This window comes from Oncorhynchus mykiss, chromosome 5 (genome assembly GCF_057628025.1).
Source record: "Oncorhynchus mykiss isolate SJ-2025 chromosome 5, ASM5762802v1, whole genome shotgun sequence".
Lineage (NCBI taxonomy): Eukaryota > Metazoa > Chordata > Actinopteri > Salmoniformes > Salmonidae > Oncorhynchus > Oncorhynchus mykiss.
The window spans coordinates 56,232,314-56,283,511 of NC_143026.1; the positions used below are offsets into that span (position 1 = coordinate 56,232,314).

The window sequence follows — 51,198 nt, forward strand, 5'->3', positions numbered from 1 at the left end:
CAAGTTCTCATTTACAATTGCGACCTGGCCAAGATAAAGCAAAGCAGTTCGACACATACACAGAGTTGCACATGGAGTAAAACAAACATACAGTCAATAATACAGTAGAAACAAGTCTATATACGATGTGAGCAAATGAGATGAGATAAGGGAGGTAACGGCAAAAAGTTAATGTTCTAAGTATGCTAAATTCATGCAAAGTAGAGTGTAAAGTTCATGTGAGCTAAGGTTAATGTACTTGTAGAGGTGTTTCCACCAAGAGTCAGTGCTAAGGTCAGATGCTAGCAGAGGGGTTTAGAATGTGTCATCAAACCTATAATTAATGGAACTGTATTCCCCAGGTGCTGTGTTGTTGCATGAATCCACACAGCCACACAATCTACAGGTACTCATGAACCGCATGGCCATCCCATAGAGTCAGGCTGTGACGAACCCGCTAGATGTGGCATAGCTTATTATTCCCTCATTACCTGTTGCAGGCAGGTTGCGGCATTCATCTCTTATCTCCCATGGTGCTCCAGGGTCCTAGTTCTTCTGTTTGCAGGGCTGGGTTGCCAGACAACCATCTCTCTGGACTTAAATTTTGTGCTGTGGTGCTGTTATCAGCAGCTCTGCTCTCACGATCTCACCCGTAGTTACCTTCTCTTGTTACGGCCTGAGTGTCCCAGCCTACCCATCCCGAAACTGTGCCAAAGGTCATGTGCTTTAATTTAAGGTCCAGTTGGGGGCAGAATCAACATGCTTCTAATTATTTTTTGGTCGCCATGTACACATGGTCCAACCATTTCTAGGTTTCCACGGTTGTTCATCTTTGACTTTCATGTTTAAAGTGTAGAAACATGTGAATGAGCGTTGATTAAGATGATTATTAGCAATATACATCGATTAAAGCCTTTTAATTTTTGAGAAGGCTGATGAATATTGTGCCTTTTAATAATAGACACTCCCGAGAAGCACAATTTGGATAACCTCTTGGGTTTGCTCAATGAAAACGGCATACAGACCATGGCCACTGTGAATGCAATGTATTATTGAGTGCCTCTGGTCTGTGTTAGTTCTCTTACAGCGAAGTAGGAGATCTAAAGAGTGCTTTTGAAGCAGATTCATGCGTGGGTCGATCCAAATGACTGGCCTCCCGTAACAACAGCAGGTCCCTGTCACCCACTGCCTGGCGAGGGGCTGTCCTGGTCGGAGTCACGTGGCCGCCCTCTGCTCCTGCTTCGAGCTGGAGTATGCACTCAACGCCCACGCCGTCTGGACTCTGAGGTACGGCATCACTATTTTGATCCTAGATCTGTCATTGCCTGGCATTGATAATGATCATAGGTGTTGACTTCACAGCACAAAGTTATCTGGGACCAGACAAGGATATCATTATCTCCTAAACAGGCAGTGGGGTTAGAGTAAGAGTGGGTTAAATTAAAGTTTCACTTAGGGAGTTAAAACATTTATCTCTTCTCTATCTGGGCATGTTGGCTTGCGTTTCCTTTCTCTAAGTGCACAAACTAGATTGCTAGGCATAACCAAGTTGAGTGTAAAATCCAGTACTAGTAGGAATTCCACGAATGTCATGTCTGGGCCTGTAATGATAAAATTGAGCTTTGTGGCAGATACAGTACTCGCCTTGACCCATTGTTTTGAGCAGGGTACAACACTAGAGACACTTTACTGCAACGGTTAGAGGTGGAGTTGCCCGGATACGGGTCAGGGAAAACAAAGGCAAGCAAATGCAATTAAACATGAATTATATTCTGACTAAGGACTAAGGACTCCACTGGTGGCCAGCCCTGTGTGTGTGTGTGTGTGTGTGTGTGTGTGTGTGTGTGTGTGTGTGTGTGTGTGTGTGTGTGTGTGTGTGTGTGTGTGTGTGTGTGTGTGTGTGTGTGTGTGTGTGTGTGTGCAGAGAGAAGGGAATAGAGAGCAGTGAGCCTGGCAACGGTCTCCAGGAACACAGTAACTGGAGTTGAATGTGTGTATATGTGCTCTACTGCTGAAGTGTGTCTGTCCGTTAGAAATGTCCTGGCAGTAGATCAAAAGTGTCATAAATAAATTGTATTTTTACTCAACGTGAAAGTGAGAGGTCCTGGGGTGTCATGTTTGTCACGGAATTTTTATTTTTCAATAAAATAGAGAAATCACATTGAGTTTCATTCTAGATGATTTGACATTGATATGATATATACGTAAACAATTTATACGTAAACAGGAAGAATCCTAACCAAACTATGCCAAACTAGGCGACAGGTAGCTTAGTGGTTATAGCGTTGGGTCAGTAACTGCAAGGTCGCTGGTTTGAATACCCGAGCCGACAAGGTGAAAAATCAGTCGACGTGCCCTTGAGCAATGTCACTTAACCCTAATTTGCTCCAGGGGCGCCGTACTACTATGGCTGACCCTGTAAAACACAACATTTCACTGCACACATTTGCTGTTTGTGACAATAAACACCTTATTATTAAATACAGGATTCATAATGAATGGCAACTGAAGATGACGGCCTAGGAACAGTGGGTTAACTGCCTGTTCAGGAGCAGAATGACAGATTTGTACCTTGTCAGCTCAGGGATTTGAACTTCCAACCTTCTGGTTACTAGTCCACCGCTCTAACCACTAGGCTACCCTGCCGCCCCAACCGAATAAATAATTGAACCAAGAATGATACAGGTATTAGATGTGTTAGCAGCAACACATTTTGACACAAACTGTTTCCTACATAGGACATTTCACAATTTCTCCAACTATTATTACTGTTTGTTTGACCTTTGACCTTTTATTTAACCTTTATTTAACTAGGCAAGTCTTTATTATTACTGTTTATGTAGTTGTGTACAGCAGGCATTCATTGTATGTTTTATGTATGACATACAATATTTTCAAATGAACTGGGTGAATTTGATTTCAATGCATGTCCATTAAATTGGATTCGAAAATTCTCGAAAGGAATACATTGTAATCACTTACAAAGTTGAATGGAAATGCAGGGATACAATTTGTGACAACAGATCATGTATACGTTACAGATAAAGTGAAACAAATCTCTGGAGAGTTATCACCATGTAAAATATGGAAATATATCTCATACATCTTCTTTCTGTGTATAAACAATGAACATTATCTGTGTAATTAAGGTTATACATCCAGTATAAAGAGCCAACTGTATTTCCTCGCCCGTGCCAAACTATTATCCAATCAGGTCTTTGTCATCAACGCAAAAGTGTTGTAGTGCTTTAAGTCAGTGGTATTTTATTTTCTCTCCAAACCAATCATCACACGACCATGCCTTGCGAAGTGTGTTAAGGTGCTTTGGGGCAAGCTGGCCTCCACAAGGCTTAACGACTATGAATGATTTATTTATTTGTGCAGCGTGAATTGAGGGGTATCTGTTTACAGGGGGCTGGTGACAGCACCTGTGCTTGATACCTCCAGCAGACAAGGCCTCACTGTTTGTCCCCAAAAAGGGATGGTTGTAAACATCTATGCTACTATCAAAACCTTTTATAAAGACACATTTTCATGACCCAGACTTTTTTTGTTGGTAAAAAAAAAAGGGGGAAATCATTAAAGCTCTTAGTAAACTCAAACATGTATTCACAATTGTGGAGCGACTGTTCCTGCAGTGTCCTCTCATGAGAACCATTACAGCAAGTCCCTCTCAAGAATAACGCAACTCCGGAAAGAATGTGATGTCGAAGAATATCCTTCCTGGTCAGCCTGCAGTCATCTGATTGTCTCGTGTGCTTTGTAATATAGATAGAGCAAACGTCATTCCAAATAAAAGGCCTATGTGTTATTTTACTTTCTTGTTCAGATATCAACAAATCTCAGATATATAGAAATTGAATAATTGTGCAGCTTACCCTTGTGCCAGCCTGTTGCTTTCTAATAGTTACTGTCAGTTGGTGCAGTTGTCAACAGAGGGTATGAGGTGTGGCCAAACAGCGAAGAGTCTTCCACTGAGCAGGTGCTCAGCTGGTCAATCAGCTGTAGATCTTCTTTGTCTCCCCTCCTGCTTCCATCCAGTTGTTTAGAACGGAGCTGTACACTTTGGGAGTATTCCTGGCTCTCATTCTCAGATTTAGAAATGGCTCTTAGCTCTGTTATTTCTGTAACCTCTGCAGCCTCTTGCTCTTTCGGTTCCTTTGTATCTTTGGTGTCTTCTGGTTCTCTTGACGTTGTGCCAGATTCAGAGTGATTCTCTGGACTCTCAGACTGCTCCTGTGTTTCATCTCCATTTTTGGAAAGCGTTGTCAGGACGGTTATCTCTTGCAATGTTTGTTGCCCGTCCAACCCAGAATTGTCTTTGGTTTCTTCAGTCTCTGCTGGATCCTCAATGATCTTTTCAGGCCTGCCACTGGCAGCTGAATGGTTAGAGCCCTGTATCCTTTCAACATCAGTTTTGGACATTTCTGTCAGATCAGTTTCTCCCTGCATTGTCATATCTTTGTCCTTGTCATCCTCAGACATCCCTGTTGTTTGTTTGAGCTCCTCTGAATAACCCTGACCCTCCTCCCGTGGCCCAGCTGTGTCTTCTCTACTGCTGTCTTCAAGTTCAGCAGAGAGTGTGAAGAGAGTGACTTCTGTTCCCTCTTCCACCTCGAGAGAGTATTTCGTTAGCCCAGTTTCACTGGCGTCATCGTCTCTTGAGTGAGTACTACTGAGATCTGACTGGATCACTTCCACCTTGTTATTACTGTTTGACTCATTGTCATCCTTTGTGGATGGGGCTGCCTCTTTAAGTTCTGTAACTATACTCTCAACAATGGTGCCAGCTCCGCCTCCAACAGCTGCGCTCCTCTCCGAAGCATTGGTATCATGATCGTCAGGTTTCGGGTCTGGTGTCTTTGCCGTTTTAGTAGGTCTCTCTGGTCTGGAAATTTCGGTCACGTGTGTTGGCGCTATAGCCCTGGCATCCGAATTAGACTCACTGATGACATTGTCAGAAGTAAAGTCATCTAGGGGCTCTATGAATGTCTCAAAGAACTTTGAGGATTGATGTACATTCACCCAGTTAGTTACAAGATCCCTATTGTCTCCTTTCTCCAAGGTCTCTGGAGTTGCAGCATGGTCCTCAGCTTTAACACTTTCCTCAAGTACATTAGCGTCTTTACCTGATGCAGTGCTTTCTTTTTGTTGTGTTTCTGACTGAGGTTTGAGGACAACGCTGGCTCCTTCTTCAGATGGCTTGCTTGCCCCTTCTGTGGATTCGTCTTCCGTTTTACGTTCTTTTTCCTTCAGATCTGATTCAGTCTCTGTGGTATCTTCTAGCTCCATAGCTCTGGGTTCTGAAGCTGGAGCTTGTGTCTCTTCAGAAACAACAATCACCTCTGTAGTACCATCACTAACTTTCTCTTTGCCATCATCCAAGTGATCTGTGCTTGTATCTTGGTTCTTATCTGCACTCTCAAGTGTAGCATCTACAATTCGGTCCTTTGACTGAGTTTTTAGTTCAGACTGCTCTTGAGACTCTACAGACGCCTCTATCTCCTTGACATTCTTAGTCTCCTTATTAGCATTCTCTGACATAGCCTCTTCTTTGGATTCAGCCCCAGTGTTAACTGGCTCTGGGTCCCCTACGTGTGAACCAGCATGGCTATCTCTGTTAGATTCCTCAGCCTTAGATTCTTTGTCTTCTGTGTCTGCATCCTGATCTACTTTGGTATTTTCACATTTGTCATTTGCCTCTTCCTGGTCTTTAGGATCTTCCTCTGTCTCCACCTTGTTTAGGTCATCTGTCTTTGTTTCTGCCCCCTTGTCCTTTTCATCTACCTTGGTTTTGCCTTGGGTATCTTGGTTTGTGGACTCTGTCTCCCCTCTTGCGGTGTCACTCTGAACTTCAGAGGCTGCAGCTGTCTCTCCATTTTCAGAATCTACCTCACTGTCCTTTTTCTCTGTTTCTTTCCTGCTGACTAGGGTCTCTTCTCTGGCCGCAGTGCTATCTCCAACAATTGGAGCTGAGCCACTCTCTACATCAAATTCATCATTCTCGTCCGCATCACATACAGATTCTTGAACATTGTCTTTGATCTCAGTCTCTTCAACTTTGACCTCAGTTGTTGTCATGTTTTCTCCTTCCTCTGCTTTAAGTTCACTGGCTTCCTTTGCATCCACAACATTTTCCTCAACTACTTCCTCTCCCTCTTTCTCTCCTGTTTCATGCTCAGATATTTTTGCTGCTTTATTTTCTTCAACCATTTCCCCATGTTCTAGCTTGCCCTCTTCTTTTACAATTTCCTCTCCATCATCGTCTTCCTTTTCTGCCTGTCCAACCTTCTCTTCACACTCCACCTTATCTTCTACTTCTGCTGCCTTTTTGCTGTCATCTGTTTCTCCCTCCTCTGCCTTATTCCCCTGAGCATTTTCTCCACCCTGTGTCCCCTCTTCTGCGTTATCCTCCCCATCTTTCTCACTTCTGTCTACCTTACCCTCACTAACTTTCTCTTCATCTCTCTTAGCTTCTCCAGTATTTACTTCCTCAGTCTCTTGCTTTTCTTCTTTCTTATCATTTCCAGTTGTTTCACCGTCCTTTACTTTCCCTTCTTCAATTTGGGCAAAATACTTTTCTACCTTATCACTTGCCTTATCCTCTGTAGTAGTTTCTCCTCCAACTTCATCCGGACCAGCTTCTTTTTCTCGTTTGTCTTCCTTCATTGCCTCCCCTGTGTCACTCTCAAGTTTGGCTTCGGTTTCTCCAGGTGCATCCTCACTCTTCTCAGCTCCCTCTGCTGTCTTTTCAGCACAGACAGTAGTATCTCCACTTTTCTCTGACACGCTGCTTGAATTATCTGCTGTGACTTCTATCTCTGTGCCTCCAACCGTGTCCTCCTCCCCATCTCCCTGCCTGTCCCTGTCAGTTATAGGCATCTCTTTATGGCTATGGGACTCTGAATCCGCAATGGGCTTTGCTTTCATCTCTACTGCTTCACTCTCTGCCACCTCAGTCCCTGCCTCATCCGTCACAGCTGTTTCTATCTCAGTCTTGCTCCCTGGTTCTTCTGGTGCAGATGACTCATCTTTGGTGCTTTTCATCTCCTCTGACTCACTAGGTGGTATGTCAGGATCTGGTGTGTTTTTCTCTTCCTGCTGCTCTTTACTAGTTACAGAATCACTTGCTTTAGCTGGCTCGCCCGCCTGAAGATCCACAGCCTCATCTTCTTCCTGGTTGCCCTTAGTTTCTTCACCCTCTTCTTTCCCCTTTGTTTCTACTTTGCTGTCTGCCTCCTCTTGATCATCCGTCTCCGGACTGGCTTTTGGATCCTCCTCTTTCGCCTCTGTCACACCACTGGTTTCTTCAGTTATCTGTTCAGACTCCGGTGTACCATCTTCCTCCTCTTCCTTCAGCTCAGTCCCGACTTCTTTTCCCTCGGCAGAACTCTGTGAGGTAATTTCCTGTGCACTGAGTGAACTTTCCTCACACTTCACTTCCTCTGTACTGATCTGACGCTCCAGAGTAAAAGCCCCGGCTTGCTCTGGTTCCGTACCTGCGGGAAAAAAATAGGCGGTAGGTGAGTGACTAATGACGTTTTCTCACACACAAAATATACTGTGCAGGTGTTAATTAAGGACAAATAACTGGAGCTCTTACCAATGGTGTCCGGTTGTTGGTTTTTCTCAGTGGGGTCTTCCTCCGTCTCAGTGCTGGTGTCACTCAGCTCTGGCTCTGAGTGACTCTGAGCCTCCTTAAAAATGGCCTCTGCTAGTTTCTCCTGCACAGACTTGGCTTGGGTTTGGCGTGGGAAGGAGACAGAGACGTGAAGCATGCAATGAATGACCTTTACATGTCAACAAACACAAGCAGTATAATCATATACAAAAAGAACATCATGAGGAGCCATTAAAACAAAATAAACTGAAAGCAATGATTGGACATTAGACAGAACAAAGTAAAATGAAACTTCATTTCAGAGAGAGACTCATTTTAATATTTACATTAGCCAATTGAAGGAGAATAGTATAATGTATATCACATTTAGATGTTCAGCATGCATGAAATAAATGCAGGTTGACATTTATTGTCATGAATCTGGCCCTGGAGGCAGAACTGACCAATTTCTGCTAGATAGGCCAGCTGCAAAGTAAAAACCAGCTATATTGTACAAATTCATGAAAACAAACATTTGCTTTTTGGCCTTAATTTAAGGTTAGGGTTTTAGGCATTAGAGTTAGCAGTGTGGTTAATGTCATGGTTATGTTTAAAATCTGATTTTATCAGTTTGTGGCCGTGCCAGCTAGTGACCACTCTACAGAGCTGCCCCCAGAACAAGATTCATGACAAAAAACGCTAACCTGCTAAATAAACAAGCAAAAAGCAATACAGAGATAAAGTTCATGGGCCCAAACAAATAAAAAATATATATTTTGTGTTGGCCAAAATTACATCAACTTAACAAAGAACGCAGGAGAGCAAACCCAAAACAGACATTCACAATCCTCAGCTCAGTATTTTCAGACATAATTTGTCAGGTATACAGTACAAAGTTGTTCATTAAGAATCTGTTCAACCAATTCTGAGGAAGAACTACGGTGAAGTAATACAAATTCCTCAGAGGCATTCTACAGATCTAGGATCTTTATTTGATCACGCTGTTGCAGGAGAACTTTCCTGCAATCCAGGAAATGTAAAACTTATTTGAGGTGTATTTGAGGTTTAAAAATCCTCCTGAAGTTCGTAATTTCCATTTTGAAATTTAAACGACAAAAAGGAACCTTGAATTATAATCCACATAATAATTCACATTTCCTGTTGTTTAAGGATTATTTTCCTGCTGTAGCAAACTGGCTCAAATTAAAATCCTACATCTGTACATTACAATGTTTATCAAATTAAAGTCCAAAAACACCGGCACGCACTTGAATACAAACACAGATGAGACCAAAAAAAGCATGTTCCCACTTAGCTCCAACAGCCATCTTATTTATCATCACAATTACAATGGCGTGAAGGCGAATGAGAAAAGGAAAGGCAGGTCCAAAATGCAGCAGGAAATGGTTTCTCCCAAGCAACACACAGAATCACCTTTTCCACCATCCGAACTGACCTGTTATCTCACAATACTCAGAATTAAAATCGATGGATTCTTATGTAAAGGCCTGTATACATGGAAATATATCAAACTCAACTAATCTATTATATAGAAAAACTAACAGCTCTGATTATGGAAAAGGCCCCCGGGGAGGGGAGGGGTACAGCTCTCACTCAGGCGAGTCTGGATGTGACGGTACATACTTACCCCTCTCAGGCTCCTCCTCCTGTGTCGACTCACCCTCCGCCTTAGCCCCACTCTCCTTGTCATCTTCCTCCTTAGCCTCAGCACTCCCATCATCATTCCCTTTCCCCTCCTCCGAAAGCCCACTTGTGTCTGACACCTCAAGCTCTGTGGGTCTCGCTGTGCTGTCCCCAGGGCTGTACCCCAAGGTCCCTGTGTCTTCCTCCCCAGTCGAGGTGGTCTGGGGTGGGGTAGGAGAGCTGCTCTCTGTTGCTGTGGTGGGATCCTCTGTGAGTGGTTGGTCTGGATCAGGTGCTATGGTGGTGGGGGTGTCTTTTGCCTGTTCAGCCTGGGGAAGAGCCTCCTCTAGGTCAGCTGCCTGGTTGACTGCTTGGTCCTCCTTGGCCTCAGCCTCACTGTCATCCATGTCACTTCCTGAGGAGCTGGAGTCTGACCTCGACCTTGACCTTCTCTCTTCTACAAGGGAGACAGTGTTAACAGGAGACAAAGGAATAAAAACATTTATAATTTAAAGAGCTAAGATCTACGATGAATGGATGAGGTGGACTATATTTGGGTTCAGATCTACGATGAATGGATGAGGTGGACTATATTTGGATTCAGATCTACGATGAATGGATGAGGTGGACTATATTTGGATTGAGATCTACGATGAAGGGATGAAGTGTGATATATTTGGTTTGAAATCAACAATGAATGTATGAAGTGGACTATATTTGGATTGGGGTGTAAACTCTTCTATTAATTCATTTTCCTTTGATTATAAATCAAGATTTTTCAAGATTATTAACTAACCAACTTTGTCATCGTCCTCACTGTCAGACTGGTCGCATTTCTCTCTATCCTCTCCTTCTCTTTCCCTGGAGGGAGGAACACTTTTCTTGTCTTTCTCTTCTCCTCTGTCCTCAGCCTGCCCCTCGTCATCCGCCTCAAAGTCCTCTTCATAGTCTGTTGGGAAAAACAAATAGCGCCTTATGACTCCATAGCATAAAAAACGATTCTTAACATGATTAACTATCTTATTATTATGATTTTAATCTTGTACCATAGAGTGTTAGACAGAGCAACGACTATGCTTCTATTATGGGGTGGCAGGTAGCTTAGTGGTTAGAGTATTGGGCCAATAACCAGAAGGTTGCTGGATCAAATCCCTGAGCTGACAAGGTAAACATGTGTCTTTCTGCCATGAGCAAGGCAGTTAACCCACTGTTCCCTGAGTGCTGAAGACATGGATGTTGATTAAGGCAGCCCCGCGCACCTCTCTAATTCAGAGGGGTTGGGCTAAATGCCGAAGACACATTTCAGTTGAGTACATTCAGTTGGACAACTGACTAGGTATTATTAATAATTTTCACAAAAATATTGGTAACATATGCCTTGTTTATGACAGCCTATGATGGATGTTATGTCTTCATGTACAGTTGAAGTTGGAAGTTTACATACACCTTAGCCAAATACATTTAAACTCAGTTTTTCACAATTCCTGACATTTAATCCTAGTAAAAATTCCCTGTCATAGGTCAGTTAGGATCACCAGTCCCTCCTGCAGCAAAGCACCCCCACAAAGCACCCCCACAACATGATGCCACCCCTGTGCTTCATGGTTGGGATGGTACTCTTCGGCTTGCAAGCGTCCCCCTTTTTCCTCCAAACATAACAATGGTCATTATGGCCAAACAGTTCTATTTTTGTTTCATCAGACCAGAGGACATTTCTAAAAAAAAAAAGTATGATCTTTGTCTCCATGTGCAGTTGCAAACCGTAGTCTGGCTTTTTTTATGGTGGTTTTGGAGCAGTGGCTTCTTCCTTGCTGAGCGGCCTTTCAGGTCATGTCGATATAGGACTCATCTTCACAAGATCCTTTGCTTTTGTTCTGGGATTGATTTACATTTTTCGCACCAAAGTACGTTCATCTCTAGGAGACAGAACACATCTCCTTCCTGAGCGGTATGACTGCTGCGTAGTCCTATGGTGTTTATACTTGCAGACTAGTGTTTGTACAGATGAATGTCGTACCTTCAGGCGTTTGGAAATTGCTCCCAAGGATGAACCGGACTTGTGGAGGTCTACAATTATTTTTCTGAGGTCTTGGCTGATTTCTTTTGATTTTCCCATGATGTCAAGCAAAGAGGCACTGAGTTTGAAAGTAGGCCTTGAAATACATCCACAGGTACACCTCCTCCGATTGACTCAAATGATGTCAATTAGCCCATCAGAAGCTTCTAAAGCCATGACATAATTTTCTGGAATTTCCCAAGCTGTTTAAGGCACAGTCAATGTAGTGTATGTAAACTTCTGACCCACTGGAATTGTGATACAGTGAAATAATCTGTCTGTAAACAATTGTTGGAAAAATTCCTTGTGTCATGCATAAAGTAGATGTCCTAACCGACTTGCCAAAACTATAGTTTGTTAACAAGAAATTTGTGGAGTGGTTGAAAAACTAGTTTTAATGACTCCAACCTAAGTGTATGTAAACTTCCGACTTCAACTGTAGCTGTTATAAAGGCTTTATAAATGCATGTAAGGGGGGCTACAGTAAAGTATTACCAAAATGTCAATATAATATTGATATAACTCTCAGGTCTCCATCTGTGTAGCTCAGTGTACCATCTTTTGGTTTGTCCTCCTCTTCTGGAATGTCTTCTTTGATCTCTGTCTCCATGTCCTGTGGCTGAGTTGTCTCAGGCTCTGGTTGAGAGTGACTGTCTTTACCAATCATCTCCTCCTCCACCCCTGCAGTGTCCTTCCCAGTGTTTAGAGGGCGGGTGACTATGATTTCCTCTTTGACTCTCTTTGGATGAGGGGTGGGCTTCTTGTCTAATCCCATGGCTATGATACACCTGGAAAATGAAAAAGGCCTCACATACTGTATCCTTGTGACCTGATTAAACTGCAGACATTGAACGTGTATCACTGAGATTTCATCATAATTGGGGTTTTATTGACAAATTCAGATAGAGGTGCTAAAAAAAAAGAGTTTGGTTTGAATATACATTTTCTAACACTCAGGATAACATATTTGCTTTCGAAATGACCACTCCATTCTCAGACAGTAACACGTACTTTTAAAATCCTGCTGTTACTGTATCTCACCTGTAGCAGGGCGAGGCTCCCTCCATGCTGGAGAATCCAAAATGTCCGTGGCGGCCGCCTAGCCGGGAACCCTTCCTGTGTTTGAACTCACAGCAGGAGCTGAGGCGCTCCACCTGCAGCCCGTTGAGAAAGAACGTCAGGCTGAAGGGGAAGCCACGGTGGCGCCGCGACACAAACTGGAACGTCTCTAAAAAATAAATAGAGGTAAAGTGGATACGTTGTATTGTAGTATTTCATATTTTATGGGATGTTTACGCAGTCTGCATGCAAATGGTTTGAGATTAGAAAAAAAATGAATGCTATTAAAAAAAAGTGTTTTTTATTTTTATTTGGGCAAGACCGAATAGACCAGACTCTGTCTGTCACACACTCACTGACCTCCCTTCCTGCGTGTTCCCATACTGACCTCCCTCCTGGAGTCTGCCCTTGTACACACACAGGTTCTCTCCCCCACAGTGCTGCTGGAACACCTTCACCTCATCCCTCATGTCCATCAGGTCATGTGACAAGTGCACTGTCTTCCCAAAGAACACCATGCTCACACATACTTTGCTCTGCACAGAGGTCCGCGGGAGAGTAGAGTCCTGGAAGCAAAAACAGATTTGTTTTCAATGTGTCCTGCGGCCTTTTTAATACTGCAAAGGAATAATTAGGCCAGTAAGTACCCGCTGGGGCCATTCATTCAAAATGTATATACGCATGACTGTAAATCACTTCAGATAAAAGCATTTGCTAAATTGCTTATATTATTATTATATTACACTAAGTAAGCACCATAAAACCTGAATGGTTTCTATTGGGTATGATAGAAGTGGGCAGCTAACTTACAGTCACTGTGCCTATCTGGAGAGCCCTTGTAATCAAACTGTACTATAAATTGCAGCTGTGCACTGGTACTGAAGCATAGTATATCTGAGAGAAGTGTGATTTGGTCTGACATAAAAATCACTGTGTTTATTGTTGAGAATTTTTTTTTTTAACTCATGTGTAGAATGTCCAATCAAAATGGGTAGAATTATGTTAATTATGTAGATAATCCTCTAAGAAAAGCAATGGTCCAAACCTAATTTCTCTATCAGATAAAATAACATTGTTTTTTTAATCAGGAAAATTGCATCGCGTCAGCTAGGCTGGATTCTGTGCAAGAATTAAGGCTAAATTACTGGCTACCTGACAGGCTCACTTTCCCGTTGAACTCATCATCTTTCTTCTCGAATCCACAGGACATAAAAACAATATAGAGGTAAGATGGATATCGAGTTTGAGACATGACATGTAGTAGTTTCATATTGTTGTATACGCTTTTAATATAAAGCGTATCTCTGTGAAATATTAACAGAGCATACCAAGCTTATACCAAGCTTTTTATTTTCAAAGCCTTTTACATTTAATTCAGCTCGTGTCATGCTAATTTAGCTCTTTGCAACCCGCAGATAACGATTTTGAAGACGACGATCCCGAAATGTAAAATCCTCAACAGTTGTTACGAGAACCCTGCACCACTATGCCAACAGAGCTCAGTGATTATTATTGGATGTGTTAGGTTAGGAAATCTGACTTCTTTGATATAATGTTAATGATTACGTTAGAGAAAGACCCCACGGAACAATTCAGAACATGAATAATCATATTTGTCTTGGTAAAATGTATTTTATATCATAAGAAAGTGGAATTTCATAACCAAAGCACGTCTCCAACAACTCTGTTTGTTTATTAATAAAGGTACGTGGTGGAGTTCACGAGTGTGCGGATTTTATTTATTTTATACCGACTTTTTTCGACCCACACCCCCATAAAGTAGTGCGCATTTGATCAGACTTGACTATAGAATGGTTGGACACTCTACCATGTGTCATCTGAAGGGTGGAGGGAACTATGGTTGAAGAGACAGAGAGGGAGGAAGGGAGAAAAGAAGAGAGAGACCTCCGTCATTCCGGGACCACTTGGGGCCGTGGTGGGGCGCAGTCTCCGTCCCCTGAAAGTGCCATTGGGGGTACCCTTAAAACCGCCCCTCTCTTTCCTCTTAGTCGGTGGTGGCACTGGGGTAACAAAGTTGTTGATGACTGGAAGGCGGTAGGGGGATATACCACGGGAAAACTCTGTCCCGGTCAAATGTCTTCTGGAGTCTTTGTCCATCTGGAAAGAAAATACAAAATTCCTGTGATAACGCTTCAATTACAAGTTGCCCGGATACGGGTCTGGGAATACAAAGGCAAGCAAGTGCAATAAAACATGCATGGAATTCTGACTAACGGATAAAGACTCCACTGGTGGCCAAACCCGTAAGTCTGTGTGTGTCTGCGTGCGTGTGTGAGTGCTATAGTGTTATAAATAATACAGTCGACGTTGGTGGTCTCACAATGCAGTTGAAAGGCTGGTCCGTTTCATTGGAGGAGTCATGGGGCCTGTAGGGGGAGGTGTGTCTGTGGGAGGCTGTGGTGCTGTTACTATGGATGGGCTTCAGACGCACCGGCCTCTGCATCTTCCCTGGAGCCGTGTTGGGTCGAGACGAGCCCGGCTGAGGCACACACACACACACACACACACACACACACACACACATCAACCATGCATTCTAAGCAAGATACGTTTATTTTTTTTATTCTGATGGACATTTAAATGCTCATCATAGTAAATGTTTCAATATTTTAAACATGCTCTTATCTACAAATTTACTACACTGAACAAAAATATAAATGCAACATGCAACAATTTTAAAGATTTTACTGAGTTTACTGACTACAGTTCATATAAGAAAATTGGTTAATTTATATAAATACATTAGGACCTAATCTATGGATTTCACATGACTCGGCAGGGGCGCAGCCTTGGGTGGGTCTGGGAGGGCATAGGCCCACCCACTGGGGAGCCAGGCCCAGCCAATCAGAAGGAGTTTTTCTCCACAAAAGGGCTTTCCTACAGACATAAAAACTCCTCAGACTATCCTGCAGGTGAAGAAGCCGGATGTGGAGGTCCTGGGCTGGCGTGGTTACACAGGGTCTGCGGGGTGAGGCCGGTTGGACTTACTGCCAAATTCTCTGAAACGATGTTGGAGGCAGCTTATGGTAGAGAAATTAACATTAAATTAATGATTAATGATCAAGCTGTTTAATCAGCTTCTTGATATGCTACACCTGCCAGGTGGATAGATTATTTTGACAAAGAAGAAATGCTAATTTACAGGGATGCAATCACATTTGTGCAATTGTTTGTTGTTGAGAAATAAGCTTTTTGTGCATATGGAAAATGTCTGGGATTTTTTTATTCAGCTCATGAAACATGGGCCCAACACTTTACATGTTGCATTTATATTTTGTTCAGTGTATGTTTAACCAAGTGCTTTTAATGATATTTGAAGTATTTTTGCAACACTATATAGTAACAAGCCCCAACATGCTTGTGATACATTTGTTTGCAGATTTTGTCAAGAGACACCTTCTAACTTCTAGTAAACACAACAATCAAAGCCAGAAAAACCCAGGCAGGCGTTCACCCCTCGACATATGTTGATTCAGCCATTAAGCTACCACATCTTACATTTCAAAAGCGTGAGATAAACTTGTGTAATCCCACCACTTCACATTGAATACACTCTTAAACGAGACATTGAGCAAACACAAGAGAGAAGTGTTCTTCAGACCTGCTGACTAGAATGTCAACACCAACCTGGCAACTATCTCAGCACGTACGGCTATGTTTGCATCCTAAATGGCACCCTATTTCCTATATAGTGCACTACTTTTGACCAGGACCCATCCCTATATATGGAATAGAGTGCCATTTGGGATGCGCAGGCCATGAATCAGCTCCACACATGAAATACATTTTCCATGGCTGCTGTGTGGTTGAAACACCGTTCAATTTGCTACATGTGTATAACTCTTGTAACAATAACTCTTAAAACGTCAAACGTGATCAAGTTTAAAAACAAACATCATAATCGCCAACACTGATACTTATTTTCCGGACCTTTGTCACAACTATCCGGCATTACCTTGTCACAATAATGCGACTCTTGAGCAATCATTATCAAAATTGTTATTATTGTGCATTTGCCTTAATTGCTATAGTCTCAGAGGCATCACTCACAGATTCAGAGGATTCAGAGTGCTCCCCCTCTGGGCCAGAATGCTGTGCGTGGGAGACCCTGGGGCCCGTGGGCGGCCGTGGAGACAGGATATGGATTATCTCCTCCTCGTACCTCTTGGAACGTTCCACCTTCACCAAGACAAAGACTATGGTTATAATGCCTTTACTCATGACTCCCTCCAAAATACATGAGAGACATTGGGTTGCATACGATTATGTTTGATACAATACATTCAAAGGAGTCACAGGTTATACAGAATATTCATATCCAAATGAGGCACCTTGATTTTATGCACTCTCTCCCTCCGGGCAAAATCCTCCAACTTCCTCTTGATCTCGATCTGATGGAGACGCTGGATGAGAAGGACAATGTTTACGTTTCATGCAGAGGCAGGAAGAACCCACCGATCAGAAAAATGGGATCATGGTCTCTAGGACAGGGTCATATTCAGGAGCGTAAATGCAATTTTATTTAGGCTAAATCATGTTCTTATTGTTGTATGTTTTAATTATTTAATGTATTGATTGTTCCTGCCTTCTTGGTCAGGTCTCTCTTGAAAAAGAGACTCTGGGTCTCAATGGACTTTCCTGGTTAAATAAAGGTAAAAACAATTACTAAAATAAAAAAACACTAGTTGGGGGAATGCAAAACTGACCCAAGGTCAGCATCTAGGGGCAACTTCACCCTACTCCCTCTCTCACCTCCATGTCCAGCACCTTATGGAAGATGGCCTGGGCCAGGCATTCCCTCACATGCCTCTGGTGCGCTCTCTGCATCACATTGTGTCTGTACTCTTTGTCTGGGACAATCCGCCCACTCCTGGTGATCTGATAGAATATCACACATCACATTAGGAAGTGTTATTGTTAGCCTGTACGGTCCTCAAAATAAGATTTTTACTATCTTACCATTCTGTCTCCCATACACTTTAGTCATCATCACTACATCATGATCATCATCATTACAAAACTGGTTGTTTGGATCCTGGATGCTGATTGGACGAGCAGCGTTCCAAGCCGCGCTGTATTGGCCGTCACGGACACACCTATGCCTGCTATCTCAACTCGGTATTATTTCCCCTTACTTCAAAACCTACAGTAGCATTTAGTTTTGGTTCAGCGTTGGTAAATATAAGACTCGCTGTCTGCCTGTCCAACCTCAGAAACAATGTTTCACTTTTGAATTTCGATCTGTGTAGTACCATACATAGAGTGAACCGTGCCCAAACGAGACGATACAACTTTTTATGAGCCAGTCGAAATCACGCATCAATATCATTATCATGGACATACAGGCATAGCGAAATCAGCGATCACTTAGCCCGACCAAAACATTAAGAACACCTTCCTAATATTAATCCCCCCCACCCCCGTTTTTGCCCTGCGAACAGCCTCAATTCATTGGGGCATGGACTCTACAAGGTGTCGAAAGTGTTCCCCGGGAATGCTGGCCCATGTCGACTCCAATGCTTGACTGGTGGACCATTCTTGACACACACGGGAAACTGTTGAGCGTGAAAAACCCAGCAACGTTGCCATTCTTGACACAAACCGGTGTGCCTGGCCCCTACTACCATACCCACTTCAAAGGCACTTAAATCTTTTGACTTGCCCATTCACCCTCTGAATAGTTCACACACAATCGATGTCTCAATTGTCTCAAAGCTTAAAAATCCTTCTTTAACTTGTCTCCTCCCCTTCATCTACACTGATTGAAGTGGATTTAACAAGTGACATCAATAAGGGATCATAGCTTTCACAAAGAGCAGGTATCGTTAATGTTTTGTCCACTCAGTATGTGTGTATATATATTTATATATATATATATATATATATATATATATATATATATATATATATATATATATATATATATATATACACATACACATACAGTGGGGCAAAAAAGTATTTAGTCAGCCATCAATTGTGCAAGTTCTGCCACTTAAAAAGATGAGAGGCCTGTAACTTTCATCATAGGTACACTTCAACTATGACAGACAAAATGAGAAAAAAATATCCAGAAAATCACATTGTAGGATTTTTAATGAATTTATTTGCAAATTATGGTGGAAAATAAGTATTTGGTCACCTACAAACAAGCAAGATTTCTGGCTCTCACAGACCTTTAAGACATTTAAGAGGCTCCTCTGTCCTCCACTCGTTACCTGTATTAATGGCACCTGTTTGAACTTGTTATCAGTATAAAAGACACCTGTCCACAACCTCAAACAGTCACACTCCAAACTCCACTATGGCTAAGACCAAAGAGCTGTCAAAGGACACCAGAAACAAAATTGTAGACCTGCACCAGGCTGGGAAGACTGAATCTGCAATAGGTAAGCAGCTTAGTTTGAAGAAATCAACTGTGGGAGCAATTATTAGGAAATGGAAGACATACAAGACCACTGATAATCTCCCTCGATCTGGGGCTCCACGCAAGATCTCACGCCGTGGGGTCAAAATGATCACAAGAACGGTGAGCAAAAATCCCAGAACCAAAGTAACAAAGCCTACCATCAGTAACACACTACGCCGCCAGGGACTCAAATCCTGCAGTGCCAGACGTGTCCCCCTGCTTAAGCCAGTACATGTCCAGGCATGTCTGAAGTTTGCTAGAGAGCATTTGGATGATCCAGAAGAAGATTGGGAGAATGTCATATGGTCAGATGAAACCAAAATATAACTTTTTGGTAAAAACTCAACTCGTTGTGTATGGAGGACAAAGAATGCTGAGTTGCATCCAAAGAACACCGTACCTACTGTGAAGCATGGGGGTGGAAACATCATGCTTTGGGGCTGTTTTTCTGCAAAAGGACAAGGACGACTAAACCGTGTAAAGGAAAGAATGAATGGGGCCATGTATCGTGAGATTTTGAGTGAAAACCTCCTTCCAGCATTTCAGACAATGATCCCAAACACACTGCCCGGGCAACGAAGGAGTGGCTTCGTAAGAAGTATTTCAAGGTCCTGGAGTGGTCCATATCTCAACCCCATAGAAAATCTTGAGTTGAAAGTCCATGTTGCCCAGCAACAGCCCCAAAACATCACTGCTCTAGAGGATATCTGCATGGAGGAATGGGCCAAAATACCAGCAACAGTGTGTGAACACCTTGTGAAGACTTACAGAAAACATTTGACCTCTGTCATTGCCAACAAAGGGTATATAACAAACTATTGAGATAAACTTTTGTTATTGACCAAATACTTATTTTCCACCATAATTTGCAAATAAATTCATTAAAAATCCTACAATGTGATTTTCTGGATTTTTTTTATGTCTGTCATAGTTGAAGTGTACCTATGATGAAAATTACAGTTCTCTTTCATCTTTTTAAGTGGGTGAACTTGCACAATTGGTGGCTGACTAAATACTTTTTTGCCCCACTGTATATATATTACTGTACCAGTCAAAAGTTTGGACACACCTACTCATTCAAGAGTTGTATAATACATTGTAGAATAATAGTGAAGACATCAAAACTATGAAATAACACATATGGAATCATGTAGTAAGCAAAAAAGTGTTAAACAAATCCAAATATATTTTATATTTGAGATTCTTCAAAGTAGCCACCGTTTGCCTTGATGACAGCTTTGCACACTCTTGGCATTCTCTCAACCAGCTTCATGAGGTAGTCACCTGGAATACATTTCAATTAACAGGTGTGCCATGTTAAAAGTTAATTTGTGGAATTTCTTTCATTCTTAATGCATTTGAGCCAATCAGTTGTGTTGTGACAAGGTAGGGGTGGTATACAGAAGATAGCCCTATTTGGTAAAAGACCAAGTCCATAATATGTCAAGAACAGCTCAAATAAGCAAAGAGAAAAGACATAAAGGTCAGTCAATCCTGAAAATATCAAGAACATTGAAAGTTATTTTTTTAAATATTAATTTAACTAGGCAAGTCAGTTAAGAACAAATTCATATTTACAATGACGGTCTAGGTACAAAATAATAAAGAAAAACCCTTGAATTAGTAGGCGTGTCCAAACTTTTGATTGGTACTATATATATATATATATATCTTAGGAACTAAGTCTGGATCTCAACTTACTATTGAGAGTAAGAATAGTAGAATACACCAGGTGCAATTTCAAAATGTGTTTGTGCATCAGCAGTTTTTCTCTCGCTATGTCAGTCACTGACAGCCACTCAATTTGCCATGATCTCCACTCCATGGCAAAATGAGTAGAATTGCAGATTTAAAAAAAAAACAATTTTGACCCCCTTTTCTCCCCAATTTTGTGGTATCCAATTGTTAGTAGTTACTATCTTGTCTCATCACTACAACTCCCGTACGGGCTCGGGAGAGACGAAGGTCGAAAGCCATGCGCCCTCCAAAACACAACCCAGCCAAGCTGCACTGCTTCTTAACACAGCGCGCATACAACCCGGAAGCCAGCCGCACCAATGTGTCGGAGGAAACACCGTGCACCAGGCGACCTGGTTAGCGTGCACTGCGCAAGGCCCGCCACAGGTGTCGCTACTGCGCGATGAGACAAGGATATCCCTACCGGCCAAACCCTCCCTAACCCGGACGACGCTAGGCCAATTGTGCATCGCCCCATGGACCTCTCGGTCGTGAACCCAGAGTCTCTGGTGGCACAGCTAGTGCCCGAGACCACTGCTCCATCCGGGAGGCTGAATTGCAGAAAATGTGCTTTAATTAAAGGTCCAGCTCAGCTGTTTTTATCTCGATATCAAATCATTTCTGGGTAACAATTTGGTACCTTACTGTGATTGTTTTTAATTGAATGGATCAAAAATAAACAAAAATAGCTTCTTAGCAAGAGCAATTTCTCAAGAAATAATTTAGCTAGGACTGTAGTCTTGTGCCTTATTGCCTCACCATCATCATAATTTGCTCTGGTCCAAGGTGTTACGTGTGGCTTGTAACGCCCGGGACCAAAGCTACATCATCATCAACTAATACAAACTGAGGGGAATATTGCTGATGAGTGTTAACCACTGGTGTACTTGACGTACCAGGCCAACTCTCTGGAGATGTCTCCTGATCCGGGTGTTGTTGAAGTATCCAGTAAGGTGTTTGTCTGTCAGACTGTTGTAGGCTGAAAGTAGCCTAAAGAGAGAAGGCAAGTCCTATTACATTATGACAGAAAGGCTATTTATTTTTTATGTGAAAACATCATACGAACTGTATCCATTTAATGTGCCTAATGTCATGTATCAGTTACGTAATTCATTTTGACTGTTCTCCTTTATAGTGGGTTGTATTATGGATTGAGAATACCTGTCTAATTAATTAAAGTGGTTCACCAGTCTGCATCACCTCTGAAAGTAACAATTATGCTTAATTTCATCATTACAACATCTAGACTAAATGTCAATTAATCATCTGCGCCATTAGTTAAAAAAAAAAAAACTTCCATGTTGTTGTTTTTGTCATTAACTAGGCTGTCATGGTGTCAGGTCTACCCTCGGATGTGTTCAACTTCAATTCTGCCTAGCTCTTTCCAACACAGACTTGATTTCCTAAAGCGTTACAGTTTCCCCACAACTATTGGCTCTATTACCCGTGTCTGATTACCTTAGGAATTAAGGGATGGATAGCGCACTTAACCCAAGCGCCCTTTTGTGCCCATGTCTTTCTCTCCTGCTCTAAATAACATCGGTACGGATTTCTCATCGGGGTAGGGTCACCAGAGCTTGTCCAAGAGCATGGGATACATTGTCATCCCATACAAAGATATTCTGAGTGGCCAAATGATTTAGATACAATCTAAGATATGCTACTTAATAATAATATTGCAGCGAACTTAAAGGGATAATTCACAAAATTATAAAATGACATATTGGTTTCCTTACCCTGTAAACACTATACGGACATGGTACGACGGCAATCCTTGCTTTGGTTTGTTAATCTGACCACATCTTTTTTTTTTTTTTTTTTTTACATATTTCACATTTCCAATACAAGTCAATGGAAACAATATAAGCATTTTCACGCTTCCAAGTCCAAATCATCTCAAAGTAACAAAATAATTGAAATATTTTATTTGATACTTTAGGACGACTTGGACATGAAGCGTGGAAATGCTTATATTGTTTCCATTGACTTGTTTTAGATGTGTGCTGAAACAGTGGCCAGGTAAACAAAACCAAAGTATGGATTTCTGTCATACGGAAATTGATATGTAGTTTGTAATTTAAGTAAACTATCCCTTTAACACAACACCTCGAGATTTTTGTTACGATCGGATCTCTTGGTGTAATGGCTAAAGTAAGGTGATGACATTCACTGGACCAGCGTTCAAGTCCCGGTTGGGGTGACCCCCTGAAAATTCACAAAAAAAAACTGTTTTTGCCATGAGGCGTATACACAAGGAACTTAGTTTATAGAAGAAGCGCTTTATCGAAGGAAGGGATAATGTAGCGACCTGAACGTAACACCCCGTCGATCTCGTCAAGAGGTTCGGGATCTCTTGGCGTAACCGTCAAGGTGTTGCAATGACAGTAGCTGGACCAAGGTTAAGTTGCTATTTGCTAAAATATGATTAGCTATAAAGTCCTTAACAACTTTTTATATTGTATTACAATTCGTTACAATTCCCACCAATTCAGTTACGCCTATTGGCGAGCTGCGTAGGGTGTAGGCTATGCCTTTCACGCCGGTGAACCGAGTTCGCGTCCCGTTCTCTCCATTCGCTACTAATATTTATTGTTCACTCAATTCCATAAAGTCAAGCATTTTTTTTAAACAGAGTCCAATAGCCAATGAATTAAAAAAAATATTTCAAACATGAATAATAAAGTCTAATAATAAATTGTCAAAAAGTAGGCTACCCTATCATTCGGGTCTGTAGACAAGCCCTACTAAAACCTCTATCATCACTAGGGAACGTCGACCTGTAGAAAATGTCCAAAGAATGGCACCTACCCTGGGTATAGGTGACTCATGATTTCGGGATGCAGTTTCATATAATAAACGGAGCACTCCGGGTCGGAAGACTGTCCGCCTTGCTCAAATACATGCAAATATAGAACCAGACGATAGAATTCTGTCCTATTCGAATGCCCGGCTTGGTAAAACCTGACTGTACTTGCTACACTTCTTTCCGAGCGGAACTGATGACAATTTCCCCGTTGCTATGGAAAGTCACGTGACGATGCTATCGAGGAGGCTGGTCTCCACTTACAACTACAGTAAGGATTATTTTCTTTTTCTGCAGGGTATTTTTCTATCGTATTTTATTCTAGAATTAAAAAAAAACATGTCTGAATTATTGGACCTAAATTATATTCTATCTATTATCAGATATGCATGGACCCAATCTGTAGTTTTTTTGTCTAATTTATTTGAATTTTATTTGTAATTATAATTATGTAGGTAGCAACCCTGGACTGTATTCAGAGTCGGACTGGCCATAGGGCAGTTCTGGCAAATGCCAGATGGGCTGGGCCATCTTTAGCCTACTGGGCCTGTTGAAATTGGGGGTTTTGCACAAAAATGTATTTATTGGGCTTATAATGGGGGAATAAAGGTATAAAAAAAGGTCCGGTGTCAGAAATTCCTGAGACGATTTCTGGTCCCAGTCCGTTCCTGACTGTATTCAATTCACCTCTACACTATAGATGTGTGTGGAACCACAATTGAACTCATGCATTGCACTACTGTAGGCCTACTACCAATAACCCCTCACGGTATCCGTCTGCTGGAGATGAGAGACCAGACACAGTGATCACTAGTTACCAACAGCCTATGATATAGGAAATAACCCCAAATCCTCCTTATTGCAATGCATACCGTTGATCAAGTGACAAATTATACAAAATGCACTATTATATAATAATTAGGTGGGTGCTTACATTTGTCCTACTGTTTCACACATGTACAAGTGTGTGAACTGTACATTTGATGTTTTTCATATCCCAAAAAGCTACCTGCCACCCCACATAACAGGTCACTGAGCTCCACATCTATGGTCCATTCCACACAATATGAAAATATGTCATTTGGAATATGATGTAAATAATGTTATTGGGTCAACTGCATTCTTTACAGCATGCTACACATCTATCTCTGTCTCTTTGATCAAGGTTGCCAATCTTTGCTCAGGAACCGTTCCTGTTCCTTAATAAATGCCTCTCGCTACCGTCAGAGAGCACCTGTTTGCTGAAGAGGCCTCTGCAGTGCAGCAGTTGACCAGTAGATAGAGCCATCGGTCTTATACAAATGTTTGTGGCTTACAATATGATGACAATGTTCCTCAATGACCCTAGAGGGCAGCCAATCAATGTCTGGGTGATTGTTAGTTGTTTTTTAATTTATTTTTTATTTTACCTTTATTTAACTAGGCAAGTCAGTTAAGAACAAATTCTTATTTTCAAATGACGGCCTAGGAACAGTGGGTTCAGGTGCTGTTCAGGTGCTAGGTTGAGACAGGACCCTGCACATACTGCAGCCCTCCAGGCAGGGATGGACTGGCCAAAGGGCAATTCTGGCAAAAGTGTAGGAAATGCTTGTGATCCCAGTTTGTCAATGGTTGAAGAGCATGAGCTACTGAGCTCAGCATCTTCTTCACCCTCACAACTCAAACTCTTACAGTGCATTCAGAAAGTATTCAGACCCCTTCCCTTTTTCCACATTTTGTTACGTTACAACCTATTTCTAAAATTGATTAAATTATATTTTTTCTCAATACCCCATAATGACAAAGCAAAAACAGGGTTTTAGAAATGTTTGCTAATTTATTAAAAAAAAAATATATATAAATACTTTATTTACATAAGTATATATGATACACAAAAATAAAATATTTAAAATATTCCTATAATTGTAATATCATATTTGGTAATAATTGTGCTAATAAATCTATTAATTTTCATTTATGTGTCAATAACATTTAAATACAGTATCAGTCAAAAGTTTGGACACACCTACTTTATTTGTACTATTTTCTACATTGTAAAGTAATAGTGAAGACATCAAAACTATGAAATAACACATGGAATCATGTAGTAACCAACAAAGTTACCACCTGATTCCATATGTGTTATTTTATAGTTGTGAGGTCTTCACTATTACTCTACAATGTAGAAAATAGCCAAAATGAAGAAAAGCCCTCAAATAAGTTGGTCCAAACATTTGACTGGCATTGTATAGAAATTCAATATCAAGCTATTTTGATTGTTTTTCTTTTTCCAGTTAGATATTGAGAGCCAAGAGGAGCAGTAATGAAGTCTGTTCTTATCTCTAGATTCCTTGATTCAGCTAGTGCCTAATCTGGCAATTATAACATAGTTTAAATAGTTACAGTATTTGCAAGTACTGTAAAATTCAAGCATTGTAAAAGGATGTAGTACCAAAATGATTCCCTTTATGGTGAGTCTACATGGCCTGTTCCAGGTATAAGAGACATAGTGGCCTGTTCCAGGTATAAGAGACATAGTGGGGCAAAAAAGTATTTAGTCAGCCACCAATTGTGCAAGTTCTCCCACTTAAAAAGATAAGAGAGGCCTGTAATTTCCATCATAGGTACACTTCAACTATGACAAACAAAATGAGAAAAAAATCCAGAAAATCACATTGTAGGATTTTTAATGAATTTATTTGCAAATTATGGTGGAAAATAAGTATTTGGTCACCTACAAACAAGCAAGATTTCTGGCTCTCACATACCTGTAACTTCTTCTTTAAGAGGCTCCTCTGTCCTCCACTCGTTACCTGTATTAATGGCACCAGTTTGAACTTGTTATCAGTATAGTTATCAGTATAAAAGACACCTCAACCTCAAACAGTCACACTCCAAACTCTACTATGGCCAAGACCAAAGAGCTGTCAAAGGACACCAGAAACACAATTGTAGACCTGCACCAGGCTGGGAAGACTGAATCTGCAATAGGTAAGCAGCTTGGTTTGAAGAAATCAACTGTGGGAGCAATTATTAGGAAATGGAAGACATACAAGACCACTGATAATCTCCCTCGATCTGGGGCTCCACGCAAGATCTCACCCCGTAGGGTCAAAATGATCACAAGAACGGTGAGCAAAAATCCCAGAACCACACGGGGGGACCTAGTGAATGACCTGTAGAGAGCTGGGACCAAAGTAACAAAGCCTACCATCAGTAACACACTACACCGCCAGAGACTCAAATCCTGCAGTGCCAGACATGTCCCCCTGCTTAAGCCAGTACATGTCCAGGCCCTTCTGAAGTTTGCTAGAGAGCATTTGGATGATCCAGAAGAAGATTGGGAGAATGTCATATGGTCAGATGAAACCAAAATATAGCTTTTTGGTAAAAACTCAACTCGTCGTGTTTGGAGGACAAAGAATGCTGAGTTGCATCCAAAGAACACCATACCTACTGTGAAGCATGGGGGTGGAAACATCATGCTTTGGGGCTGTTTTTCTGCAAAGGGACAAGGACGACTGATCCGTGTAAAGGAAAGAATGAATGGGGCCATGTATCGTGAGATTTTGAGTGAAAACCTCCTTCCATCAGCAAGGGCATTGAAGATGAAACGTGGCTGGGTCTTTCAGCATGACAATGATCCCAAACACACCGCCCGGGCAACGAAGGAGTGGCTTCGTGAGAAGCATTTCAAGGTCCTGGAGTGGCCTAGCCAGTCTCCAGATCTCAACCCCATAGAAAATCTTTGGAGGGAGTTGAAAGTCCGTGTTGCCCAGCAACAGCCCCAAAACATCACTGCTCTAGAGGAGATCTGCATGGAGGAATGGGCCAAAATACCAGCAACAGTGTGTGAAAACCTTGTGAAGACTTACAGAAAACGTTTGACCTCTGTCATTGCCAACAAAGGGTATATAACAAAGTATTGAGATAAACTTTTGTTATTGACCAAATACTTATTCTCCACCATAATTTGCAAATAAATGCATTAAAAATCCTACAATGTGATTTTCTGGATTTTTTTCTAATTTTGTCTGTCATAGTTGAAGTGTACCTATGATGAAAATTACAGGCCTCTCATCTTTTTAAGTGGGAGCACTTGCACAATTGTTGGCTGACTAAATAATTTTTTGCCCCACTGTACAGTTGAAGTCGGATGTTTAAATACACTTAGGTTGGAGTCATTAAAACTCATTTTTAAACCACTCCACACATTTCATGCTAACAAACTATAGTTTTGGCAAGTTGGTTAGGACATCTACTTTGTGCATGACACAATACATTTTTCCAACAATTGTTTACAGACAGATTATTTAACTTATCACTGTATCACAATTCCTGCGGGTCAGAAGTTTACATACACTAAGTTGACTGTGCCTTTAAACAGCTTGGAAAATTCCAGAAAATGATGTCATGGCTTTAGAAGCTTCTCATATGCTAATTTACATAATCTTAGTCAATTGGAGGTGTACCTGTGGATGTATTTCAAGGCCTACCTTCAAACTCAGTGCCTCTTTGCTTGACATCATGGGAAAATCAAAAGAAATCAGCCAAGACCTTAGAAAACAAATTGTAGACCTCCAGAAGTCTGGTTCAACCTTGGGAGCAATTTCCAAACGAAGTTACCACGTTCATCTGTATAAACAATAGTACGCAAGTATAAACACCATGGGACCACTCAGCCGTCATACTGCTCAGGAAGAAGACGCGTTCTGTCTCCTAGAGATGAACGTACTTTGGTGCAAAAAGTGCAAATCAATCACAGAACAGCAAAGGACCTTGTGAAGATGCTGGAGGAAACAGGTACAAAATTATCTATATTCACAGTAAAATGAGTGCTATATTGACATAACCTGAAAGGCTGCTCAGCAAGGAAGAAGCCACTGCTCTAAAACCACCATAAAAAAGCCAGACTACGGTTTACAACTGCACATAGGGACAAAGATCGTACTTTTTGAAGAAATGTCCTCTGGTCTTATGAAACAAAAACAGAACTGTTTGGCCATAATGACCATCGTTATGTTTGGAGGAAAAAGGGGGACGCTTGCATCCGAAGAACACCATCCCAACCGTGAAGCACAGGGATGGCAGCATCATGTTGTGGGGGTGCTTTGTTGCAGGAGGGATGGGTGCACTTCACAAAATAGATGGCATCATGAGGCAGGAGAATTATGTAGATATATTGAAGCAACATCTCAAGACATCAGTCAGGAAGTTAAAGCTTGGTCGCAAATGGGTCTTCCAAATGGACAATGACCCCAAGCATACTTCCAAAGTCAAGGTATTGGAGTGGCCAACACAAAGCCCTGACCTCAATCATATAGAAAATATGTGGGGCAGAACTGAAAAGTGTGTGCGAGCAAGGAGACCTACAAACCTGACTCAGTTACACCAGCTCTGTCAGGAGGAACGGGCCAAAATTCACCCAACTTATTGTGGGAAGCTTGTGGAAGGCTACCCGAAGCTTTTGAACCAAGTTAACAATTTAAAGGCAATGCTACCAAATACTAATTGAGTGTATGTACACTTCTGACCCACTGGGAATGTGATGAAAGAAATAAAATCTGAAATAAATGATTCTCTTTACTATTATTCTGACATTTCACATTTTAAAATAAAGTGGTGATCCTAACTGACTTAAGACAGGGACATTTTACTAGGATTAAATGTCATGAATTGTGAAAACTGAGTTTAAATATATTTGGCTAAGGTGTATGTAAACTGCCGACTTCAACTGTATGCCTGGAGGACTCTCAACCCCCAAAAAATAGGGAACTCAGTTGGGGTCAACTTACTGAGAGTAAGAATAGTAGAATACACACTGTGCAATTTCGAAACGTATTTGTGCATAAGCTGTTTCTCTCTTGTTACAGTGTTTTCAGAAAGTATTAACACCTCTTTACTTTTCCCACACTTTTGTTGTGTTGCAGACAGAATTAAAAATTGAGATCTACACACCGATACCCCATAATGTCAAAGTGGAATTGTGTGAGTGGAAGGTTTTTTAAACTAATCAAAAACTAAAAGCTGAAATGTCTTGAGTCAATAAGTATTCAATGAATTTGTTATCCCAGGTAGTGGGGATTTTAGCATGTTAATCTTAGTTGGGCAATGCCAGCAACAAGGAAAATAAAGTGGGATGCATGCCAGCAAAGCTACAAAACAACACTAAACAATATATTAATTGCACTATAATGGTGACAAACGGTGCCCACAAACTGTTAGGGCCGACATAAAGCTGTCCCAACAGCAGTCCTAACATCTTACCACTGCTACACCTGGCTATCAGCGGAGCCTAGGCTAGCAGCAAAACAGTTAATTCAGTCTCATTTACTGCCTTTAAAAAAAACATAGCTAATATGACTGACTTGCCTAAACAAATGTTGTTTCTAATGACAATTGAGATGTACAAACTATGGCATAAGTGAACGTAAGCAGATTAGAGGACATCTGTAATTTTGATTAAGACGTTAATGAGCAAGCTAGGATGGACGTAGTCAATATAACTATTTGTTTAGTACTTTTGAAATGTACAGCGACAGAATTTAGAACTTGGGCCATTTTTACTGGCCAGGTTGGGCCGTTCTGCCCCTGAACAAGGCAGTTAACCCACTGTTCCTAGGCCGTAATTGTAAATAAGATTTTTTTCTTAACCTACTTGCCTAGTTAAATAAAGGTTACATTTATATTAAATGTTAAAAATACAGTGTTCTCCCTGTACACCAAGTCAGAACCATAGGATAAATAAAGGAGGCATGCTTGCAGACAATGAAAGTTCTTACAATATTTTAAGATTTAATTTCTCTAAAACAGGTTATAGGCTACATGTGCACCAAGTCAGATCATGCTTCATTGACAGCATGGCCAATGTTGAATGTTTATCAATTTAAACTTGGAAAAGAGCCCCGTTATCCCAGATCTAGGACCACACAGACACACCACTGAATAGCAGGCTAGTGATTGCTTTGCAATGCTTGCAGTTAGCCACTGATTTCTTCCAAACCACTCAGTTGAATTTGCGATTTCCAACTTGTTATGTAAAGTTTATGTCCAATGGCCAATGAGCACCGATATGTTTTATCTATAATTTCACTTCATTACTTCTCTTCATATGACAAGGATGAAAAAATATTTTCCAGTAGATTGTCGTCTTGACTCATAATGATCACGGCTAGCTAAGATTTTGAAAGTATGATGTTGACATGTTCAGTCCAATCAAAGCTACTGTACATATAATGTGATTTGACATAATTTGATCTGTGGCCAATGACCTTGAGCCATCTTGGATTGGCACTTCTAATGTAACTCTATGGCAGCACCCAGGGGGATAGAATTTTCTAGCTCTACCCTGATCACTGAGCCAATCTCAGTGCAACGCTTCGTATTTTCTGCTGACTTGCCCCACCACCACAGAAAGCACTGAGCTAGGCTGAAACACCTGCATTTTGGAGCTGCCTTACTCAAGAGAACAAAAAAAGAGACCATGTATGTATGCGGCTTTACTAACTCAGTGATATATATATTTTTTACATTGTTTGCAAACTGATATGTGACATGTATTAATGCCAAAATAACATGCAAAACAGGCAAGCTTTTTTTATTTTTTGCAAAAAATGTGGGGCTCAAAACAGGTGGGGTTCTGGCCCACCTGCCCTTAATGACGGGTCGCCACTGATGCCAGGCCTAAATAAGTTCAGGACTAAGAATGTACTTAACAAATCAAATAATATGTTGCATGGATGCATTCTGTGTTCAATAAAAGTGGTTAACATGATTTTTGAATGACTACCCCATCTCTGTACTGCACACATTCAATTATCTGTAAGGTCCCTCAATCGAGTAATGCATTTCAAGGACAGATTCAACCACAAGGTGAGGTTTGTCAATGCCTTATAAAGAAGTGCACCGATTGGTAGATGTATACAATTAAAAAAGCAGATGCTGAATATCCCTTTGAGCTGGGTGAAGTTGTTAATTACACTTTGGATGATGTATCAATACACCGAATCACTACTAAGACACAGTTGCCGGAGAGGAAGGAACTCTTTAGAGATTTCACCATGAGGACAATGGTGATTTTAAAACAGTTACAGAGTTTAATTGTTGTGATTCGAGAAAACTGAAGATGGAGCAACAATATTGTAGTTACTCCACAAAACTAACCTAAATGACAGAGTGAAAAGAAGGAAGCCTTTACACAATATAAATATTCCAAAACATGCATCTGTTTGCAACAAGGCACTGAAGTAATACTGTTAAAAAAATGTTCTGAATACAAAGCGTTACGTTTCGGGCAAATCCAACACGACTGAGTACCACTGTTCATATTTTCAAGCATGGTGGTGGCTGCATCATGTTATGGGTATGCTTGTCATCGGCAAGGACTAGGGAGTTTTTTTTTAGGATAGAAAGAAACAGGATACAGTTATAAGCACAGGCAAAATAATAGAGGAAAACTTAGTTCAGTCTGCTTTCCAACAGACACATGAGAGACGAATTCACCTTTCAGCAGGACAATAACCTAAAACACAAGGCCAAATCTACACTGGAGATGCTTAACAAGAGTGGCCTGAGAGGCCTAGTTACGAATTTGACTTGAAATGATCAACAACTAACTTGACAGACGGGCACAATGGCAGTAGGTGGCACTCGATATTCTGATGCTAGCAATTCCCTTGTTGCCACCTCATACTCCTAACAGATTTCCCATTTAACCATGGGATTCAAACCATCAACCCTGCAGTTACTGGACTGCTTCTCTAACTTAGAGGCTAGTGTAGAAGTAGGAATCATAGACAGACCAGACCAGACCAGACCAGACCAGACAGACAGACAGAGACACAGACAGACAGACGGGCAGACTGGCAGACAGACAGACAAACATGGGCAGATGGGCAGACAACCAGACAAACATGGGCAGATTGACAGACAGACAAACAAACAGACAGATAGACAGACATGGACAGATAGGCAAACATACAGACAGACAGGCAGAAAGACAGACAGATTTGCATTTAACATTCCCTTCTCGTCAAGTTGGTGGAATCGAGAGGTACAGTGTGTGTGTATGAATACCTCCAATGCCCATATTAAACATAGTAATCAAGGCCGACATTTCCCTGGAAATAAACGTCTAATATAATTCTTAAAATAACAATTAGCCTGCAAATAGATGTGGGGTGATTATAAATTCCTTTCAGGAGGGGCGGCTTGGCTTTAAGCTGGGGGGAGGGGTGGCAGGGAGATCTAGAGGAGTCATGCGGTTTGGGGATGAAGGGGGGGGGGGGGACAACCAGTCTTTGCAATCAGCGTTAAATAGAGCAGTTTTGTGCCTGTGTGATTGTCAAGTGGGCCATTACTGGCTGATAAGGGCACTTTTTCCCCCACGTCGCCCTGATTGGGCCCGAGTACGTCGCACCACCTCGCATGCTGTCCTGATGCAATCAGAGCCCTTTTGCCACTGCCATTTTCACCGCCGTGATTTCTACTGAATCCCTCATCGGCCCCCAGTCAACACCAGGCCCCCTTGAGCCTCAACGAGGAGCCATTCACATCAAGGAGAAAAGGTCACGCCAAAGTCATTGTTTCAATTATAAACCACCACAATTTGGCCTCATTTCAATGAAACAAATAAGTAGTTGAAGCCCCAAAGTTTGAAAGAAAGCAAGGAAGTAGCAAATTATGGGATTTTAGAAGACTCCTTCTTGGCCAATGCTTGTAGTATCTATTATCAACAATGCCCCAAATCTTGCACCTTAATCTTGATTTGATCAAGCTGAATTATTATCTGTTCAAAACCCCTTGAATAAAACTATTGACATAATGACAATGTTTTGTTTCAATCAAATTCTTAGAGAAATTTCAAATAATCTACTACACTTATATTTGGTTGTGTGTGTGACTGGGCCCGGTTTCCCAAAAGCATTAAGGCTATGTTCATCGTTGGAACCTTTGTAGGAGCATTGTTAAATCTCTGAGCTGTTTCCCAAAACCATTGTTACTAAGGTTGCTCTTGAAAGCGCTTTTTTAAATATAAATGAGGATTGCCGATTCATTTTGGAAGTGGGCCTACACGGGGCACGTGATGTCACCGTGTAACTATATACACTACATGACCAAAAGTATGTGGAGAGTTGCTCGTTGAACATCTCATTCCATAATCATGGGCAGTAATACGGAGTTGGTCCCCCCTTTGTTCCTATAACAGCCTCCACTCTTCTGGGAAGGCTTTTCACTACATGTTGGAACATTGCTGCGGAGACTTGCTTCCATTCAGCCACAAGAGCATTAGTGAGGTTGGGCACTGATGTTGCGCAATTAGGCCTGGCTATCAGTCGGAGTTCCAATTCATCCCAAAGATGTTCAATGGGGTTGAGGTCAGGGCTCTGTTCAGGTCAATCAAGTTCTTCATCTCGACAAACCATTTCTGTATGGACCTCGCTTGGTGCACGAGGGCATTCTCATGCTGAAACAGGAAAGGGCCTTCCCCAAACTGTTGCCAAAAAGTTGGAAGCACAGCATCGTCTAGAATGTCATTGTATGCTGTCGTGTTAAGATATCCCTTCACTGGAACTAAGGAGCCTGATCCATGAAAAACAGCCCCACGCCATTATTCATCCTCCACCAAACTTTACAGTTGACACTATGCATTGGGACAGGCAGGGTCTTCCTGACATCCACCAATCCCAGATTAGTTTGTTAGACTGCCAGATGGTGACGTGTGATTAATCACTCCAGAGAACGTGTTTCCACTGCTCCAGAGTCCAATGGCAGTGAGCTTTACACCACTCCAGCCAACGCTTGGCATTGTGCATGGTGATCTTAGGCTTGTGTGCGGCTGCTCGGCCATAAAAACACATTTCACAAAGTTCCCGACCAACCGTTATTGTGCTGACGTTGCTTTCAGGGCCAGTTTGGTACTCGGTAGTGAGTGTTGCAACCGAGGACAGATGATTTTTACGCACTGTGCTCTTCAGCTCTCGGAGGTCCTGTTCTGTGAGCTTGTGTGGCCAACCACTTCACGGCTGAGTCATTGTTGCTCCGAGACGTTTCTGCTTCACAATAACAGCACTTACAGTTGACGTCTGAAGTTTACATACACTTAGGTTGGAGACCATAAAACTTGTTTTTCAACCACTCCACAAATTTCTTATTAGCAAACTATAGTTTTGGCAAGTCGGTTAGGACATCTACTTTGTGCATGACACAAGTAATTTTTCCAACAATTGTTTACAGACCGATTATTTCACGTATAATGAATTGTATCACAATTCCAGTGGGTCAGAAGTTTACATACACTAAGACTGTGCCTTTAAACAGCTTGGAAAATTCCAGAAAATGATGTCATGGCTTTAGAATCTTCTGATAGGCTAATTTACATCATTTTAGTAAATTGGAGGTGTACCTGTGGATGTATTTCAAGGCCTACCTTCAACCTCAGTGCCTCTTTGCTTGACATCATGGGAAAATCAAAGGAAGTCAGCCAAGACCTCAGAAAAAAAGTCTGGTTCATCCTTGGGAGCAATTTCCAAATGCCTGAAGTTACCACGTTCATCTGTACAAACAATAGTAACCAAGAATAAACCGTTCAGGTAGGATGCGTTCTGTCTCCTAGAGATTAACGTACTTGGTTGCGAAAAGTGCAAGTCAATCCCAGAACAACAGCAAAGGAACTTGTGAAGATGCTGGAGGAAACAGGTACAAAAGTATACATTTCTTCAGTAAAAGGAGTCCTATATCGACATAACCTGAAAGGCCGCTCAGCAAGGAAGAAGCCACTGCTGCAAAACCGCCATAAAAAAAGCCAGACTACAGTTTGCAACTGCACGGGGACAAAGATCATACTTTTTGGAGAAATGTCCTCTGGTCTGATGAAACAAAAACAGAACTGTTTGGCCATAATGACCATCGTGATGTTTGGAGGAAAAAGAGGCTTGCAAGCTGAAACACACCATCCCAACCATGAAGCACAGGGGTGGAAGCATCATCTCTACTTCCGGTGCCGACAGAGATGGCCGCCTCGCTTTGCGTTCCTAGGAAACTATGCAGTTTTTTGTTTTTTTACGTGTTATTTCTTACATTGGTACCCCAGGTCATCTTAGGTTTCATTACATACAGTAGACTGTACAGTTTACTGGGGCAGCACTCGAAGGTCAGCAATTTGACAAACTGACTTGTTGGAAATGTGGAACGTTGAAAGTCACTGAGCTCTTCAGTAAGGTAATTCTACTGCCATTTTTTGTCTATGGAGATGCATGGCTGTGTGCTCGATTTTATACAACTGTCAGCGACGGGTGTGGGTTGAATATCCGTATCCACTAATTTGAAGGGGTGTCCACATACTTTTGTATATATAGTGTAGCTCCACTACACATTTTATTGTAAATGTCTACTGCTTGCAAAATCTATTTTTTCAACTAGGTTATGAAATAATGTTTTTTTTGCAGGACAAGAATTGACCTGACTTTCAAGAATGCCTAAATTGGTTTGTCTTACTATTCTGGTTGGCTGGCAAGTTTCACCATCGACTATTTCAGATCTACAGGTGTGGAGGTTTCACCATGGCACATACCGTGGTGACATGTTGGCACATGATAATTATTAGAATATGGCAAATATTAGTCAATTACATTCTAGCCATGCTTGCTTTCACGAGCTAAGCCTACCTGAGACATGAAACAGATAGGTGGGAGGGCATACAGGCTATCGTGGATTTGTTTGCCTAAAAGGGTAATGGAAAAAATACATGTTATTTATCTACACAAGATAGTTGTGCTAAATGGAAACACACCATAGCATGCAGGCAATTGTCGCATCTATTTTCTGTCCGAACTTAAATGTCGAAAAAAAACATCACTGGACAAGTTCATGGAAACATTGCTACTGATAATAATACAAAGTTACCAATTTCTTTGCATATCTAGTGAAAGATATAGAGGCTTCAAATGAAAACTGAGATTACTGTATTAAAATTACTGTAATTTTTTCCTTTATATATTTCATCATGTGTAACATGTGCGCAATGATGTGCCAAATCTTGATTTAGTGCATTATTATAGGGTAAGCATTTAGAATAAGCCTCAATATTTGTAACCATAGGTGATAATATTTCTCTAGAACAATGGTATTCAAACATTTTCAGCAGTGACCTCTTTTTTAGGCGCCACAATTTCCAGGGACCCCATTATATCCACAAGAATTTCTCCCCACCCCAACCCCCCAAAAAAATAATAAAAAAAATAAATAAAAAAAAAATCGGCAAATTTTGGTATTTGTCGATTTTTTACATCAACAAATATCATTCAATTCTAATGCATTTTCATCTCATTTTCATTTTTTCCCTGAAATTATGTTTCTCAATAACATTGTCTCATAGAATAATCTGTACTCTTAATTTTTGTTCCAAATTTTTTTTTTACAACTTTGAATTTCACTGCTCTAGGAGCTGATCTATCATCAGTAGGCCATTGGGTTTGAAGGCTCCGTTGCGAGATCGACACGGCATACTAATTTTTGATTTAACCTTCATTTAACTAGGCAAGTCAGTTAAGAACTAATTCTTATTTACAATGACGGACTACTGGGGAAAAGTGGGTTAACTGCCTTGTTCAGAACGACATATTTTTACTTTGTCATCTTGGGGATTCTAGCCAACACTAACCACTAGGCTACCTGCCGCCCCACTTGCTCTGTATACTTGCTCTGCATAGCTCCGCATTGACGTGATTAGTTGATGGTAGGTGAGGGTGGGGAGGTCCTGTATAAACACCAACTGACTTCCTTGACACTTCCTTCACAACAGCTCCGCACTGCTTGGCTAAGCACAATAAGTATGAATACCCTAACTTCTGCAAAGGCCATATAACCATGAATGCTGCACGGACGATGCAAACGTTGGATTGGCCATGTAGCGCTTTTAAGCCTAAAAGGCGCTGCAGCGTCAATCTGACGTCTGCATTAGCATTTTGCATTTACGGTGATGAGCAGATGAGGTCCAAAAATGTTCAGCAAGTTTTTACCAAAAGATATATTCAGAGTTAGATAAACTTAGATTTTTTGCAAGGCATATACAGTATACAGGATGCGATCCTCCACAACATAACCTTCACTCCAAATCAAAACTCCCAACCTACAACCTGATTTTGGACGGAATTACCTGGAAGGCTTCCTAATACCAGTGATTATTATTCCCAAGCTATACAGAAAATGCTCTGGCAAACAAACAGAAACCTGAAAACACCATCCAACCTGGAACTGATTGAGTAATGTTGAGTCTGAAGTAATTTTTTATTTTCAAAAGCCTAGAAGAAAAATACATTACAATGATATATTTTACTTTATAAGAACTGAATGCTAAGTTAAGGCTACCAAGCTTGGTAGGACAAAGAGATACAACTTCATTTAGCACTGACGTGGGAAGTGAGAGGTGTCAAAGCCCTTGAGCCCAACAATGGCAGGAGAGTCGCACAGCCTGCCCCAACCAAATGCAGAGGCCTTTGAAGCCCCATCCTGCTGTTCAGAGGTAATTAAAATACACTACCCTCTATGTAAAAAAACAATAAGTCACAAAAAGAATACAAAATGAAACTCCTTATGGAAAATCAAGAGACACTTTTTGCTGACTGTTATAAAAATGGGAACATAAGCAATTTAATCTTCCACACAGACCATCCCCACAGACAATGTTATCAACACACCACCCCTCTGTTGAGAGGGGAGGTGTTACCGATGGGTGGAAACTCCGGATACTAGACAACGAGGACTCGATGAGTCAGCAAATGTGAACGTGTTCACACCTGGAACAGTAAAGGTACAGGGAAACCCCAAACGGTTTCAGCTGGACGTTCACATTATCAAAGAGATAGCTCAGCAGGATAATCTCTCTCTTGAGAAAGTATTTCCCGTGACTGTGCCGTGAAACCAAATGTTTACCTGGCTCCACCCTGGTCCACCTATACAAGGCAGCAGTGCCCACCTTCGTCCGGACCCTGAAGGACATCGCCCTTAACCGCAGTCCCAACACGTCACACAGGAGCAACAGATCAATAGACACCTCGCCCAGACCAGCGAGACACTCTCCGAGACCTGCGGGACCCACTGGTTGCCCTCTAGGTTATAGAAAGCTGGTAGTCCCATCCACCAAACTACCAGGTGTGAAACAGGGAAGGGACTCAGGGGGTATGCTAATTTGTTATAGAGCAGACCTAACTCACTCTATTAAATTAATCAAAACAGGAACATTATACATTTGTCAAGAAATTGAAAAGCAAATTATTTCAACAGAGAAAAATGTCCTCCTGTGTGCTGCCTACAGTATATCCCCCCCCCCCCCCCCCCCCCCCCGCCCCCCCCACTAGAATCCCCATACTTTTTTTTATGAAGACATCTTCTCCATCCTGGAGGGGAAATCAATCATTTCCAGGCCCATGGACATGTACTAGTCTGTGGCCACATACATTCCAGAACTGGACAAGAACCTGACACCCTCAGCACACAGGGGGACAAACACCTACCTGGAGGTGACAACATTCCCTTCCCCATATGCCCCTCTAGGCGCAACTGCGACAACATAAACAAAAACGTGTCACAATTCCTGCAGCTCTGTCGCACGCTGGGTATGTACATAGTCAAAGGTAGGCTTCGAGGGGACTCCTATGATAGGTACACCTATAGCTCATCCTTTGGCAGTAGTACTGAAGACTACTTTACCACTGACCTCAACCCAGAGTCTCTCAGAGCGTTCACAGTCAGCCCACTGACACCCCTATAAGAAAACAGCAAGATCACAGTCTACTTGAACAGAGCAATACTCAATCATGAGGCATTAAAGCCAAAGGAACTGAATAATATCAAGAAATGCTATAGATGGAAAGTAGTGTGGAAACCTACCAGAAAACAATTAGACAACAATAAATTCAATCCCCTTAGAAAACTTCCTGGACAAAATGTTCCGATGTAATAGTGAAGGTGTAAACCTCGCAGTAGAAAACCTAAACTGTATATTTGACCTTAGCCTCCCTACCTTTTGCACATATACCATTCCAGTGTTTAATTGCCATATTGTAATTACTTCGCCACGATGGCCCATTTATTGCCTTAACTCCCTTATTTTACCTTATTTGCACTCACTGTATATAGACTTTTTGTTCTACTGTATTATTGACTGTATGTTTTGTTTATTCCATGTGTAACTCTGTGTTGTTGTATGTGTCGAACTGCTATGCTTTATCTTGGCCAGGTCGCAGTTGCAAATGAGAACTTGTTCTCAACTAGCTTACCTGGTTAAATAAAGGTGAAATACAAATGTAAAATAAAAATAGAAAATCAAATCAGAAAATGTCAAACAGAAAACCTAAGAAAATTAACAACAATGACACATGGTTTGATGAAGAATGCAAAAAAAACAAGAAAGAAATTAAGAAACCTATCCAACCAAAAACATAGAGACCCAGAAAACCTGAGCCTTCACTATGGTGAATAACTAAAGCAATATAGAAATACTTTACGGAAAAGAAGGAACAACACGTAAGAAATCAGCTCAATGTATTTGAAGAATCCATAGACACTAACCACTTCAGGAAAATTGAAAAACACTAAACAAACAACAACACGAAGAGTTATCTATCCAAAATGGAGATGTATGGATAAACCACTTCTCCAATCCTTTTGGGCCTATAACAAAGAACAAACAGCAAAAACACATACATGATCAAATACAAATCTTAGAATCAACTATTAAAGACTACCAGAACCCACTGGATTCTCCAATTACATTGAGTGGACTACAGGACAAAATACAAACCCTCCAACCCAAAAAAGCCTGTGGTGTTGATGGTATCCTCACTGAAATAATAAAATATACAGACCACAAATTCCAATTGGCTATACTTAAACTCTTTAACATTATCCTTAGTTCTGGCATCTTCCCCAATATTTGTAACCAAGGACTGATCACCCCAATACACAAAAGTGGAGACAAATTTCATCCAAATAACTACCGTGGGATATGTGTCAAAAGCAACCTTGGGAAAATCCTCTGCATTATCATTAACAGCAGACTAGTTAATTTCCTCAGTGAAAACAATGTACTGAGCAAATGTCAAATTGGCTTTTTACCAAATTACCATACGACAGAACACGTATTCACCCTGCACACCCTAATTTACAAACAATCAAACCAAAACGAAGGCGAAGTCTTCTCATGCATTGTTAATTTCAGAAAAGCTGACTCAATTTGGCATGAGGGTCTGCTATACAAATTGATGGAAAGTGGTGTTGGGGGAAAACATACGACATTATAAAATCCATGTACACAAACAACATTTAAAAAAAAAAAAAAAAACGGCAACAAAAAAAACACATTTCTTTCCACAGGGCCGTGGGGTGAGACAGGGATGCAACGCTCTTCAACATATAAATAAACAAATTGGCGAGGGCACTAGAAGTCTGCAGCACACGGCCTCAACCACTAGCATCTGAAGTAAAATGTTTACTGTTTGCTGACGATCTGGTGCTTCCGTCACCAACCAAGGAGGGCCTACAGCAGCACCTAGATCTTCTGCACATATTCAGCCAGACTTGGGCTCTGACAGTAAATCTCAGTAAGACAAAAATAATGGTGTTCCAAAAAAGGTCCGCTTACCAGGACCACAAATACAATTCCATGTAGACACCATTGCCCTAGAGCACACAAAAAAACGATTACATACCTCGGCCTAAACATCAGCGTCACAGGTAACTTCCACAAAGCTGTGAATGAGCTGAGAGACAAGGCAAGAAGGGTGCTATCAAAAGGAACATAAAATTCGACATACCAATTAGGATCTTGCTAAAAAAAAATACTTGAATCAGTTATAGAACAAATTGCCCTTTATGGTTGTGAGGTCTGGGGTCCACTCACCAACCAAGAATTCGCTAAATGACTCTGCATGCAGAATATTGCTAAAATATCCTCTGTGTACAACATAAAACACCGAATAATGCATGCAGAGCAGAATTAGGCAGACGACCGTTAATTATCAAAATTCTACAAGCATCTTAAAGGAAGCGATTCCCAAACCGTCCATAACAAAGCCATCCCCTACAGAGAGATGAACCTGGAGAAGAGTCCCCTAGGCAAGCTGGTCCTGGGGCGCTATTCCCGAACACAAACAAACCCCACAGAGCCCAAGGACAACAACACAATTAGACCCAACCAAATCATGAGAAAACAAAAAGATAATTACAATATTAACACATTGGAAAAAATTAACAAAAAAACTGAGCAAACCAGAATGCTATGTGGCCCTAAACAGAGAGTACGCAGTGGCAGAATACCTGACCACTATGACTGACCCAAACTTAAGGAAAGCTTTGACTATGTATAGACTCAGTGAGCATAGCCTTGCTATTGAAAAAGGCTGCCGTAGGCAGACCTGCCTCTCAAGAGAAGACAGACTATGTGCACACTGCCCAACAAAATGTGGTGGAATCTGAGCGGCACTTCCTCACCTCCTCCCAAATGTATGACCATATTAGAGACACATATTCCCTCAGATTACACAGATCCACAAAGAATTTGAAAAATAAACCCAATTTTGAGAAACTCCCATATCTACTGTGTGAAATACCACAGTGTGCCATCACAGCAGCAAGACCTGTTGCTTCAAGAAAAGGGCAAACGGTGAAGCACAAACATCATTGTAAATACAACCCATATTTATGTTTATTTATTTTCTCTTTTGTACTTTAACGATTTGCTAATTTTTACAACACTATATATCAACATTTGAAATGTCTTCTGTGAGTGTAATGTCTACTCTTAATTTTGATTTCACTTTTGTTTATTATCTACTTCACTTGCTTTGGCAATGTTAGCATATGTTTCCCATGCCAATAAAGCCCTTGAATTGAAAATAGAAATGAATTGATATGGCCTCTGCAGATGGCAGGAGATTAAAACAGTGCAGAGCTGTTGAGCAGAGCTCTTGTAAAGAAGTGAGTTTGTGTTTATACAGGACCTCCCGCCCTCACCTACCATCAACCAGTCATGTCAATACGAGCTATCGCGAGCCCTCTTCATTGTTATAACATTTGGGAGGCGCACGGCGATGAGGTACGGAGTTCAAATTGGCCACTGCGAGCCTCCAGAGCTCCACGATTGCATCACATCCTTCATATGGAGCGTCCAACCACATTTTTGGATCAAGCATAAATTGGCTTGACGTTCCATCTACCGGTTTTTCAAAAGCATCTGTCATATTCTGTTTTGTTCATATTCATTTTGTTACCACAGAGCAAGACTCTACAGGATGGTAACATCAGAAAGTTGAACAATGAGACAATATTTCTGAAATGGAAGGGTCCGTTGGTACTTAAAGAATACGATATCAGATCAGTCATTGTTTTGGTAGGTTGTTACTGATGATAGGACGACGAAATTGTACCTTTGAAAGTCTGCACATTCTAAATTCAGCCAAAAAAAGTGTGTAAATATTTGTATGAACATAACAAGATTCAACAACTGAGACATAAACTGAACAAGTTCCACAGACATGTGACTAACAGAAATTGAAAAATGTGTCCCTGAACGAAGGGGAGGTCTAAATAAAAAATAACAGTTCGTATCTGTTGTGGCCACCAGCTGCATTAAGTACTGCAGTGCATCTCCTCCTCATGGACTGCACCAGATTTGCCAGTTCTTGCTGTGAGATGTTACCCCACTCTTCCACCAAGGCACCTGCAAGTTCCCTAACATTTATGGGGGGAATGGCCCTAGCCCTCACCCTCCGATCCAACAGGTCTCAGACGTGCTCAATGGGATAGAGATCTGGGCTCTTCGCTGGCCATGGCAGAACACTGACATTCCTGTCTTGCAGGAAATCACACACAGAACGAGCAGTATGGCTGGTGGCATTGTCATGCTAGAGGGTCATGCCAGGATGATCCTGCAGGAAGGGTATCACATGAGGGAGGAGGATGTCTTCCCTGTAATGCACAACATTGAGATTGCCTGCAACGACAACAAGCTCAGTCCAATGATGCTGTGACACACCGCCCCAGACCATGACGGACCCTCCACCTCCAAATCGATCCCGCTCCAGAGTACAGGCCTCCAGCATGAAGAAGCGGAAAAAATGTGATAACCCAGACAAGTCACTATGACGAGACGTGGAATTGCCGGACAACAGGTCTGCCAAAATGTACACCCTTAGCAAGGACGTTAACATTCAAATTACCTCCGCTCTCACTCAAGACCCTATCCAGGGCCAGCTAGATCAAGACACAAGCGCGCAGGCTTTGTCTATAGACTCTGATAAAAAGTTTGCGAAGAAAAAGGTCAGAAACTTTGCAGGATCAAATTCCACTCGAAACCCGAGAAGTCAATCTGTTTTCACCATGTACAGAAATGACACACCACGTCATTGCAAACGATCACCCCACTTTGTGGGCTACATGACCACAAAACGCAACTCAAGGCGCCCATACCTGGAAACAGTCCTGGAGGACTGCTTAATAACCTGTCATGTGCTAATAGAGTCGGGCTCGACTAAATCACTCATCGAACGCTGTTCGATGATCTCAAAAATGAACAGAACAATGCAATACTTTCCTTTTGAGGTGTCACTCAGGCTACCTCGCCTCTCACAACGCGAATCATTCTAAAACTACTTTTCCAAGACGTATCGATTGTTCACCCTGTGTATGTTACCAGCCTCGAATCTGACCCACTGCTACTCGGAACAGACCTGATGGATCGTTTGATCCCTTTGATGGATTGGAAGACCAACCAAGTATGGTGAGAGGCAACTGTGCAGTCTCCACCGACCACACTGTCGTCTCCAACCGCTGACTGCAACAGTCACCCACAAGAACCATCTATCACAAGGACCCCATTTGAAAAAGATGTCTCGACACTTCTCGTTACTGTATCTGACCCAAGGAGATATTATGATATCTCGTAACCTTCAATCAGCGAACCTAATTGAAAAGCGCAATACTGTTGCTGAGATGAACTTCTCTTGTCCTCCAGACACTTCCGCAAGCACTGCAGGCGTCTCAGGATTAAAAGCATCAACACGCAGAGTGTACTCTGCTTCCGATGATACATTTTCCGATTTGAGGGGGACTGAAACCCTGTACAATGAATCGAACAGCATCAGTCCTGCAACTGACCCGATGATTCGCAGGTACTGGAACGGTCGCTACACACGGACGCTGTGGTGACTGACAGGCCTCGACAGCCACTGAGCGTTTTGAAGCAAAAACACCAGGAGATTTGGTTGAATGGTTACAGCCAATCTACAACCTACGTGGCTGCTGACAACTTGTACACAGGCCTTTTCATTTTTCCGACCTTTTCATTTGTGCCTCGGATACCCACAACAACCGCTGGTGGGGGGGTCCTGAGACACAACGGGGGGGAATACCAGCCCAGACCCATGAGCCTCCTCGAGGCCGCTAGGGGGGTCGTAACTAGTAAAGTGCTCTAGTAACTAGTAAAGTGCTCTAATGATTTATTCCGGTGGGATAACATTTCAGAACAAATCGGTAGGATACCTGGTCCCCTTGAGTACCAGTACCAATGCCAGCAACAATTAATCCAGCTACAATCAGTAAGAAGGTTAGAGACCTAACAAATCAAATTGAGCTTGACAACAGCGAGAGAGTAGTTAGGAGTCACTCAGATTGCAACACATGGAAGGGAATCTCCAGAGCACTCTCTCAATGGTTAACACACATGCCACTAATAAATTGAACCCTCCATTCAGGAGGAAAGTTATTAGAAGTCATGAACCATGATCACACCACGTACGACTGGTTCAGTGCTTAGAGTACTTCCGTCGTGAGGTTAACTCCTCCATGGATAACAGAGCTATGAAATAGACTTCTTCATACCTATCGCCCCTACAATAGTGGAAGACACAGTGACTTGTAGTAAAACCACTACAGACTCCCTCGACACCAATTCTGACTGACCTCCAGGCGATAGTGTCCTATGCAACACACTGCAAATGAGGTATGCCCTAGACATGACATTAGCGACAATGCCATGATAGTCATTTTGCCAAGACCTTGGACGTATATAGAATACAGTCCAATTAGATGATTAAGGTGTGATGACTACATTTTGTATTTATCGTTTGTTTATGCTTTTTTTTCATTTCATTTTCTTTCATTTTCTTTGACACTTAGGAATTATAGAGCCATAAACAACTTCCCCATACAACCATCAGTTAGTGCCACAACGCCGCTCATTTGGGAGGAAACATAATCATATATTTTGTGAGTATGTGTGTGTTGTTAACATCTAAGTTACTGCCCAGATCCTCCAGTCTGGATGACCAGACGACAGGTCCGGAATGGCGATCCCCGACCCGGACATCAATCAATCAATCAAATTTCTTTATAAATAAAGCCCTTCTTACATCAGCTGATGTCACAAAGTGCTGGACAGAAACCAAGCCTAACATCCCCTGGCCATCCCTGTGGTGCATTGCAGCATCCAAAAAACCTACCAAGGTAAACCACCAGAGGGGGACAGCAACGATGACCCACAACCAGGACAACCCACTGTCTTTTTTATGTTTGTTTGCTTCTTGCAGGATAATCGCAAGATTGAACCCAACAGAGGGGGATTGTCATGACTTTGCCCTGTTGGGTGAGGGTCATAACCCCCCCCTTCCCCCCCCCCCCCCCCACCAGTTTATGACCTATCATAAATACTGAAACTCTCTCTCCACTCTACAGAATTGACTTTTGGAAAGCCCTTTTGTTACCACAGAGAAAGACTTTACATGATGGTAACATCAAAAATTTTAACAATGATACAATATTTCTGTAATGGAAGGGTCCGTTGGCACTTAAAGAATATGATGTCAGATCAGTCATTGTTTTGGTAGATTGTTACTGACGATAGGACAACAGAATTGTATCTTTCAAAGTCCACACATTCTACTTGTCAGATTTACATCAAAATGTTGCAAATTTTGTGATTAAACATGAAACTATTTGTGAGAAGATAAAATGTGATTTTAGCTTCTAAATGAGAGAATTGTTTCATAAGTTAACTTATGCTCAATCAGTAACCCCACCCACAGGAGCACAGATGTTGGTTAGAAGGGTGAACCATTCCCCTTCTCCTCCCCAGTACAAAAGCCCCGGTAACGATCATTAACATTTAGTTCCAGAAATGTGAGGACTGCTGTCCAAATGTTTAGAAGGGCGATCACCACGCTAAAATGGTGAATTTCGACTAGACCAGCCAGAATACAGCACAAGCTGGTTATGGCAGCTTGGTATGAGCTGCTGCTCCAGTTTAAACTGTTCTGCCTTATTATTATTATTCGACCATGCTGGTCATCACCTAGACAAACACTGATTATTATTATTTGACCCTGCTGGTCATCTATGAACATTTGAACATTTTGGCCATGTTCTGTTATAATCTCCACCCGGCACAGCCAGAAGAGGACTGGCCACCCCACACAGCCTGGTTCCTCTCTAGGTTTCTTCCTAGGTTTTGGCCTTTCTAGGGAGTTTTTCCTAGCCACCGTGCTTCTACACCTGCATTTCTTGCTGTTTGGGGTTTTAGGCTGGGTTTCTGTACAGCACTTTGAGATATCAGCTGATGCACGAAGGGCTATATAAATAAATTTGATTTGATTTGAACTATTATTCACTAAAGAAGAAGTGATAGATACTAGACGTCGCATTATCAGCTGCAGCTGTAAACTTACGTGGCCTAGGAAAGGACAGGCAATCTCCTAAGAACGACGGGGTACTTCAATGTATCCGCTCTACAACACTACGACCAGAAAGATTCTTCAAAGGACAATAGCGATCTCTGCTGGGCAAACCGGTCTTTCATCTATCGAAGTGCAGCTCTGAGTAAATATACATCTTGCATTTTCCTTTTCCGAATGGGCGGGTATTAGAATGCATAAGATTCTGTATTTATGGTAGCATAGCTTCTCAAGGTTTTTATTCGGAAGACAGCAGCTCTATAAACATGCTTCCGTGGTGCCCAAGGTTATTAATGAGTTGCATGGTTTAATTCAATCAGACGCTCAAGGTCCTAAACAATATCATAACCACCATCGCTAAGAAACAGTTCTGTGCAGCCGTCTTCATCAACCTGGCCAAGGCTTTCGACTCTGTCAGTCACCGTATTCTTATCGGCAGACTCAACAACCTTTGTTTCTCTAATGACTGGCTTGCCTGGATCACTAACTACTTCTTAGATAGAGTTCAGTGTGTCAAATCAGAAGGCCTGATGTCCGGACCTTTGGCAGTCTCTATGGGGGTACCACAGGGTTCAATTCTTGGGCTGACTCTTTTCTCTGTATATATCAATGATGTCACTCTTGCTGCGGGTGATTCTTTGATCCACATCTATGCAGACGACACCATTCTGTATACATCTGGCCCTTCTTTGGACACTGTGTTAACAAACCTCCAAACGAGCTTCAATGCCATACAACACTCCTTCCGTGGCCTCCAACTGCACTTAAATGCTAGTAAAACTAAATGCATGCTCTTCAACCGATCGCTACCCACACCGCCCGCCCGCCTAGCATCACTACTCTGGACGGTTCTGACTTAGAATATGTGGACAACTATAAATACCTAGGTGTCTGGCTAGACTGTAAATTCTCCTTCCAGACTCATATCAAGCATCTCCTGTCTAAAATTAAATCTAGAATCGGCTTCCTATTTCGCAACAAAGCCTCCTTCACTCATGCTGCCAAACATACCCTCGTAAAATTGACTATCCTGCCGATCCTTGACTTCGGCGATGTCATTTACAAAAGCCTCCAACACTCTACTCAGCAAATTGGATGCAGTCTATCACAGTGCCATCCGTTTCGTCAACAAAGCCCCATATACTACCCACCATTGCGACCTGTATGCTCTCGTTGGCTGGTCCTCGCTACATATTCATCGCCAAACCCACTGGCTCCAGGTCATCTATAATTCTTTGCTAGGTAAAGCTCCGCCTTATCTCAGCTCACTGGTCACCATAGCAGCACCCACCTGTAGCACGCACTCCAGCAGGTATATTTCACTGGTTATCCCCAAAGCCAACACCTCCTTTGGCCGCCTTTCCTTCCAGTTCTCTGCTGCCAATGACTGGAACGAATTGCAAAAATCACTGAAGTTGGAGACATATCTGCCTCACTAACTTCAAGCATTGGCTGTCAGAGCAGTTTACAGATTGCTGCAGCTGTACATAGCCCATCTGTAAATAGCCCATCCAACCAACTACCTACCTCATCCCCATATTTGTTTTTAGTTTTTTTCTGCTCTTTTGCACACCAGTATTTCTACTTGCACATCCTCATCTGCACATCTATCACTCAACTGTTAATTACTAAATTGTAATTACTTCACCACTATGGCCTATTTATTGCCTTACCTCCTTACTTCATTTGCACACACTCAATACAGCTTTTCTATTGTGTTATTGACTGAATGTTTGTTTATCCCATGTGCTTTATCTTGGCCAGGTCGCAGTTGTAAATGAGAACTTGTTCTCAACTGGCCTACCTGGTTAAATAAAAGTGAAAAATAATAATAATAACAATTTAAAAATCACGTAATCAATTAAACGTTAGGTAATCGATTTGATAAAATAGCCTGTCGTCTCATTTAATCATAGTCAGAGACATAACACATCTTAGGGCTAAATTCATCTTTAGAACCTAGAGCATCGTTAAATCTCCAAGATGTTTACCAAAACAAGCGCTATTAAACGTTGCACTTGAACACTATCTTATTCCAACACCTGCCTCAGACCGCCTATAGAACAGCTAAGTGCGTTGTTACTCTTACATATGGAATATCTCCACTAAACCTAGAATCACATGGTTTATCCATCTCTCTGCGACCGCCATCACTTCAGATCAAAGTTGACTACAAGTACAAAGTTGCCAATGTCTTTGCAATTGATACAAACAAGAAATGTATACAAAAATGCTTCAAATGAAAACTAAGATGACTGCATTGAAATATAGATACAGTAGGCTATAGTTCTATTTCAATCATATTGAAATACATTTCATGTTCAATAAATTGAGTTGTATTTTTCTACTTGGGCTACTGTCTGTAATTTGTCTGAATACATGTCATGATTTGTAGCCTCACATGTGGGCAATGATGTGCCAAATCTGTAATTTTGGGATTTTTTATTGAGTACACATTAGAATAAGCCGCCTCACTGTTTGCTGCCGAGGTGGTAATCAGTGGGGGGAAAAAGTACCCAAATGTCATACTTGAGTAAAAGTAAAGATACCTTAATAGAAAATGACTCAAGTAAAATTGAAAGTCATCTGGTAAAATACTACTAAAAAGTCAAAAGGTATTTGGTTTTAAATATACTTAAGTATCAAAAGGAAATGTAATTGCTAAAATAGACTTAAGTATCAAAAAGTTAAGGTATAAATCATTTCAAATTCCTTTATATTAAGCAAACCAGACAGCACAATTTTCTTGTTTTTTTAATTAACAGATAGCTAGGGGCACACATATAATTTACAAACAAGGCGTTTGTGTTTAATGAGTCTGTCAAATCAGAGGCAGTAGGGATGACCAGGGATTTTCTCTTTAAGTGCGTGAATTTGACAATTTTCCTGTCCTGCTACAGTAAGCATTCAAAATGTAACAAGTACTTTTGGGTGTCAGGGAAAATGTATGGAGTAAAAAGTACATTATTTTAATTATGAATGTAGTAAAGTAAAATAAATAAATAGTAAAGTACAGTAAAGTAAAGTACAAAAAAATACTTAAGTTGTACTTTTGAGTATTTTTACTTAAGTTCTTTACACCACTGGTGGTAATACAGTATCTCTCTAGGAGCTGAATTGAGAAAGAAAGGCAGTGCTGCTCTCAGATAATATTTCTCAATTCAAATCTTACTTTAACATTACAATTATTTCACAATACTGACTGCGGATCAGCTCTTAGAGAGATAGGCTATTACCACCTAGTCTGCAAATATTGAGGCAGTTTACTTTAATTCGCATCCAATACAAATGCACTAAATCACCGGTTGGAGTGTTTCCAAGGGTAATGGAAACACTACAACCACTACATTTTTATTACACACTTGGTTTTAGTGGGATTTTCTTTTTATACAGGTGTGACGTCATTAAGTCCAGCTGTTTTTATCGACACAAGATAGTTAAATGGAAACGCACCCTATTCTGCTAACGGTGGAACAGGCTAAATCTGATAACACAACAACAACTTGATGGCAGTAGACAACTACTGTAGCTAACTAGCCAGCTAACTTCTGTAACTAGCCAGTAAGCTAGCTAGCAAAGCTAAAGGGATTGCAAACAGGTTAACATAAACCTAGCCAAACAACAACAACAATAACATTTTCAAACTAAGCTAGCTGGCTAGCATTTATGAAACCAGAAAACATGTTCCTCACACGCTAGGTACGTATCTCCTACAACATTTAATGGAAAAAAATTACCTCTTGCTCCCAAAACACACATTTTCTGGAGACTTGTGGGCGGAGTGCTGCTGACATCGCACACTGTAGGCACTTTTGGTAGCCTGATTGCATCCAGACCAAAGGCGACCCATCATTCATGGTTCACCTGTTTTGAGACACACTCCTTTTTAGCCTGAAAAAAAGTTTTGCATGTTATTTTTGCATTAATGTGTCCCATATCAGTTAGCAAACCATGTAAAAAAAAATACAAAAAATGAAAAATCATTGAGTTAATAAAGCCGCATACAAACATGCAGGTGTTTCAGCCTAGCTCAGTACTTTCTGTGGTGGTGGGGCAGCCAGCGGAAAATATGGAGTGTAGGGGTTGGTAATGCTCTCTAGTTGAACCGGGATTGGCTCAGTGTTCTGTCACTCATGGGGACACTACATCACCGCCAAATCTAAGGGTAGAGCTCGAAAATGTGCGCCT

At 41.5% G+C, this 51,198-nt stretch overlaps 1 protein-coding gene across 2 annotated transcripts; it reads right to left on the bottom strand.

Annotated features, from left to right (window-relative positions):
- Positions 1-2,109: 2,109 nt before the first annotated feature.
- On the bottom strand, positions 2,110-50,881 carry erich3 (glutamate rich 3). 2 transcript variants are annotated; one of them, XM_090235231.1, is made up of 15 exons: positions 50,748-50,881; positions 21,402-21,495; positions 17,112-17,237; positions 16,691-16,762; positions 16,410-16,538; positions 14,680-14,838; positions 14,244-14,456; positions 12,727-12,904; positions 12,321-12,507; positions 11,835-12,067; positions 10,020-10,172; positions 9,228-9,680; positions 7,583-7,717; positions 3,858-7,478; positions 2,110-3,737 (listed from the first exon to the last, which is right to left on the bottom strand). In XM_090235231.1, exons 1-14 carry the CDS (start codon positions 50,861-50,863, stop codon positions 3,880-3,882), a joined length of 5,847 nt encoding a protein of 1,948 aa, XP_090091357.1. In that variant the 5' UTR covers positions 50,864-50,881; the 3' UTR covers positions 2,110-3,737; positions 3,858-3,879. The 2 variants fall into 2 exon arrangements, with proteins under 2 accessions (XP_090091357.1, XP_021459034.3); XM_021603359.3 differs by lacking the exon at positions 50,748-50,881 and adding an exon at positions 23,314-23,520.
- Positions 50,882-51,198: the final 317 nt, after the last annotated feature.

Excerpts from the sequence above, each read along its gene's own strand:
- erich3 (XM_090235231.1), bottom strand. The coding sequence starts at position 50,863 with ATGATGGGTCGCCTTTGGTCTGGATGCAATCAGGCTACCAAAAGTGCC. Across the intron at positions 16,763-17,111 it reads ATAAGGTGCTGGACATGGAG|CGTCTCCATCAGATCGAGAT; the intron begins GTGAGAGAGGGA and ends CTTCTCATCCAG. Across the intron at positions 16,539-16,690 it reads AGAGAGTGCATAAAATCAAG|GTGGAACGTTCCAAGAGGTA; the intron begins GTGCCTCATTTG and ends GTCTTGGTGAAG.